Source organism: Trachurus trachurus (assembly GCF_905171665.1).
Source record: "Trachurus trachurus genome assembly, chromosome: 3".
NCBI lineage: Eukaryota > Metazoa > Chordata > Actinopteri > Carangiformes > Carangidae > Trachurus > Trachurus trachurus.
In genome coordinates this window covers 3,812,899-3,884,987 of record NC_139893.1, presented here as the reverse complement: position 1 = coordinate 3,884,987, position 72,089 = coordinate 3,812,899, and the positions used below count along the sequence as shown (strand labels likewise).

Genomic DNA, 72,089 nt, shown 5'->3' with positions numbered 1-72,089 from the left:
TCAGGCCAAACACACTGAGTTATTAATGGACACGGGCTCCGCTTTGATTAAGACTGAAGATTTATGAAAACACACACACACACACACACACACACACACACACACACACACACACACACACACAGGAAGTGGTCGTGTGAAGGTCACCAAACTGGAACACACTTCTATAATCTGACGGACGCAGTCAGACGGGTTTGTGAAGTCACTTTTTAGAACAACGACGACAACAACGACGACAACAACGCGCTGCTGTAAGTCACAGTGTCGACCGGGAAACATGACGTCTTACAATTAGAGCTTCATTCAAAAAGAGCTGTTTGGAAATGTTCAATCTCTCCTCCTCTGTGTCTCTAACCCTCCTCTCCTCCATGTGCATTTGATTTCAATGAGAAATCAATCCATGGAGCGGTGGATAAGGTTATTTATCATCTACCATGTTACCATGTTTATATCTGTGTAGTCTTATCTGTCATCAACAAGAGATTACGGGTTACGGGTTAGCGCGTTACGTTTGTGTGGCGGTGTCGCCATGGAGACGAGAGCTGGGACACCGGGTCGGAGGCTCTGATCTTACAAGGTTGGTTTTCAGCCAAGAGACGCTCCATTCTCCCTGGAACTAGTTACAAGGCATTGGTTTAACCAGAACTAGAGACAAGGGACACATGGAGCTGAGTTAAGGTGGAAATACTAAAGACTTCCACTTTAAAGGGATAGTTCACTCAAAATTCAAATTTCACTCATTATCTACTCCCCCTCAGTGGACTAAGGGCTGGGAGAAGTTTCAGAGTCCTCCGTGGCTTCTCTGAGTTACAGGGGGTCTCCGTGCAACACTGCATGTGACGGTTGCAAATGGATACCAACTGTCTTCGTAACAAAAAGACACACCAAAAAACATCCAAATACAGTACCTACGCCAGTGTGATTACTGACACCGGCGCAAATCGCAAATCACGCGCAAGATTTGGACAGAACAGTTTCACATTTCGGGGCTTCAATACAAGACGGACATTACATACGAGCAGCATGGAGGTATCTGGATGTTTTCTGGTGTGTCTTTTTGTTATGAAGACAGTTGGTATCCATTTGCAACCGTCATATGGACATGCACTGCTACGCCGAGACCCCCTGTAACTCAGAGAAGCCACGGAGGACTCTGAAACTTCTCCCAGCCCTTAGTCCACATGAGGGGGAGTAGATAATGAGGGAAATTTGAATTTTGGGTGAACTATTCTTTTAACTGCAGCAGGTCAGCTGATGTTAGCTTTGCAGCAAATGCAAAACTTGAAAATAACTTATTTGTTCATAAACCAAATCAGTATTTATTTGCTGTCCATCCATCCATCGTCTAAACTGCTCATCTGTGTGGGGTCATAGGGCACGAGGGTCAGGGTTCACCTGTCCATCACAGCACCACATATAGAGACAAACACACACACACTTTACATTCACACACACGCACACACACACACACACACACACTTGACATTCACACACGACTACGGGCAGTTTAGAGTCACATTAACCTTGTGTTGATGAGGAACCTGGAGAACCTGCAGAGAATCAACACAGACTCAGAAAGAACAATGAACAAAGACAACGAAAGCTCTCCGAACCCTTCCTTGGCATGATGCGGAGTAGACAATTGGTGAATTATCGATTTTGGGTGAAGTATCCCTTTAAATACTTGACCATCATTGGTGGACATCGCTGCAAACCAAGGTCAAGGAAGTCTCCATATGGTTCTTCACCCTATATGTAGGTTATCATTTTCCCAACACGTGTTTATATGAAGAAATATTAAAAAGTTGAAGGATTTTTATAAAATATATGCAAAAAACGACTTATTCTAAATGTAAATACTTGACTTAAACTTAAAATAACTTCTTTTATTTGTCATAAATACATTACTGAATGTGGTCACATCACAGAAATGAAACTATTCTCTCATCATGTCTCATCATGTGGAGCAGGTGCATCGATCAGACGCTGCAGAGATAAACTCATCTCTGAGTCCATTAAGACGCCGTGGACAGCAGAGTGGTTTTAAAGGAGCTGCTTCTTGGACACGGCTGCAGGTACGTCACCTTAAATCTGACGTGAGCGTTTTGTTTCAGATTCATAAAACAACATTTCAACAACGTCGTCGCCGAGCCAAAAGGAACCGGTAACGAGCGCTGGAGTTGGCAACGAGCTGAAGCTGCTGGAGCTCAGAGATGGAGACAGAGACAGAGTCGAAGGGCCTGTCCCATTCCTCCACACTTGGCTCAGTGCGCTTGGTTACGCACACACTTTGGTGACGTTTTGCCGGCGGAACGTATATTTACATATAGTGTGCAAGCATGGATTAAGTGGCCAAGCGTGTGGGGGGAGATTTAAAAGCAATCGGGATTCGGGACAAACAAGTGCAGCCTGTGCTATTGCGCACACAAGCACAACTCACACTCATACAACACAGCAACAGTTTTAATAACCAGTGCTGCTGGATCACAGTCTCATCTGCTCCTAAAGTGTCTCTATGCGCAAGATTCAGATCATAAATGTGTAAGCCCAACTCCGTAAGTAAATAAAACAAACAAGAAAAACGAAAAAAATAAAAATAAAAACATGAACAGAGCGTGATGATGAATATAAAATATGACATTAAAAGGTCATAATTATGAGATAGAAAGTTAATTTCATTTTATTGAGATTAATTCAATCGCATATCCCAAACGTGGCTTGTGGCTCCCGGTGACGGCGGACTTCACCGTGATGCATTGTGGGATTTATACTTGGCCAAATACCGCTCGGATGCGGTCTTACCTTAAAGCAGAAGTAAGCGATCGGTCGTTTTGGCTAATGCTGCGTTCCAGGCAGGCTTTTGAAACCGTAAATTACAGCTTCAAGTCACAGCTTACAACTTTGTAGCGTTCAAGGCAACCCGTAACTCGTGTTTCTCCGACCTGTTTTACCTGTGAAAGTCACTATAACGGCCACTCGTAACTTCTGACCCGTGAACTCGTACCAGATCGAACTGGTACGACTTCACGGTTCGGAAAAACACGAGTTACGGGCTGCCCTGAACGCACCATAACTTCCTGTCAGCCGATGGAGTTAGCAGCCCCCGCCCTCGTCATGGATCTATTGGTCCTCGTCCCTACGTCACCACATTCATGCGCATCCCTTGGCTGCACACACAGAGAGGACCGCCCCTTTATGCCGTTCTCTCTCCTCATTGGATAAAGGTTGTAGGATACAAGGAAAGTTTTCTCCTGGGCTCAGAGCAGAGCAGAGGGACTGACAGACCCGTGTTTCAGACCAAACACTCTATAGAAGTGATTGCTGTCGGAAGATAGAACTATTTAAAGCAGAAGTAAGTGATATATTTGTGTTAATATAAGTCTTAAATAGTTATATCTTCCGACAGCAATCACTTCTATAGAGTGTTTGGTCTGAAACACGGGTCTGTCAGTCACTCTGCTCTGCTCTGAGCCGAAGAGAAAACATTTATCATATCCTACAGTTTTTATCCAATGAGGAGAGAGAACGGCATGCAGGGCTGTGTGTGCAGCCAAGGAACGCCGTGAATGTGGCGACGTAGGGACGAGGACTGTTATGGTGCGTTCAAGGCAACCCGTAACTCGTGTTTTTCCGACCTGTGAAGTCGTACCAGTTCGATCTGGTGCGAGTTCACAGGTCAGAAGTTACGAGTGGCCGTTATAGTGACTTTCACCGGTAAAACAGGTCGGAAAAACACGAGTGGGTTGCCTGGAACGCTACAAAGTCGTAAGTTGTGACTTGAAGCTGTAATTTACGATTTCAAAAGCCTGCCTCGAACGCAGCATTAGCCAAAACGACCGGATCGCTTACTTCTGAAACATTCCGCTTACTTCTGCTTTAAGTGTGGGTAAAGTGCAAATCAAGCGCGCTGCACTTTCGGTTGTTGGAGAAACGGGACACACTTGCGCACTGACACTAAGCCCATGAACGCGCACGCCAAGTGCCCAAGTGTGTAAGTGTGATCGAGTGTGCATATTGGGACGGGCCCGGAGTCGGAGTCAGGCCTACAAACAAAAGACCTCAGACAGGTGTGTGTGTGTGTGTGTGTGTGTGTGTGTGTGTGTGTGTGTGTGTGTGTGTGTGTGTGTACGAGTGTGACTGATCCCATTTATCAGTCCAGTTAACCCTTGCCAGTGAGTTGTAATACTGCACATGAGGAGACCAGAGGAGGGGAGAGGAGGAGGGGGGGATGCAGCAGGCACTCGCTCTAATTAAATCCCCTCCACACCCACACCTCCACACACAGACCCCCCCCCCCCCCCCCCTCCTCCTCTGGCAGCACAGACACTGACCTCCCACCCTTCTGCCTGATTCTCCCACCTCAGCTCTGCAACGCCAAAGTGACACGACAACGAGGAGGAGGAAACACTTTAAAGAGTTTAGACCTCATATAAACCGTACTTTCTGGACTGTAAGCCGCTACTTTTTCCCCCGCCCCGGTGTCCCAAGTATCAGGATCAGTAACAGGAGATTACAAGGTGTGTTTGTGTCGTAGTGCTGTAAAGCAGTCCATGTTTCTGATGAGAGCTGGGACACCGGGTCGGAGGCTCTGATCTCGCAAGGTTTGTTTTTTTCGGCCAAGAGACGTTAGGTGGAAGACAGAGAGCCTCCATTCTCCCTGGAACTAGTCACTGAACCATCACAGTTACTCTGAAGCTGTTTGACTTTGGTAAAAATCTTGCATAGTTCCTCTTTAAGAGGATGCGTACATCGGACAGGCTAAGTGAATCCAGGTCTGGACACGGCACCGACACCACTCCTTCCTTCAGCCTCTCCTTCCTGAAGCCACTTTCACTTTTTTTTGGTAGTTTGCAAAAGGCGTTATCTTCTTCTTCTCCGGTGCAGACTCATGCGTGAAGAATCGACACGGCCCACTGACGGCAGAGTTGTAAATCCAGTACAGAAAAAAAGCATTTTTGCGTGTTGTTGGCATCGACTTGGTACCGAAGTACCAGTTCTCATGACTCAACTCAACTCAACTTTATTTAGAGCCCTTTAAAACAACCACAGCTGAAACAAAGTGCTGTACATAATGCAACAGAAGAATAAATATAACATAATAATTGTTTATTGCTTTTAAAACAATTTAAAAGCAACAAAACAATTTATGACAACCGTGCTCAATGAAGACGATCCCCGATCTCTGTCCCTGCTGTCCTGTCTCTCTAAATAAAACATACACATAAAATTACCCCCAAAATAAATACATTTCACACAAATATTTGTGGTCTATAGTCAATAAAGTTTGGTGATTGTTAATATTTTTGTTTTTTAGTTACATTTCTCCAAACCTTTAGTGAATATTAATGCATCTGAATCTATATATCTTTATTCTGTTCTTTTTTGGTCTAATGTATATAAATCCTAAATTGAATACGGTATATGCATATTTGCACTGGAATATTTTTAATTCATTTTATTTTATTGTATCTCTGTTTTGTACCTTTAACATCACGTCAAGTTCCTTGTGCTGTGAAGTGAGCTTTACTGCTCTTGGCAGAAGATAGAAAACTCTTCTGATTGTGACTCTGATCCGTTCATGTTCTTGTTTGCTGACCTCCTCAGACTTTTCTCCTGGTGTCATGATGAGGTCAAACTCTGCATGAGTCCAGGACTTTACAAACTAATGTACGTTGTGTTTAGTTGGTGAACGTCTCTCTCTTAGGCCGTTGAATAAAAAAAAAAAACGAAAACAGGAAACAAAAGTGTTTAAATACTTGAGTGAAACAGGAACTTTGTGGTTTCGCTGTGAAACCCTTTTCCCACATTGATGTATTAGAGGTTTTTCTGTTGTAGTGATGATATTTGCTTTCCCAGGGCCGGTGAACTAATCGACATATGATGATGCTTTTCCTCCCTCGGCTCGGCTGTAGTGTGTACCTTCGCTGAGCTGTTGACCTTCTCTAATCCGGCCCGTTCTCGTCCTGACTGGCATCTGACGCTAAATAAACGAGTTCCTTCCTTCACATGTGGAGCGACGACGGTGAATAAAGTCGGATTAACGTGACTCGAGTGTTTGCACTGGTGTGAGGCTGTACACTGCGAGGCCTTTGTGCAGGTGTGCTGGGTTCAGAGCGGGGTTAAGAGTGAGTTAAGAGCCATCAGTTTGGGCTGACAGCATCAAAGCGTCGTCACGGTGGCTCCGTCCACTGTTTGTGAAGCTTACACATGAACTTGCATGTCGTCATGTAGCTGCAGGAGAATGTTGATGTGTGCGCACGACACTGAAGCAATAACGCAGCTTTAATAATATGTATGTGCTTGGCCGATTGGCAACTAATCTGGATGTAAATAATTAGATAAACAGGAATCAGTCACTTTATTTCAGTGTTGTTTGATGTATTGATGTCAGTACGGTCTTTACTTTAACGTATATATTTGGTTGTGACACAACAAAACCACATGAGAAACAGTTTTCTGAGGTTTGTTGGAAGGTTTTCTGGGAAATTATAGGAAAAAGTTGTTTCGTTTAATTTTTGCAACATTAAAGGGATAGTTCAACATTTTGGCAAACTGGCCCATTGCCATAACCCCTATAGTCATAGATAGCAGTAGGCCTTTAATTGTCGGTGCAAGCTGTTTTTAGAACGGCGGAGCAGAGCCGTGAGCTGCTCAGAGCTACGCTACGGAGGCTCATTATGGGATTTCTTGGTTTCCCTCATCAAACTCATCAAATACACAATCCAACAACTCCACAACGCTCTGGTGGACAAGTTGTGACCTGCACATTCACCACGCTATGAGAGAATAACACAACGTTACCACACAGAGTTGTTTTAGAGGTAAATGCAGAGACTGCTTGATGAAAAAAAACTGTCTCTGAAGGCAACGCGCATCAGCGGTTTTGCATGAATTTACCTCTTTTGGAGTTGTTGGATTGTGTATTTGATGAGTTTGATGAGGGAAACCAAGAAATCCCATAATGAGCCTCCGTAGCGTAGCTCTGAGCAGCTCACGGCTTTGCTCCGCCGTTCTAAAAATAGCTTGCACCGACAATTAAAGGTAACAAACCTACTGCTATGACTATAGGGATTATGGCAATGGGCCAATTTGCCCAAATGTTGAACTATCCTTGATTCACAACCTAATAAACACGTCTGTGTTATGAAGCAGTGGAGAAACGTCTGTAAGTTTGTTAAGTTCGACATCTCTCAGCAGCCGCCTGGTTTTCACTTTAACGTTTGGAATAAAAATCATTATTGGACAAAAAAACAAACAAAACCCTACGCTGTCTTTAGTAAAAAGCTTTTGGACACTTTGGACGAACAATCGTTGAGTTTCTTATCTCGTCGTCACCACAGAGCAGATCCAGGTCATTTTCTACATTTGTATTCTATTTACATAAAACTAAAGTAAGTGTGTGTGTGTGTGTGTGTGCGCGCTCACACAGGGTCACGTCAACATCTCATTTATGTAATGGCTTCACATTTATCGCACCCCGACATGACTGACAGCTGGAAAATAACATCGGGAACATTTCAATCGTTGTCCTTCTCTCTGCAGAGTTAAAACGTCCTGAGTGATGCAGATTCCTCCAACGAGCTGTTTCTGCTCTCGTCTACTCCATCTTTACTCCACCTTCCTCTACACACACACACTTAACCCCCCTCCTCTCCCTCCCTCCTCCCCCCCATCCCCTTTCACTTTCTGCATCTCATTTTACTGTCCCCAACAACCTCACCGTGTCACTGTGCGATCCAATTGGCATAATTGAGTCAGGTCAGATGATAAAGAGACCTATAACAATCAATGCAGGTGAAATAAAAAACAGCTCCCAGTTATTACTTTTGGCCTTTTTCAACGTCAATCAATGCCCCTCCCCACACACATATATATATATATTTTACACTTTAACAGACTGGGACTGTTGTGTTTATTTGAAGAAAACATCTTTAACGTCTCAGATAAAGAGCGCCGCAGACGGAGGAAGAGGAGGAGAAGTGAAGTGTTGTTGGAGACAGATGAGCGGTGACAGGCCGCCACTCTGCTCATCAGCATGACACAGCGGCTGTCACGGCCCTATTTCAGGAAAATTAAACAGCCTTACGGTAAACTGGCCTGCCAGGGGGGGGAGGAGAGGGGGAGGGGAGGGGGAGGAGTGTGTGTGTGTGTGTATAAGTGTGTGTGTGTGTGTGTGGATGAATAAGCTTGTAGTCGGAGGCCTATGCAGATGGACTCTCTCTCCCTTTGACATGGTAATGGCTCTAAATTGATGAAGACACTTCACTCATTCCGTGACAACGACGGTGGCGGCCGCCGGCGACATAAACACTTCCAAACCGCGCCACGCCCCCTCATCCATCACTCAGCCACAAGCCCCGCCCCCCTCCCCTCCCCTCTCCTCCCCTCCCCAGCTCTAGAAGGCGGGAAGTTGTTTAATCAGCTAATTTATTTTTTTGCTCCTTCTTTCTTTCCTTCTCTCTTTCTCTCTCTCTCTTAATGGCCGCGCCGCACCAGCTCTGGATTATCTGGTCGTCCCGTCCTCTTAATCAGCGGCTGATGAACTGCTCATCAAACTATTATCCTCCTTTTGCCTTTGACACGCGCAGCAGAGGTTAAAAGGCCCGTAATTAAAACTAATCTGCCGGGTCTCACACTCACACTCACACTCACACACGTCTCTCTTTAATTGGCGGAGCAGCAGCAAACGACACGACGATGTATTAAACACTCATCGACTCACACTAAAGATTCAGAAACTGCAAACTGAAACGGAAAAAACGGAAAAAAATATGTGAATCAGAAGAGAAAAAGGAGGAAATAGAGAAAAATCATCTGCAAACGCTGCATTTGTGTTGTTAGAGGATCCACAGTGTGTTGAAACTAGTCATATTCCTTCTTTACATAAACACACTTGATTTTAATTCAGATTACTTTGTGTTTTGTAGTGTAGTTTTGGTTATATTTGGTTATTTCCTTCGGGATTAATAAAGTAAATATATCTATCTACCTATAAGATTTAAGAGATCATTTGTTCCTGCTGCAATCGTTTTATATAACACTTGTTAAAATGTTTTTTGTGTTCATCTTTTTTGTGTCATTGTTGTGTGAGCTACTGGACAAACTTCAATTTCCCTGCTAGGGATGAATAAAGTATTCTCTATTCTATTCTATTCTATTCTATTCTATTCTATTCTATCTATCTATCTATCTATCTATCTATCTATCTATCTATCTATCTATCTATCTATCTATCTATCTATCTATCTATCTATCTATCTATCTATCTATCTATATGCACATAACAGTGAAAATGAAAAATCAGTCAATCATCATTAATTTTCCTTCCAAACTATCGGTCAAATGTATAAATCCATGATTATGGCATATGCTTTGGAGCTTGTACCTGCCTTCCCTTTAATCCTACTCTTGTATATTATTATTATTATTATAGGCCTCAACTATTTATATTTCAACGGTGCCAAAAAAACAAAGAAACAAGAAAGATGCCAAACTGCTTATTGAGGTCAAAACATAGACATCATAATAGATATCGGAATAATAGCCCCATAATCCATCAACCTTCCAGGTACAGTAGCTATATGAATCCCCTAAATGAATAGAAATAAACAACAGCTGAGCTTTTCTGAAGGAGAAACCAACTGAGAGGAAGATGAGAACAGGCTTGTTATTATCATCACATTTCAGTTGACGATTTATCGCCATAAAAAATAATTGCGATTAACAATTCAATTGTCTTTTTCTGATCATTTTATGCCTCTATTACAGTGGTATTCAACCTTTTTTGGCTCGTGACCCCATTTTGACATCACAAATTTCTGGCGACCCCCGTCAATCAAGATGCGCCATGCAGCTCAGATTTTATATGTTGCATTTTATTTGAACTCGATTTCTATTCGAGAAAGTAAAAGTATAGAATTCAGTTGTTGAAGATTGTCTGTTGTGTTTTTAATGATAATTTTAAAAAAGAATAATAATTTGTTAAAACAATATTTTTATTACTCTTTTTTTTAAATCAATTACTAGACATTTCTGGCGACCCCATTTGAATTCCAGGCGACCCCACGTGTTGTCCCGACCCCAAGGTTGAACAACACTGCTCTATTGTAATATAAACCTATACAAAGAAGTGTTAATGTCATTAACAGAGGACCAGTCAAACCTCAAATGGTGGAAAGTGACGAGGAAACAGCGATGAAATCTGACATTTCTGTTATTTTCATCCAGATGTTTTTATACAGATGAAGGGAAACCATTTTAAGGATTATATGCAAAATAATTGCGGTCAGGCGATGACGTCGTAATTGTGACCGGCCTACTAGATGAGAACGAATCCGTCACCAACATAATAAACAGAAACTATTTCACTATATTTACAATATTTTAAGTCCAATCTGGTGTAAAGACATGAAGAGACACTACTAGCCTACTATACTATGAGATGGCGACCAGCTCTCGTCTCCCCTCTGTGTTAAAACCATCAACAAACATCATCCCTGAGCAAACAAGAAGAAAAATATTAAAATGTGATTTGTGTGTTACAAAGTGTAATGGGATGCAGCAGATCCCATGATTATTATTTGTATTAAATATAGTTTCTCTTCACATAAAGTCAACTTAATTAAATATAAAAAGTGAGATTGCATAGATCTAAGTGCAGAGATCTCTTTCTTCAGTTTGGACACTTTTGATGCCTCCAACCAGCCGGGTGAAGCGGCAGCCCCTTTTTGCATAAACTTTATTAAATATAAATAAAATGCAGTGGTTCTGTCTCACGCTTTTAGGCACTAAATTAGAAAAAAAATCCCACTCTGTAGAGTCTGGGGGAAAAGATTATAGATTATCGACTGGTTATTGATATGATCAGATGACAAAGGATGAAGTTTAAGTATAAAAAGCAAAAAGTTGGGCCGACGCATTAAAATATATCTTTAATTTTCTGAATTTATTTCAAACAAAAACAATGTTGGAGGAAGAAGTTTATGTGTCCTACCCCTTTACCTCATCCTCAGCAATCTATCCAACAGTACTTTGCTTATTTAAAGACTCACTGCTGACTGTTATAACTCATATTTAGTTTTTCTTGTATTACTGTAAGAATATTTGTATTTACTGGGAAACTCAGGTGGCCACTCCCACTGATGAGATAAAACAGGTCCGACCTGAAGAATCTGCTGAACATCTAAAATCCTCTGTGGATTTCAGCTTTATTTATTTTATTTAGGAGTTCATTCACAGATGTTTTCTCCTCTGTAACAAAATATATGTATAGATATTTTCTTTTTCATATTTATAGGTCTAGTAACACTTGAAGTTAGTATAATCTAAAGTGGTGTCTGCTGAATTAATGAATTCCACGTTTCTTTATAGTGACTTTGCTGAACTGAATGAACCTGAACTGAAACTCAGTGTCGGTTCACTTTGGTTTACATGTATAATATAATGATATGATATGATATAATAGAATATAAAAATCCTATATTTCTGTGAGTTGATGGTGGATGTGAAGGAATCTCTGCAGGTGAACCAGATGATTTATGATTGATGGTCCTCGCTGCCTGTTAAAGCCTCTCTTACTCTCTTCTTTCTCTCTTTCTTTCTTTCCTGCTGCCTCATCACAACGGGCGAGCGAAAGAGTTGTGATGCCTTTAAAAAGAATTCATAACATCCAACCTGTACTGACCTTATAACGGCAAATAAAAAACTATCGATCCTGCCTCTGTAGCCTCCACAACTCGCACTTTAAAAGACTTATTGTGGAGCTCCATTTCATCTAATCACTTGGCAAAAGAGTCCGGGCGGTCTAAATAAAGAAAGAATAAATAAAAAAATAAAAAATAAATATAAAAAAAGTCCCTGCATGGGCCAACGTGTTGCTCTCACCTTTGCAGATGAAATTACCCGAAAAGCTGTTACAAATCAATATAATCAATGCAATCAGCTAACTGACACAGGCAATCTCCTGCCAGTAAGTAAAATACCCCCGGCGGAGATCTTTCAATCTCTGGTGCCATAATTGCCCCCAAGGGCGACGTTAGGGTGTAGCATTTTGTACACTTAATTAAATTAGCGAGGCGCGCGGACAGGGAGGGGTTGACGAGCTCAGGCGGGACGGACGGATCGCTCTGGACCGCCGCCAGTAATTAAGCCGATACCTTTACTGATGATTACGCCAATCCCCCTTAATGAACTCATTATGCATTTTAACCCAAACACTCCCAGGGATTAATGAGCACAAAGAAAGCTTTACTGGATGGAAAACAGCCCCACACACACACACACACACACACACACACCTCATCCACCGTCACCAACAACAACAGCCCATAACTCATCCACTCAACAGGGCCGACGACGACGTAACGTCCATATTTCTCCCTCTCTGAGCCGCAGCCAAGCCAAGGCTAATCTGGAGTTGAGTGACAGCAGAAAGAAGTTCTGGGTCTGAGTCTGAGCACATACTGTAAAGCTTTAGAAGGAATAAATAATAAGATCCTCGTCTGGAAAAGTCACAACGCAAAAACTTTTACACTTTAAAAAAAACAAAACAAAACAAAACAAGAACAACAACAGCTGAACCTGAATCTGCAAAACTTTACAAAACAAAACCAGAAGAACATGAATTGTCCCCCCCAATAAAAAATACCCTAAATTATTCAAATTTGAACAAATGTATTTTCAGATTTCACATTCTTCATATTTTAGATTCACATCTAAAAAGAAATGATTGAAATTGAGGAACAAATAATGTTTGACAAATCTATTTCTGACTCTACATCCCACACTGCAAAAACTCAAAATCTTACCAAGAATATTTGTCTTATTTCTAGTTAAAATGTCATTTCTAGTCAAAACAAATCCAATTATACTAAAAATAAGACTCATTACATAGAAAAGTAGCTTGTTTTTTTAGACACTTTTTTACTTCTTTCAAGCAGATTTTCACTTGAAATAAGTAGAAATATCTGATAGTGGAGCAAGTTTTTCTTTCTTATTACAAGCTCAAAAAACCTGCTTTCATTGGCAGATTTTTCTACTTATTTCAAACGAAAATTTGTTTGAAACAAGTGAAAATTATCTAAAAACAAGTTCATTTTTTAGGTGATGAGTCTTATTTTAAGTGGAAAGAGATTAGTTTTGACTAAAATTGAGACATTTTGACAAGAAATAAGACAAATATTCTCGGAAAGATTTTGAGTTTTTACAGTGCACCTCTGGTCTCCTCCACTTCGATGCAAATGAACGGGTAGTTTCTTACACAGGCGCTGATGACATCAGCAGGCTTAAAAAAAAACGACCCCCTCAATCTTAGGGCTTCATATTTTGATATTCATCCATATCAGTTAATCATGTATAAAGTAGTTCCACACACTGGGAGAAAAGGAAGATGGTGAGAAGAATCGGGGATCTGAGGTATACGGTGAAAGATAAGAACGTGAGTAGGCATTAGGCCCGAGATCCTTAAAATTATGATTATGATTGGCTGTTTAGGACAAAAAAAACAAGAAAGGGAAGCACAATCTTAATCTCATTTTAAATCTTATTTTACATTATAAATGTTGACTAAACATATGGCTGTATAGGAGTGGTTCCGTTTTGTTTTCTTTGAGGAAATACATTTTTAGATTTACGGAAATTATTACATGTTTGTTTTAACTTTTTAAGATCAGGTAAATTATAATTAAAGGGACAACGAGGAGTTTTCTTATAAGCAAAGTGTTTTCACACTACATTTCCCATGAGCCTCCGCACGCACTGTGAAATTCTTGGACCGGCGCAAGTCGGACGAAAGCGAAAACATTTGTCCAGAATGTTTTCATTCACCAAGTTGGAAGACGATCAGATACCGTCGTAGTTCCAACCGTAAACGATGCCGACTAGCGATCCGGTGGTGTTTTTTTTTGTTTTTTCCCCACAACTTTATTAAGAATTGTGCAAAACAATACAATTCAATACAACAACAAAGATTATCGCCAGGGGGTTACATGCATAAAGGCATTTTTTTTTACAGATTGCATTATAAAAATATGTTGTAGAGAGCACAGGTTCAAGGTCTTGATAGCTTTTGTGTTATTAGATTTTTCAATGGTTTTAATATACTGCTTGACTTGATCCGGTGGCGTTATTCCCATGACCCGGGAAACCGAAACCAGGAAATGCTATTGCTGGGCGAGTCGACCACTAAATGATAATATCAAAATAACGATAAAGACAAAACGATATATTTATCGAAAATGGACCAATTAACAAGTGGTAACGTAGATTCATCACCTCCTGACTGCTTCTTTTTCTTTTTGAGTGTGCGCGCTCTTCCTTTTTTGAACGTAGATTCATCCACATTAATATGAGACTCTTTTATAACCAAAAGCAAACTCCTCGGGGGAACTTTAATCGTATTTGTCAACGTACTTCAACCCAGTCCTGACATCAGACCTGCACCCTGCACACTGACTCAGGTCCAGACATATCGTATGTGTAAGATGATTTAAAGAGACCTAGGAGCAGCGCGGGGGTGGGAGCCGCTCTGTGCTGACCCATAATGCTTTGCTAATTAAATAATTCACTAATTGATTCATCGCCAAATCAATAAACCCCCCCCAACACACACACACACGGTTTATGGTGCAAGAGAGCTACTGTGAAGTGTGTTTTCTGACCGGACCAAGGAGAAGGATGACTGCTGCTGCTGCTGGGGTTTGGGCTGCGTATGCAACACACACACACACACACACACACACACACACACACACACACACACACACACACACACACACACACACACACACACACACACACACACACACACACACACACACACACACACACACACACACACACACACACACACACACACACACACACACACACACACACACACACACAGGAAGTGAATGACGGGCAGAAAGCAGTGAAATTGGTGCTCGGCTGCAGACGAACATTGACTTGACCTTGTGCTGTTGTTGTATGACATCATTCCAGTCGCTCACAGGGAAATGATAGTGAATACAAAAAAAAGGAGGGGTGGAGTGACAGCATGTGTGTGTGTGTGTGTGTGTCACTGTGTGTGTGTGTGTGTGGTTTCTAGTTGGGCCTATTGTAGTAGAAGAAAAAGGGAAAATCAGCGTTGATACCATTAATTAAAGTGTAATGAATCCTCGGGGTGTTTGTGTGTGGAAGGGGCATCCGCACTGTAAATATATATATGTGTGTGTGTGTGTGTTTGTTGTGTATACTTTACGACTGGTCATTTGAGTGTGTGTGTGTGTGTGTGTGTGTGTGTTCAGGTAGGAATTACCTTCGAAAGTAATTGGGGACAGCAGTGAAATGTGACATCTCTGTGATCCGAGTGGACGCGCCGGCTGTAAATCCAGCTGCTGCAGCCGGTTCATATTTGTTTTCAAGCATGTCGGCACAAAATCTACACACACACAGACACACACACACACACACACAGAAAACAGCCAGCAGAGCTCAGGACTCTCAGATGAAGGTTGTACTATAGTTTGTCCAGTCGTTTGACTCTGAGCCAACTTCATTAAAAAAGTGGAGTGTTTTTCATTTAAGATGAAACTTCATTAATTAATATGAGACAATTTTTTTTTTTCAAAAGCTCTAAATTAACAGTTACAGCTAAAAAAACAACAAAAAACAAACAATAATCACAGCCCTGTGGCCTGCGATGCCTCAACATTTCACACAGGAGAGACTGTTGAACGTTACATTACTGATGCTACAGCTTTTACTGTTTCCAGAAGAAAGATTTTAGAAGATTTGCGTCTGTGGGTTCAGTTGGAGACGTTGGATTAGTTCTGGTTCCCAGTCCAGTTGGTTCCCGAGGTTTTCTAAGGTCACGAATGTGTGTCATTGTCTTCCAAATGTACATTTATTTATTAATGTGTATAGAATGTGTCCAATTTTATTTAATTGTTGCTCTTTTTAAAGGTTGCCCGTCACAATCAGGCAGAGGGACCAATGATGAAAACTACAGTAGCTTTTTAACCCTCCATATCGTCCTTATGAGTCAAATTGACCCAATCTGTTCCCTTCCTCCATCCTTCCTTCTTTCCACAATCCTTATTCCCTTCCTTCTTTCCTTTCTCCCCTTCATCCTTCCTTCCTCTTTTGATCCAATTGACCTGATCTGTTCCCTCCCTCCCTCCATCTTTCTTTCCTTCCCTTCTTCCTTCCTTGAATGAATCTGCTCCCTCCCTCTATCTTTATTTAATTCCTTTTTCCCTTCCTTCTTTCCACAATCCTTATTCCCTTCCTTCATTCCTTCCTTCCTTCCCTTTGTCCTTCCTTTCTTCCTCTTTTGATCCAATTTGATCCCTGATCTGTTCCCTCCCTTCTTTCTTCCTTTTTCTTCCTTCCTTGAACAAATCTGTTCCCTCCCTCCATCTTTCTTTCCTTCCTTGTTCCCTCCCTTCCTTCCCTTCGTCCTTACTTCTTCCTTCCTTTTTGACCCATTTAACCCAATCTGTTTCCTCCCTCCTTCTATCTTGCATTCCTTTTCCCCTTCCTTCTTTCCTTCCTTCCTTCCTTGACAGGAGGGTCAAGCTAACTCGGGTGCATTTACATTTTTTTTTTTTTTGCAATGTTTTATTAATGTACATTGTTCCTTTTCAAATAAATTATAAACTTAAACTAAACTGAAACTGAAGGTCTGGACTCTGTGTAACAGGTCAAAAAAGGTTAAAACCTAAGAACTCATCATTGATTTTTAGCAGCGCATGTATTTTTTAGAGAAGTTTTAATGTAGAACCACTTTTATGAGGATATTTTACTCCTGTTTTATCAAGTCCATTTTAACCTTCTCTTTTATCCCTCACCCTCACTGATAAGAACAGGCTCAGTAATGTAGTGAGGATGTGTGGCAGGATTGTGGGGACAAACTTTGAGGAGCTCTCTCTGTTTTGTACAGAGCCAGGGCTATCAGGAAGGCAAAAATGATTCTGAATGGAGCCTAAACAACGTCAAATAACAATTCAAACAAGTTGATGGACAAATCACTTGCAGATAGTGTGAGATAAACTTGTTTGAATGATGGATAGATGCTTCTAAATGCATCCTAAGTGTGTGTGTGTGTGTTTTATCTGGAAACATCTGTCCTGAACATCTGTAGCGACCGACTGAACTGACAAGACGACCAGAGATGATTCTTACGTACCTCAGTCACAACAACTCCACTACACCGGCCCGGTTCGTTCTCAGATCTGCTGCTGCGACACCGAGCTGTTTCCCTCCAGACATCCAGAGCTACGACTGGAGCAGTGATCTGGGCAAATCTACCCGGCAACAGAGGTCACGTCATTACTGTGGTGGTGACATACAGATATTACTGCAGCTCCGTTTCATCCAACTTCATCCGTCTACTCAGCTGCATTTCACTGCAACACAACAACTTATCTCACAGGTTTAAAGCGGCTTCATGTTTAGAAATAAATACCTGCAACACAAACTGATTTCTAGCTCACCCACGGTTTGCACTTTTGTCAGTTTTAGGATTGACTACAACTATTTTCCTCACAGTAGACAGTTATTTAAATAAAAACAAAGAAAGATAGTCTGTGTTTTTGTGTCATTGCATAAATATAATTACTATAAAACAGTCTATTTTTTGTTTCCTCCTCTCTCTTCACACGTGAAGCTTTTGTAAAATGCTTTTTTTTATTGTTAATTCAATTAATCTATGGATAAAGAATATACATACAAAATACAGTATAAGACGAGGTTATAAAACATTATTTTCTGTTACAAGTTTAAGTAACTAACACTGCAGCAATTAAACTCTGCTTTGAGATTAATAATGTGTGTATGAGTTAATATTAATAATAATCCACTAATGTTATAGATAATGGTCCAACACTGAGGAGGAAACTTTTGGTACTTTGTTAACATTTTGCTTATAACGTTCGTAAAATTTCACTTCAGTGATGTTTAGCAGCCGTTATTTTAATTTATTTTATTCTATTTATTAGTTTTGATGCATACATTATCTAATTTGTAAAAGGATTTCCAGAAAAATAAAGGAATAGACTACATAAGTTTGTGTCATTCTGCCCCCTTTCATTCAGGAATTTCCTTACTTTCTTGTATGTAATTGTTTTTTTTTCTTTTTTCAATGAATGAAACAAATAAATAAACTAAACTTTACAATGCAGGACTTTTACTTCTATTTTTTACTTCTATTTTACTCTATTGCAATACAAATAAAGAAATGTGATGTTTCCTCTATCACTGAAAACTTAGACTAAACTTAGCCATGGTGACACTAAATAAATATCACTGATAATCAATAAAAGTCATAATAAAAAATAAAAAAGTGTGTCCACAGTGAATCATATTTAACATTTATTTATCCTGTGCAGAGAATGAAAGATGAGAAATAATTTCATAACAGAATTCCCCGTAATCAAATAACACTCTTACTGACTCTGCAGTTTAAAAAAATGTTTTGTTTACCAGCAGCAGCATGATATTAATGTATGTAATGTAATATTAGTAACAACACAAAAACTTGAAGTCAATTTGACATTTTCCCAAACTTTGCAATTAAAAAGATAATAATTTTAAACCGTGTCATGTCAATTACCATTCCAACAATTAACCGCATAATGTGTTAAGTATCAGGGACACAAGGTCCAGTATCATCACCGCATTACAGAAGCACAAAAGCAAATATATCCAACTTAAAATGCCCCGATGTTTTTAGTGTATATATATCTCATTATAATTAAACTTTTTAAGACCATCAGACTCTTTGAGATGTGGGTGAACCCTGAGAGAACAAAAGTTTACACATGACAGGAAACTCAGAGTTAATAAGGAAAACTGGAATGGAAAGAAAGAAATATTTAAAAACACAAAACAGAGAGAAGTGAAGAAAAAAAAGAAAAGAAATTACACTGTGACTTATAGTTAATATTAAAAACATTAGTTAAGTTGTGTCGGTGTGTGATTCAACAGCTCTGTGTGTGTGTGTGTGTGTGTGTGTGTGATGCTGGAGCACCTCTGTGTGGTCAAATGCAGCATTGCAGGTGAAGAGCAACTCGGCCTCTCAACTTTTCCAGTGTGAGTGACGGTGTCGAGAAAAGCTAAAGAAGGCGAAGCCGCGTGATGACGATGATTTCTGCTCAAGTGCAACTATACAAGATGCTACTCACACTAAAAACTGCACCTTGGACCGTGTTATTTTCTGTTTCTTATAGGGAATCAATGTAATCTGATATGTACTACTGACCTCAGGCAGCTTCATCCACCGGAGAGTCCAACAGATCACATATATATATACCGTATTATCATCCCTTTTCTGATTTAAAATAACATAAACTACTTCTTTAAAGGGATAGCTCACCCAAAATTCAAATTTCACTCATTATCTACTCACCCTCATGTCGACTAAGAGCTGTGAGAATTTTCAGAGTCCTCCGTGCCTTCTCTGAGTTACGGCAGCAGTATTTGTCCATATAATGGTTGTCAATGGATACCAACTTTCCTCGTCCAAAAAGACACACCAAAAAAACATCCAAATACCTCCATGCTGCTCGTATGTAATGTCCCTCTTGTATTGAAGCCCCGACATGAGAAATTGTTCCGCCGGTCGACACAGGAAGAGCAGTGAACCGAAACACTGGGAGCTTCTGCTATACAAACAAGCTTGAAATATAGACTTATTTCATTTTTTTTGGAACAATTTCTCATGTCGGGGCTTCAATACAAGAGGGACATTACAGACGAGCAGTATGGAGGTATTTGGATGTTTTTTGGTGTGTGCTTTTTGGACGAAAAAAGTTGGTATCCATTCACAACCATTACTGTATATGGACAAATACTGCTGCCGTAACTCAGAGAAGGAACGGAGGACTCTGAAAATTCTCACAGCTCTTAGGTGACATGAGGGTGAGTAGATAATTAGTGATTTTTTTTTAATTTTGGGTGAACTATCCCTTTAAGACAAAAGGAAAAGTCTGCAAAGATGCATATTTGCAAAGAAAGGTACCAGCCTGCAGCCTGTTAGCTTAGCACAACGACTGGACAGAGACGGGGAACATCTCGCCTACAAACCAACAACTAATCTAGACGTTATATGTTTTTATTTACACACACACACAAAAAAAAACATGTTAAAATGGTGCAAAAATAAAAACCAGGCACATAAACGCCCTCATGTACAGTTTGGTTTTGTACAGCGTAGAAAAAACAAACACAAAACATGAGAATAAGTGAGTTTCAGATGAACCTGTAGGTGGGTTGTGTTACCTTTGGACAGAGCCAGGCTGCATGTTCGGCCTTCACTCTCTCCAGTCTTTATAACGGGGCGAAGCTAACAGGCTGCACGGCTGAATGGAAAGACATGAGGGGGTCTTTGAAAACGCTCGGAGAAGGCTAATGCGTACTGTCCCTTTAAGATTACAAGGTAAAGCCACTTAATTATTAGAAGTATAGAAGAGCATTTGACCCAAAATCCTCACATCACACTACAGGATCAAAACAGATTTAAGGCCTTTCAGATTATTTTGGTAAGTTTTGTCACGATTCCAAGAGTCCAGTTTGATCTGAAGCATTCACAACTAAAAATGTCATACTGAACCGTTTCATACTGTGGAAGTCTGTACCGATGCTTTTACACGTTTAAGTCAATAAATAAAAAGGAATATTTTCAGGTGTAGAATAAAGAGACGTTCGTTTATGTGTGCAGACACCTCAGGAGGAGCAGGAGGAGCAGGAGGAGCAGGAGGAGCAGGAGGAGGATGAGCAGCACCACGTCGTCTCGTGCAGCGTGCAGCAGCAGTGTCAGACCATGTTGGTGTGGGTGTTGGGGCTGCGACTCTGCAGGTCCTGCACCTGGTCTAGGACCCAGTTGATGTTGGGTCTCTCCTGGGGGTTCGACACCATGATGGAGCTCAGCAGCATCTGCAGCCCCTCCGAGTAGCTGCACCAACACAACACAACACCAGACAAGACAAGACAAGACAAGACGGCACATTAGGACAAAGTTAGAATAAAAACAGGTGGCAATTGATAAGAATTTTGTGATTCTGATTCCATTATCGATATTGTTTATTAGGGGTGGGAATCTTTTACTATCTCACGATTCGATTTGATTCTGATTTTTGGGGCTACGATTCGATTCAAAATCGATTTTAAACATTTATCCATGCTTAGATGGAATTGTTGAAACTGTTGCATAAAAGCAACATCACATATTATAACACAATTAAAAGTGTCTTTTTATTTAAAAAAAATAGTGCAGTCAAACATGCTGCCTTTTAAATTCTAAGGAAATGGAGGCCGACAGCCAGCAGATTTGTTTCAGTTTTTTATTTTTTAAAATCGATTTTGGGACATTTTATATCGATTCTGAATCGTATTAAATGAGAATTGCGTTTCTTATGTGAATCGATTTTTTGGCACACCCCTATTGTTTATCGGGGGGATAGGGGGATATTTTTCTGGCAACCCTGGCCTGCCTGCGCCTGGCCTACCTGCGCGTATGAGCCTGGTGACACGACTCGGTCACTCACTGGAGGCAGTGATACGCCAAGTCGCGTTGGGTATACTGCCACTGTTGACGTTGGACCGAGTTGCCGCGGTCGGAACGCACGTGGCAGCGCGCATTCGGTTTCGTTTTTTTCATGCATGTCCGCGGTGCACCGCTGCATGGACATGCCCGTTGGTCAGCCTTCTGGTACTCATTTCAATACTTAGAACTGCTAATTTTTCCATTGCCCTTGAGTAAAAGTTGTGTGAGTGATTTCAGTGTCAATCACGTGCAGACTCCTTCCTTTCTTCCTTGGTGCTTTTTCTAGTTTTGTATTGATTATTAGTTTGTTTATTAATAACAGACAATAAGTAAACTTGACTGATTATTGAGGTTGTAGTACAGTGGGATCCCCAACCATCACTTATATTTATAGGATTTTTAAATTCTTTTTTTCGGTCTTAAATTTCATTCAAGGTGGCATTAAAAAGGTCTTAAAAAGTCTTAAATTTGACTTGCTGAAACCTGCAGATAGCCTGAATAACAATCATTTGAAGTGTTTGTTCTGCACAAATGCAACAACAGGGAACTGTGTGTTATGATGAAGGGAAACGTGACTGACCTGCAGGACTGTGGGATGCTGACGGGGTTCTGGACCGCGAGGGCGACGCTGTCCCCCCTCTGAAACACCAGGTCGTACGGCCCCTCCAGCATCATCATGCAGTACAGCACACAGCCCAGCGACTGCAGCCACAGACAGAGGAGGAGGAGGAGGAGGAGTCAGTGAATGATGAGCTGCAGTGACATTAATTAAAAACAAGAAAACAAGATGTGCAACACAGTGAACATGAGGTTTTTACCCAGATGTCGGTGCGCTCGTCTATAATGCAGTGACTCTCCACGCTGAAGAGTTCGGGAGCTCTGTAGGAGATGGTGCAGCGCTGAGCCGCCCAGTCCTGAACCGTCATGGCTTCTCTGGTTCCTCTCACCTGTCACACATTCAGCTTTATTACAATATTCAGGAGCTTTATGAGTCTTATGTCGCCTGTGGCTCCTGAGATGTTATGTAAATACTTATCCTACAATTTTAACAGGGGCCATAAAAAAACAACTTGTAAAAGAATCATAGAGATTAGAGATAAAACATATTTCTGCTTTAAGAGAAAAACAGAATAACATTATTTGTGCCCTATTACATCTGTGCATTGGTAAAACACCCAAGAAATTATAAACTGTGCCTGACGAGACATGACTGACAAGACCTGATGCCATTTATTTTTAATTTGTGCTTCACTGGCTTTAAAAATGCTCCTGTGTCATCGAAAGGTGAAAAATAAAATCTTGACTGTGTTTCTAAAACAATGTTTTCACTCTTATAAGCTGCCTCGCACCACAACCACTTTAAAATGTGTTTATTATTCTAAAAGTGGAACAAGATCTACTGAAAGAAGAGACCACAATGTACAATCTCAATCTATATAATCTCTAACTATATAGTTTCCATCTGCAATTTGCTTGGAGCCTTCTGAGTCAGAGCAGCAGGATTAAAAAGTGGCTGAAGGAAAAACAGTCCTGCACCAATTAAATTTAGATTTCTATGCATTTGTGAAGTGGCATTGAGTGCATGTGTGTGTGTGTGTGTGTGCGTCTGGCCTACGTGCATGTTTGATTGACAGGCAATGAAATGTGTGGGATAGGATATGAAATTGTAGTGTTTGTATTTTAACAAGCTATTCTTTTTTTTTTCTGTATATGGAATCTCAAATTTTGGATTGTAACGATACCATATATGGATGTACTGTTGTCTGTGCCCAGTGAAACTGCAGATGGGACAATATACAGTATGTAATGAGCTTTGTCCCTGTTAAATAAACTAAATAAATAAATAAATAGGTTCATCATCTGCACAGGGACTTGATGAGTTGCAGTTTAAAGTTGTATTAGGAGCTGAACATCACCAACAACTCAGCTTCAAGCTTTGGATGACTGACTTCAGGCTCTGATTTGGCGTGGGCCGATCACCGGTTTCAGGGTAAAACCACCAGGTTATGAACAGGTCCCGGTTTCAAAACCACTACAACTTTCCGTCATAACGTCCCTGTGGTATGGAGCTGTTTTTCTGTGTGGTTTCTTTTAAAAAGTTATTTCTCGTCAAAGAGAGAAAATGCAGGTCAGAAATCCCTCAGGTCGTGTGCAGCTGCAGCGTAGAGTCGACTATCAGTTGTGGCGCTGTATTGAAAGCTGCGCGCTGTATTCAAACTCCAAACATTACACTACGTCCAGCGTTGTGGCTCAGGTCACAGGTTAGAAACGTAGATCTGATCTGAGACACTGTTTCACAAAAGAAACAATTTGGGTGTTTGAAAGAAAACTCTGGGGCGGCGTTTTAAGATTTACCCACTCTGGGGCCCATCTCCCTTAAAGGGATAGTTCACCCAAAATTGAAATTGCACTCATTATCTCCTCCCCCTCATGTGGACTAAGGGCTGGGAGAAGTTTCAGAGTCCTCCGTGGCTTCTCTGAGTTACAGGGGGTCTCGGCGTAGCAGTGCATGTCCATATGATGGTTGCAAATGGATACCAACTGTCTTCGTAACAAAAAGACACATCAAAAAACATCCAAATACCTCCATGCTGCTCGTATGTAATGTCCGTCTTGTATTGAAATGCGAAATTGTCCCGAAAAAAATGAAATAAGTCTATATTTCAAGCTTGTTTTGTAGCGGAAGTTTCTCGAAGCTCCTCCTCCCGGGTAGTCAAATTTGGGCGAACTGGGAAGAGGAGCTTCCGCTACAAACAAGCTTGAAAAATAGACTTTTAAAAAACATTTTTCGGGACAATTTCGCATTTCGGGGCTTCAATACAAGATGGACATTACATACGAGCAGCATGGAGGTATTTGGATGTTTTTTGGTGTGTCTTTTTGTTACGAAGACAGTTGGTATCCATTTGCAACCGTCATATGGACATGCACTGCTACGCCGAGACCCCCTGTAACTCAGAGAAGCCACGGAGGACTCTGAAACTTCTCCCAGCCCTTAGTCCACATGAGGGGGAGGAGATAATGAGTGAAATTTGAATTTTGGGTGAACTATCCCTTTAAAGGTCTGCATTCATTTAGATTCTAATTTAGAAGAATCATTTTATTATTCATTTCAACTTGATCCACATTTACTAATGATCCCAATGTTCTATATGTTGTTTAAAAATAAAAGACTGTGTTCAGTGGAAACATTTTTTTCCCCCCCAGACATTTCAAAACAACACATTTTTAGAGCTGTAATTGCAATACCGCCAAACCATGAAACTGTGATACTTTTGCTCAAGGTTATCATATATTGCTTTCAGGTGAACAGTAAAATGTAACACGCTCTCTTACCTCAATCCTGGCCCGGTTCATGGAGCCCAGGTCCATCAGAACCGGCCGGTCGTCCTCATCCAGGAGCACGTTGGTCGGCTTCAGATCTCTGTCAAATCACAGCACCGAATAAATGACATGTAAACGGTTGTCGTACACAGTCTGTGTGTGTGTGTGTGTGTGTATGTTTGTTTAGGTAAGTGGAGGGAAATTACCTGTGTGCATAACCTTTGTCATGAATGTTCTTGAGTCCGGAGCAGATGCCGTGGAAAATTTGCAAAATCTGTTTTTCAGGCATGGAGCTCCCTTTGTCTCGTAGCTTCTCCAGAACAGACCACAGGCTGCCTTTCTGTTCACACAAAACACACAAACACAAACACAAACACACACCGACAGATCAGTTTCCCCTTTAAAGTTTAATCCTGTCAAAGCTGCAGCAACTTGTAAAACAAAGTTAGACACAAGTTCAGTTTGTTCCTTTGTCTGTATAAATAACATAAATATGTTAAGAAGAAGCTGTGCTTATTGAATCCATAAATCATGAACAAATCACTCGTCCCATTATCTTAATTGCCCTTCATTACATTGTTTGTGTTAAGAAAAAAGAAAATGAAAAAATTAATAGGTAAATAAATATAAAAACCTCTTAAAGGGATAGTTCAACATTTTGGCAAATTGGCCCATTGCCATAATCGCTACAGTCATAGCAGTAGGTTAGTTACCCTTAATTGTCGGTGTAAGTTGTTTTTAGAGATAATGATGGAACGTTACAAAACAGAGCCGTTTTCGAGGTAAATACAGGGTAAATACAGAGACTGCTTGCTGAAAAACTGTCCCTGAAGGCAACGTGCATCTGCGGTTTTGCATGAATTTACCTCTAAAACAACTCTGTGTGGTAACGTTGTGTTATTATCTCATAGTGTGGTGAATGTGCAGGTCACAACTTGTCCACCAGAGCGTTGTGGAGTTGTTGGATTGTGTATTTGATGAGTTTGATGAGGGAAACCAAGAAATCCCATGAGCCTCCATAGCGTAGCTCTGAGCAGCTCGCGGCTCTGCTCTGCCGTTCTAAAAATAGCTTGCACCGACAATTAAAGGTAACGAACCTACTGCTATGACTATAGGGATTATGGCAATGGGACAATTTGCCAAAATGTTGAACTATCCCTTTAATTAATTGTTCAGACTGTCCCATACTTTCTCACCATATAGACACGCAAAAACTTTTCCTTGTGGTTCTTATTTCTGTTTTCCTGAAGTAAAACAATCCCCTTAAAGTATATTCTCCTTCCCTCTGACCAAACATTATACTTACGCTCATGTACGGCAGAAGCAGCCAGGCTTCGCTCTTTCCTCCTCGATCGACGAAGGTGTGTGCGACCAGGCTCAGGATGTTGGAGTGGTTGAACGTCTGGTGCATCTCCATCTCCGTCTGAGCCTCCTGCCGGCCTTCACGGTCGTGACACAGGATCCTCTTCAGGGCGTAGAAGCGCCCGTCCTTCACGCCCTCCACCAGATCCACATAACTGAACCCGCTGAGGAGAAGAAGAGAGATCAGAGTTTGAGTAGAGCGCTATAAAATTATGAAAAGACCAATATCAATATCAACAGTTAATGAATCAACTAATTCCTCAGTAGCAAATCTCTGAGGATGTCAATATTTAAAAATGAGCCAGTTTCACTTTGGAAAATTGATCATTTGCATTAATTATCTCACACAGTATAACACAGTTCACTGTTTAACTAAAACCTGATATTCTAGTTTGTATTTGGCATGTCATGAGGTATGTGTTGGACCGAGACAAACAATGGAGATCATTGTAAACTGTCTTGGACAAGAGTAAGCGGTCAGAACAATCAGCCATACCATCATTTGTCTTAATTCACCAAGTGGTTTTGGTTTTCTTAGTGACATTTTAGGATTATTAAACTGATAAACTGTGTGTGTGTGTTGACTTAACGTTTTAAACATCATCACGTTTAACAATGATGCTACAGATACAAAACATGACATTTCATCAGGTTAAAATCACAAACTTAGATGTGTTTTATTGGGATTTTATGTGACAGAGCAACACAAAGTGGCGCATAATTGTGAATTGGTAGGAAAATGATACTTGGTGTCAAAATATGAAAAGTGTGGTGTGCAATGTGCATATGTATTCAGCACCCTGAGTCAACACTTTGTTGAACCGTTCGCTGCAGTTACAGTTGTAAGTCTATTGAGGTTTGTCTCTAGCAGCTTTGCACATCTACACACTGATATTTCTGCTCGTTCTTCCTCTTGCAGTTCAGTCAGATTGGATGAAGAGCGTCTGTGAACAGCAGTTTTCAAGTCTTTACCACAGATTCTCAGTAGGATTTAGGTCTGTAGGACTTTGACTATGATGTAAACCAGCCCATTGTGTCTCTGCCTGTGTGTTCAGGGTGGTTGTCCTGCTGGAAGCTGAACTTCTTCCGTCCCAATCTCAAGTCTTTTGCTGCCTCCGACCGGTTTTCCTCCAGGATTGTCCTGTGTTTAGCTCCATCCATCTTCCCATCAGCTCTGAGCAGCTTCCCTGTCGCTGCTGGAGAAAAGCCTGATGCCTGATGGTGTGTTCAGGTTCATGTGCATTGTTCAAAAGTTACATGTTTGGTCCAAAAGGAAGGGTGCTTTTGCGCTTCAGCCGGTAAATCGGTGCTCTCAGACAGGACCAGTAAGTAGGAAGGTGCAATTGGGTCACTTCAACGAGGACTAAACCCAAAAGAAACAACTGGAGCACTCAATATAATGCAGAGATTTAATAAAGGTGCACCTTTATTAAATCTTTGCATTTTTAGTCATTGATTTGTAAAAAAAAAAAAAAAAAAATCTTGAACACCATGTATCATTATCCTTCCACTTCACAATTATGCTCTACTTTGTGTTGGTCTATCGTATTAAATAGCCTACCAATCAAATACATTAAAGTGGTTGTTTGTGGTTGTAACGTGATAAAATGTGGAAAAGTTCAAGGGGAATACTTTTGCAAGCCTCTGTAATTGAGTTTTAAAAACAAAAAAAACAAAACAAGATGAAACCTTACCCTTCGTCTAGTTTCTGGACAAAGTAGTACTTCTTGTTGTCGATGTTGAGGGAGCTCCGGGAACATAAACACAGAGTTTGTCCCATCTCGACTGGATCATGTTTTTTTAACACCAAGCTTTTAAAGGGCCTGGGCAGAGAGAAAGAGTCAAATAAAAAAGTTATTAGAGAGACAGTCAGGCAGACGCAATGTTAGTTACCAGATAAACACATTAATAATGTAAAACAACCCGTGAGATAATGAGTTTAGGTCTAAAAACAAAACGTTAAGTTGACTGTTTTTAGGTTGGCTAACTTAACGTTGATGAGGGCATAGCAGCAACTTAACCAAAACGCGACATTAACATCGATTTTAAGCGTAAACCCATATTTTAATTAACTACCTAACACAATAGACAGTTAAATATGACAAACCAGCAACATACTCGGTGTTGTTGTGTGTTTTTTCTTACCAGCTCGCTCTCTGTTTACCCAGTTAGCCATTAGCATTAGCCATTAGCATTAGCCCGCTGTCATAGCGGCTCCATTCTGCTTCTTCTTCGTCTTCTTTCGGTTTAATGGAGGTTGGCGAACACAGTGCTGCGTTCAGGAAAACTCGGAACTCTGAGTCTCCCAGTGGAAAACTCAATTCAATTCAATTTTATTTGGGTGGGACAGTGCAAGTTCATGAACAAGACATAAAGAATTGTAAACAAGCCAGAAGGAAATTGTTATATCTTGCACTGTCTCCAGATGACTGCAGTCCAATAGAGTCATTATGTCACTGTTTAGAGCAAGTCAAAAATTGGATGAGCCAAAATTTCCTCCAGTCAAATCAAGAAAAATCTGAGGTCATTGTTTTTGGAAATAAAGAGAAGAGGGTTGCTGTCAGTAAACACCTTGAGTCACTGTCTTTAGAAACTAAAGACCAAGTCCGAAACCTTGGCGTGCTGATAGACTCAGATCTGACCTTCAACAGCCATATCAAATCAGTCACCAAATCAGCCTTTTATCAACTTAAGAACATATCCAGAATTAAGGGTTTTATGTCCCAAACTGATCTGACTGTAAACTCGTGTTGCAGCTTGTGACATCTCGGCGCGACAAACAGGACAAACGGCCATTTCTGTACACCTTTAACGCATTAAAACATTATACAAAGGACAGAAAAAAAACATGTTGATGTATTTTGGCATTTAAATGCATTTGAATTGATGTTTCACCGTTGACGGAATGGTTCTGCACGGTTGTGTGCAGATTGTTGTGTGACGTCAGACAACTGATTCTCAAAGAAGTCAGCATAGATTTTTTTTTTCTCCGACTTTCCCCAGTGGAAGCATGGATGTATTATATTATCCATGAGTGGAAGCTCATGGATACTTAGTTTAGACTCACTTTAACATCTTAACTTGCACCATTATTTTTACCTGATTGTACTAGGCTAAATTCTATTGTAATGTACTTTATATGTAATAGCCTATTGTTTAGGCTATTGTATATGTATTATGCCCAAGACAAATTTCCCTCCCGGGACAAATAAAGTTTATTTGATTTGATTTGATATTTCTAAATGCTTTGGCAACAACAAATTTCTGTTCATGCCAATAAAGCTCTTTGAATTGAAATTGAATTGAATTGAGTGGAAGCTCCCATATCTATGGAAGCTCCGACATCGGAAAAATCCGAGTTCCGAGTTGTCTTGAACGCAGCATAACTTCTGCTTCTTCGTGTGATAACAGTGCAGGACGCTGAGAGGAGACTAGCGACCATAGCGACATCTGGCGGCGAGAACCGGAAACAGCAAACATGGCGGATTACGAGCATAAACGCAAGGGTAGCAGCGACGACGGAGGTGATATTTGTGCCGTTTTAACGCCTAAAAACAATAAATGTGTCATAAATAAATAAGTCCTTTATTGTGGCTTTAGCTCGATCTGTTGTCGATATATGAAAATTAGTGTTGGAAATGTTCGTAAGACGTCACGACGCTAACGTAATGTTAACTATATGTAACGGCTATCGATGGCTAACTGATGCTAATGCGAAGTAACGTTACATTTTATTGCTAATAATGTTATATTTAGATTATGTGCGCATGGAAATGAAAGATGATAGAAGATAAAGTGACTGTTAATTATAGCCAGGTTAGTTTCCTAGCATGGTGTTAGCCTAGCTAGTCTGCAGTTAGTATTTATATTTCAAGGTATTTACTGCAGGTTAACAACGTTACTCTTATTATATAGATTATATAACACAATTATAATATAGATTATATTATATTATCAATAATCTGCACTCACAGTCCCTAATATAAGTGGACTAGGTTAAATGGTAAAGTGGAACCTTTGTTTTGTTTGTTGGTGGCACAGGTAAAGGTGATAGCTTTTTAAAAAATATATAATCATCATCATTATTATTATTTTTTATTATTATTATCTATACTCTCCAGTTCACAGAAAACAGTTGTTCACCTTGGTGAGTTGTCTTGCCTCAAGCAGGGCCGCAGGAGGAGGGAGGCAGAGTGAAAACTAAGCCTGTCTCTTCTAGCACTGTGGCTGCTGGAGAGGGGGCCGCTGCAGTCAAGCGCACATCCCAGCATTTCATACCAGAGGATGAAGACGACGACTCCTCTTCTGACTCTGACACACCGGCAGCACCAGCTCCCTGCAAGATCTCCAAGATCGGCTTCAGCATGAGCAGCCGGCTGGCGAACAAGTCAAACCCCATATCCATCAAACTTGGGGCAACAGTGAGTGTGTGTGCAATAATAATAACTACAATATACATATTTATTCATTCATAAATGCTGCATTTTATAGTTCAAAAGGCAAACACCTGTGCAGGAGAGAGGAAAAGAAACCCTTTAAAGCAGAAGTAAGCGGAATATTTGTGTTAATATAAGTCTTAAATAGTTATATCTTCCGACAGCAATCACTTATATAGAGTGTTTGGTCCGAGATATAAAAAATCACCAAAACAAATACATTTCTAGGAAAAGAAAAGAGGAAAAGAAGCAGAAAAGGAAAAGAGACAAGAAAAAAAAAACAATAAACAAGCAACAGAGAGAAAAAGGGTTAAAAAAAGATAAAATCACAGACTCATTTTAACTCAATTCAGCATGAGTGTGATTTTATTTGGAGAGAAGATATTTCATTCAGTTAGACTTAAACATTTTGAAGGAGGATAATTGCTTAAAATTAGTTGAAAGATTGGAGGTATACGACAAAGAGGTAAATTAAAATTCTTCTGACCTCTCACCACTAAATAGGAGTGACATATGGAGGTACACCTACAGCGGGGCTCCAATCTGCCCCTGAATGGAGGCATTTTCCCCCTAAAATTTGAAACAGTGCAAGTAAATACTTCATCTACATGCACATGTGCAACCAGTAAATTTGCTATTTGTATTTTTAACACTGGTGGTGAAACATGGAATCTGTCATTACAGATGTCAGACCAATGTGTGTGAGGATCTTGAATGAAAAGGAAATGTTAGGTGGCCTAATATTTGCTTTGCAAGTCGTTTTACAGTGTGTACGTTTTTGGTTTGTGCTCCTGAGATTTTAAGTCAGGGACCACTGAGCTTCTAGTAAAAAAAAATAAAGAAAATTAAAAAGTGAGTCTGGAGCCCTGTGCAGACAGAGTTGCACCACAACAACATGAAGGACAGGGTGTGGACATCACACTACTGGACATGCAAATGAAGTAACTCACACAGAACAGTGCTCAGAGAGGCCAAAAAAAGATACAGGTCATAATCTTGCAACAGTCAGAGACTCATTTGACTCCTCCTGTCACTGTTGTGCCATAAAAGTTAAGAAATGCACAATTATTCACTTGAAGTTACTTAATTAAACTGATAAAATCCAATGATTTGCAACTTTTCTTGTGTATCTGATGAAAATAAAATCTCATGATGTTTCTCAACCTGTTTTCTAGAAACCCAAAGAACCTGCACCGTCACTTCCTAAGAAGAAGCTGGGGATGGCGTCTGTTTTTAACGAAGACGATGACGTAAGTTCACGTATACGTTACACACACAGGTTTATACCGATGCATTGATAACAAACAGGAGAGACTGACTGACGTAACTCTGTGCTGTGACGTGCAGAGCGAACCAGAGGAGATGCCGCCGGAGGCAAAGATGAGGATGAAGAACATTGGCAGGTAAATACCCAACATTGTAAATAATATTATAAATAATAATCTTCTATCACTGCGTTTACATGCACTTCAGTACCCCGATTTTAAACCCCGATACTGAAAGCCGCTCAGACAATTGATGTAACTGTTACCATAGATACGTTACTAACAAAATGGCAGCGACAACAAGAGCGCATTTCTGGAGCAACGAGGAAACTATTAAGTTTTAATATTTTTTCATGCGAGAAAGTAACTGTTTAGATCCCCAATGTGCGGTCGGTTTATCCAAATGACGGATGTGTACAAGTTCAGGGATGCAAACAGCGCAAGCGAAACTTGCTTTTTTCATGACCAATTAGGTGACTTGTGTGAATCGTCCAGATCCGAAGAGTTTTTGTTTTTGGGAGGGGGGGGGGGGGGTCTCAGCGTCTCAGCTGGGGTCAGTAAAATGTTTTTCTAACAGGCTGAGACAGTGACAGTCACGTGAAACTGAGGCGAACTCATTCATGGTTGTCTCTGATTATACTGGTAACAGCCGACCTCCAAAGTAGACGCGTAGCAGTCGGTGCGACGGCGACGCCGTTTTTTCCCCCGTGCATGTGGAGCTGTGCGCCGCGGACATGCACGGTTCCCTACGTTGCTGTGTCAGGCAGGTGTTTCCCACGGAGCTCTGCCCCGTTTCAGAGCTGAAGGAAGCCCTGAGTGGAAAGACGTCACCTCCACGATGTAGAATGTGTTCAATTCAAAAAGTGAAACTAACACATTATGTCCATTACACACTGAATGAAACATCCCATGTCCTCATTTATTCAATTTATTTTAATAGTAATAATTATGACTAACATTCAGTGAAGACCTAAAATTCAGTATCTCCAAAATGGAAATATTGCAAAGGAATTTTTTTTTTTAAGCATCTTTAATATAGAAATGTTGGCCTCCTGAAAACTATGTCCATCTATATGCACTCAATACTTGGTTGGGGTTGAACTACTGGAAATTGACTTTTCCGTGATATTGTAATGTAATGTACTTATTTGTTAATGGTGAACGCCCCTAAATTTCCCTTTCTTTTATTAAGTTATATAACATGGCAGCATTTTTAATTTGTACATTTTCTGACCTACATATTTCCTAGTAGTTGCGCTTCCTGTTGTAAACAATAAACATGAAACACACATACATACATACGCACATAAGACGCAGTAATCAGAAACCGGGATACTGTATTTATCATGTATACAGGGACACTGAAGAACCGGGTTTCTCTAAGTTCATGTAAACACTAACACATAATTTGATTTTAAAAAACGGGGTACTTAAAAAAACCTGATTAAAAACCGGAGTACTAGTAAATGCAGTCTATGTGTCTGTCTGAGTGTGGATTAATTAATTAATCTTTTATATTTCCAGGGAGACGCCAACATCTGCCGGACCGAATTCCTTCAACAAGGGCAAACAAGGATTCTCAGATAACCAAAAACTTTGGGAGAGGAAGCTGAAGGCCCACACTGAGAAAATGTAACTGTAACTGACGACCAGAAGAAGTTTTGTCACTAATTTTTTTTTTTTTTTTTTTTTGGTAATAGGTTACACCACCACCACCACCACATGACAGATTATTATCTATGAAGGCTCCCATTGATCCCTCACTGTCACCTCAGTTCTGTCACCTTCCTTTTTATTTGTGTTAGACACCTTTATAGCGATGAAGTATAATGTTGTGTTAGCACTTCTCACGATAAGTCTGTGTCCAGGTCACGTTTACATGTGTAACCAACCACTACAGGCCGATGATGATGATGATGATGATGAGATGGGACAAACTAATTAGCTGGATTATTGTGTAAAAAAACTATATAAAATTTTCAGCGCGCACGCTTAAATCTAGCTTCGTATATAGAGCCGTCATGCTCCTTCGACAATATGCTTGTTTCTATCTGACGTGTGTGTTTGTGTGCGTGTGTGTGTGCAAGACTTTTAATTTGACTTGTCTTATATTTGTATAAAAAAAGTGTGATAATGTTTTATTTTGAAATCCATAAGTGGGAGTGTGATTGTGAACGGCGCGTGGTGTGGACTCGTATTTCGTATTTTCTTTCATGTAGTTTCTCAGCTTTAGTGTACGACCCCGTGTTTTCACCAGCTTGTGCCGCCTTCTTGTTTGACTTTTTTAGTTGTTTTATGTTTGAAACTTTGTGTGCAAAGTGTTTCTGGTGACTCACAAACACTGATTTCTTTCTGTTTTCACTGAACTGTGTCTGTTTTCCTTTTCTTTTTTTTGTATTGTGTCCACAACCGATTGAAGGACTGAATGTGTTTTTAACAGACGACACAGAAACGAGGGAGCGGGCAGAACAGTCATATCCGGATGATATGACCGACACGTGGGTTGGTTAGTTAGCAATGATGCCAACGCATTTATTATTAATGTTTTCATTGCCAGTGAAAATGAACATGTGCAGAAAAACCCACATTTCATTGATGCGCCCCCCCTGATCCTTGTAATTTAGATAAATGTCGTACCTCAGTGACTTTTCCTGTGCCTAAAAATATCTTTTTTGGAAAATCCCCCTTGGTCAAGATCTAAACTTTGAACTCCTCTGCTGGTTTACCTCGGTTAATGTGCAGAAATCCCCCAGATAAATTCCATCTATATCCACAAAAACAAAACAAAACAATGAAAACAGTAAAGAAAATAAAAAATAAATTAAAAAAAACATTTTGGGATGATATGTTTTTGTGTTAAATGTTTATTGCTTTTGTGTCAGTTCTTTACACCTCATATAACTTCTGTTGCACTTGATATTAATACAAACAGATACAAGCTTATTATAGTACCGTAGTTTCCATTTTTAGTTCAGACATCTACAACTTGACCTTAAATTAATCTTAAGACAATGCATCGTGTCGATGATCGGGTACAAAAGATGACAAATTCTTTCCTTACATATAAGGTTAACATCCTGTCTGCCCTCGTGGGAATTTCCTCCACAGTTTCATTTGTGACTCAACAGTTTCAGAGGCAGCTCATCAACAGAAGCTGCACTTTTTATATTCTATACCTTTACTAACTGAAGTTGAGATTGTGTCTCACTGATTAATAAATAATACAGAACATCAGTGTTTAATTGGCTGATGAGATAAAGCTGCACACAGTTACCTCATCAGAACTAACACCGGAAATACATTCTCCACTTTGAGATTACTAATCAACATTGAATATCTCACTAATGATTGGTTTAGTAGATTGAGCACATTTGATTTGTCTCTATGTAAGTTGCTCTGAATTGTATTTGCGCTGTTGTGTCCTGTTGAAGAATGTGAGGGAGTCAAGCATTAACCCCATGGTGGTACGAAGGGTTAACACATGGAGGGAGAGGAGCCGGGACATATAGAAAGATTTATGTACCTGTTTATGCTTTCACTTTAGGTAGAGTTCAGTCTCATGTTTTGACCAACCTATTGTGGCTTATATTTTTGACTAACCCATTGAGCTTAAAGGGATAGTTCACTCAAAATTGAAATTTCACCCTCATGTGGACTAAGGGCTGGGAGAAGTTTCAGAGTCCTCCGTGGCTTCTCTGAGTTACAGGGGGTCTCGGCGTAGCAGTGCATGTCCATATGACGGTTGCAAATGGATACCAGCTGTCTTTGTAACAAAAAGACACACCAAAAAACATCCAAATAACTCCATGCTGCTCGTATGTAATGTCCGTCTTGTATTGAAGCCCCGAAATGCAAAATTGTCCCCTTGTTTGTAGCGGAAGCTCCTCTTCCCGGAACCAGGGTCCGTCCTCTTCCCAGTTCGTCCAAATTTGACAAACCGGGAAGAGGAGCTTCCGCTACAAAACAAGCTTGAAATATAGACTTTTTTTTCAGGACAATTTTGCATTTCGGGGCTTCAATACAAGACGGACATTACATACGAGCAGCATGGAGGTATTTGGATGTTTTTTGGTGTGTCTTTTTGTTACGAAGACAGTTGGTATCCCTTTGCAACCGTCATATGGACATGCACTGCTACGCCGAGACCCCCTGTAACTCAGAGAAGCCACGGAGGACTCTGAAACTTCTCCCAGCCCTTAGTCCACATGAGGGTGAGTAGATAATGAGTGAAATTTGAATTTTGGGTGAACTATCCCTTTAAAGAAAACTGAAACTTGTAAGCAAACCCTATAGATTTGTGTTGAGCTTAATTCATAATGCAGTGAATACCAGTAACCTGTTTGTTCATTCAGAGGCAGGTTGAGAGCACACAGAGCCACAGTGAAAGGAAAACATCTCCAAGGCCGAAGGGAGGAGAGGAGGAGAGGCCTGAGCTCTGCTGATGCTGAATGAAGCATTGTGAGGAAGAGTTTTAATGATCTGTATTATCGGCCTTGGACCCTCAGAGACCTGGGACAGAAAAGTTATGTCAGTGTAGGGAGGTTTTTGTTGTGTTTCAGGCCCAGAGGTTCGTGTGCTGGGAAGATGGGACCAACCTGTGCCAGCCTGAGCGCACCAATGAAGGGAGGGCTAAGTCAGCCACTCCCTATTTCTTGTAGTGGGTAAACTGCTTATTAGGTGGGTTAACTGTATCACATAGATATAGGTTCTTCTCAAACTTTTTTATATCAAGGACCCAAAATTGACACAAATTAGACCACGGACCCCCATTAGACAAAATTTTGAAGCAAACACCAGAAATACACAAACAATCAATGTACGTTTAAATCAGGTGTTTTTGAAAGATTATAGAGAAAATTCTGGAAAAAAGTGGTACAATTTCTCCAAAAAAGTAGAAACATTTCTAGGAAAAAACAAGCAAAAAAGTTTAATTTTTTTTTTAAGAAAAAGTGGTAAAATTTAAAAATAAATAAATATAATATAAATAAGAATTAAAAAGGCAAACAATAATAATAAAAAAAAAAGTGGTAAAAGTAAAAAAAAAAAAAAAAAAAAGTAAATAGTAAAATGTTTTTTTTTTAGTGAGAAGTATCAAAAATTACTCAAGAATTCTAGAAAAAGTGGTAAAAATTTTCAAAATATTATAGAAAAAATTGGTGGGAGCAAACAATAATACAAAAAGGGGTAAAATTTCATTAAAAAATAGTAAAAAGTAGAACAGAAAAATTAAGAAGAAACTGGTAAAAAAAATCTCAAAAAAGATTCTAGGAAAAGTGGTAAAATTTCAAAATCAAAGAAAAAAAGAAAAGAAAAATAATTAAATCAAAAATTTAAAAAAGTGAAAAAATTCTTGGAAAAAGGGGTAATATTTCAAGAAAAAGTTTAACTTGAACCCTGTCAACCCTCCCTTTGAGAACCATTTACTTTAGTCTGCTTGCAGACTGTGATTTCCTGTATCTGATTAATTTGATGATCCAAGTCGTTGTTTGTCCTCTCTTGGAATAAATTTTTCCTATTTTTTCAACCTGAGAAGTGCTCCAGACATCTTCAAGGTCTTGGTCTTATGTCGGCCTCGATCGAGCTGGACTCGGGATTTCTTTTCTCAAGACCACGGCTGCAGTGACACCTTTTTTTTCTTTCTTTCCTTTTTTTTTTTTTTTTAACCACAAATGTCTCCATGTCTCTGTCTCACTTTGATTTCTGTGATGTGACTCAATAAGTGACAGACAATTCAAATAGTTGTACCTACGTACTAAAGTCTCTGCTTGTGTCACCAGTGTCACCAGTGGGAGGAGACTTCAGCAGGTTCTGTGCTGTGTTCATCTGTTCAATCCAAACTTTGTTCACATTAAATATGGTTTAGATTTTAGATCAAATCATCTTTTCTTTTTTAGCTGAGGAGGAATAATGTAAATATCAAGACACATGGTTATTATTATGAGGACAGGGACTGGATACAGTGATGGTCTTCTTGCACTGGTTTGGTCTTGGACTTGGATTTGGTCTCAGTCTTAACTACAACACTGCAAAAACTCAAAATCTTTCCAAGAATATTTGTCTTATTTCATTTCTAGTCCAACTAAACTCTTTCCACTTAGAATAAGACTCATCACCTAAAAATGAACTTTTTGGGGGGTCATTTTCACTTGTTTCAAACAAATTTTCACTTGAAATAAGTAGAAAAATCTGCCAGTGAAAGCAGGTTTTTTGTGTTTGTGATAAGGAAGAAAAACTTGCTCCACTATCAGATTTTTCTACTTATTTCAAGTGAAAATTTGCTTGAAAGAAGTAAAAAGAGTCTAAAAACAAGCTGCTTTTTATGTGATGAGTCTTATTTTAAGTAGAATGAGATTTGTTTTGACTAGAAATAGGACAAATATTCTTGGTAAGATTTAGAGTTTTTGCAGTGAACACTTCTATATTATAAAATCAATAAATAAACTATAGACGTATACAGTATGTGTGCACTGATGGGTCACGGTTCTTCTTGTTCCTGCAGCTGTGACAGCAGCGTCACTCTGTCGCCGGGCAGGGATTTCCTCAGAGACCTCCAGAAGTGGCAGCTGGGTCCGGCGGGTCGGCCTGAGGTCCAGTTCAGACTGGGCAGAACCTTCAGAGCTCTCTGGACCAGAGGGGGCAGCGGGGGGTCCTGCTGGCTGAACCGTGGTGCTGCCGCTGACCCTCCGTCGGTCCGGATCAGCAGGATTTTGAAAGCAGAGTTTTGCAGCAAGGCCTAAAGGACATGCATTAAAAAAAATAACAAATCATTAAAGGGATAGTTCAACATTTTGGAAAATTGGCCCATTGCCATAATCCCTATAGTCATAGCAGTAGGTTCGTTACCTTTAATTGTCGGTGCAAGCTATTTTTAGAACGGTGGAGCAGAGCTGTGAGCTGCTCAGAGCTACGCTACGGAGGCTCATGGGATTTCTTGGTTTCCCTCATCAAACTCATCAAATACACAATCCAACAACTCCACAACGCTCTGGTGGACAAGTTGTGACCTGCACATTCACCACGCTATGAGATAATAACACAACGTTACCAGACAGAGTTGTTTTAGAGGGAAATTCATGCAAAACCACTGATGCGCGTTGCCTTCAGGGACAGTTTTTCATCAAACAGTCTCTGCATTTCCCTCTAAAACAACTCTGTGTGGTAACGTTGTGTTATTATCTCATAGCGTGGTGAATGTGCAGGTCACAACTTGTCCACCAGAGCGTTGTGGAGTTGTTGGATTGTGTATTTGATGAGTTTGATGAGGGAAACCACCAAGAAATCCCATGAGCCTCCGTAGCATAGCTCTGAGCAGCTCACGGCTCTGCTCCACCGTTCTAAAAACAGCTTGCACTGACAATTAAAGGTAACGAACCTACTGCTATGACTATAGGGATTATGGCAATGGGCCAATTTGCCAAAAATGTTGAACTATCCCTTTAATGTAGTGAAAAGTGAAAACCAGCGATTGAAACAAATACACACTGAAACTGATTCTGCATCAAAGACAAACTTAACTCCTGAACACGTCTCAGCTCAGACGCTGCACAGAATCAAAGGATACCGGTGGTTTTCTTTGTGGCTTGTGACACCTTGACTCTTGTCAGACTGGTTTTCCCATCATCCACCAAGCTGCTGCTGCCGGTTTCACTTTATATCAGTAAAGTGATGAAAAGGAAACCAGGCAGAGAAAGTCTGAAAGTCTGATTTAAAATTAAACCCTGAAGACAACGGGTTCTGTTTTATGTTACATGAAAGATTTGATTTGATTTATGACCACAAAGAGTTGAAATGCTTTTCATTCTTAATTTAATTTAAATTTTCATCCTTTTTCTTGTCCTGTCTTCATTACACTGTCTTAATATGAGGTTGTTTTGTTTTCATGGCACCTCAGTTTTATGAAATGTTATTTTTAACTTGTCAGAGCTTTTCTTTGTTCACAAATGTAATAAATACGACTTTGATGTTGATTTTCTTTTTTTGTGTGTGTGTGTGTGTTGACTCCAGGAAGAGTAACTGCTCCTGATGAGGTGGTACTTGAACTTTATTATTTATGTCCCATGGGGCAATTAGTTTTTGCAGCAAGACAAGAACAGACTCATAAAATGACACACAAGGACGACGTTGAGTGACAATAAATGCATTAAATATGAAAGATATATTTTAAAAAAAATAGGGTTAGTGCAAAAGTGCAAAGTGCAAAAGAATACTACATGCTTATTGCACGAGTTATGGAGATTTATAAAATATGGTCACGAGTCACGACGGACCTGTCCACATGGGAGAATGACCATTTCTCTAAGCAGAGTTTTGCTAAACTCTTAGTGGGGATCCAAATAAACCACAAATAATAGGAGCAACTTTAAAAGCCAAAAACATAAAGACTTAAAAGGAGTTTCTATCTACTATAACATGCCAGTATGCATCTTGCACTTTAGGCCTATTTGATTAAGCACTCTACAAAGATTGTATGTGTTTTTTATGTAGTTAGACGCCTACTGCCATGACAAATGAAATTATCTTTTTAGCTTGTTACTTATAAATATATGTATTTTTTAAATTTTAATCTTTAGGGACAGCACAGCACAGTCTTGGGGGAAGTCAGGACTTTATTTCACTGCTTGTTGTAAGTGAACTCTATGACGATGCACGTGACAAATAAAGTCTAAAATAAATCTAAATAATCTTGAATCGTGAATCTTGAAACCAAAACCAAAATGACCACAAACATCCCAGATTCTTGTCCATGTGCAGCTCCACCCACCTGGATTCCCGTCTCCAGCACAAACACAGCATTGTTGTTGCAGAGGTAGTCGGCCGACAGGACGCAGATCAGCATCCGGCTTCTCTGTATCGCCAGAGCCACGTCGTTCGTATACACTGGAATAATAATGATAATGATAATGATAAAACAAAAGGAATCCATCAGGACTATATGCAGGGGCGGCCGCTGGCATAAACACTCTATGCGGTTGTTTAGGGCCACAGCCGTTAGGTGGGGGGCCACATGATCAGAAAGGTACCGGGGTTCATTCAAGTCATTTAAACATCCTGAGGTCTGCACGTGCAGCTATGAGCTTTATATGTAATTTGAGGTCAATATTCAGCTTCTTTTATCTCACATTTGAGACATTTGGTGAAAATAGAACAGTAGAATGACAACATTTGTGCTCAAAAAGCAATCTTACAAAATGTAATTTAATTTTAATTTTAATTTTATTTTCTACATGTATCTATTACTGTATTCATATCCTATTTCAAGCACCAAAACAGTTCATTCTCATGACTGAAGGTGTTTTCACAAGGGATTTGAAATTTTTCAAAAAGCAGATCTCAAATTTCCAGCATTTGGCCTAAATTATTTCTTTCTACAGTGTTCTAGGACAAACTGGCCTCAGTGTGCTTACAGCGGAGGTTCTAATATTTAGACATAAAACACTTGTTGCATCTGCAAGTATCTTAAAAAGATACATTTAAGAAAATATGTAAAAGTCAAGAAAATGGCCTCAAACCTCAGAGGGCATAAACACGTCTGTTTTAACCAGTGATTTGGTGTTTGCGCTTAGGGCCACAAACAAAAATCTTGTTTAGGTCCACCAAAATCCTGACTATATGCACTCAACACACACACACACACAAACACACACACACACACACACACACACACACACACACACACACACACACACACACACACACACACACACACACACACACACACACACACACACACACACACACACACACACACACACACACACACACACCTACACACACACTGACCTCCTCCTGGAAGCACGTCCCTCTCCAGCAGGAAGAGGCGGTACCCCCACCGGCTCTCCAACACCTGGGGCAGAAGCTGTTGGAGTCGTTTCTGTGACGAAGCTGCACCGTCCTCAGGGTTCAGACGCTTCATGACGGATGATGAATGTGCTGCTGATAGTAAAATAAACATTACATTTCTACAGGCAAAGCCCAGTGTTTTTACAAAGAGTTTGTCTCAAAGGTTTTTTACATGGCATCATAACTACAGTAGGGCTGGGTTTAAAAAAAAAACAAAAAAAAAACGATTTCCCTAAGTAAAGGGAGTACTGGTTGTAGATTGGATAGTGTTTGTGCATGTGTGCGTATGGGTGGGAGGGGTGGGGGTTAAAGTGTAATGTTGCTGTTGTAAATATTGTGCTATTTATTTATTTTTTTAATTTGTCTTAATGTAATTTGCTACCTTTATTATAGGTCTCATTGCCATGCTCCATCCGGCAGGGGGACTGCCAACGGAAATTAGCCTATTGGCTATAATTGGGTGCATTTACATTTTATCTTTTTAAAATGTTCATTAATGTACACTGTCCCTCTCGAACAAATAAAGGAAAAAGAAAAGAAAAGAAAGAAATGTATCTTTTAATGTCTACTAGTACCATTTCCTGTTTCCTATCGTGCAAGATCTGTGCGATTGCGGCGAGGCTGACAGGATGAGATTTTTCTCATATCTCTTTCATCACCAAGCAAAATCGGTCTGAAGCATCTCAGAATTAATCAATATCCAATCGAATGAATCGACTGAATCATTCAGGACCTTGTGAATCGTAATTGAAGTGATTGACAGCTCTAATCACAACATCCTCTGACCTTTGACCCCTCAAGAGAAACTCCCAAGAAAAAACCCCCAAAAACCCCAAAAACAAACCAGGAGAAACCTCAGGGTGAGAGACAGAGGAGAGATCCCTCATCCAGATTACAACATTGATTATTGGGATAAATGGGGATTGTTGAGTCAAGGAAGAGCAGATGGAGGAAGCTTCTGGTCCCAGTCGTTCAAATCTGATCGGAGTTTGGATAATGGAGCGGATCAAATCTTGAAAATGGGTTGTTTCAAAACTAAAACCAGATTCTGAGATCAGATCATGTGATCCAGTTTTGGTTTTAATCTGATCTAATTTAAAAACCCTCAGTTTGTGTTGTTCAGAACATTTTAGTAGGATCTGGAGCAGTTTGTGGATTCAGGAACAAAATGTGATTCAAATTAAATTCAAACTGGTAAATTAAACAAAACTTATGATGTAGTACAGTATATATAGCCTACTTGTATTGATTTATATTTTGCACCTGAATTTTAAACCATTGCACAGATGAAGTAAATAAAGTTAACTTGGTTAAAGTTTGGTCTAGGACAGGCACCATGCACCAAACTTCGTGTCCGTCTTTTCTAATCATTTTTGTGAAGTTATATCGACACTTTGATGAGTATTTTTCTAACTTTTTGAACACTTTTGGATACTTTTATTTGCATCATTAAATGTTAGAAATAAAGATCCTGGATCATAACTGACCCCATTTTCAAATAAATACACTTTGAGTGACCTCATGCTACTTTTCTACCTGTTGTTTACAGACCTATCAGCCTTCAGTCCCATTTATCACTCATTATCTGGATTTGGTCATCTTTAAAGGGATAGTTCACCCAAAATTCAAATTTGGAATCATGTGGACTAAGGGCTGGGAGAAGTTTCAGAGTCCTCCGTGGCTTCTCTGAGTTACAGTGGGGCTCCGTGCAGCAGTGCATGTCCATATGACGGTTGCGAACGGAGCTCACTTTTCTTCGTCCAAAAAGACACACCAAAAAACATCCAAATACCTCCATAGTGCTCGTGATGTCCCTCTTGTACTTAAGCCCCAACATGAGAAATTGTTCCGAAAAAAAAAAAGCTTGTTTGTAGCGGAAGCTCCCAGTGTTGCTCTTCCTGGTCCGTCCAAATCTCGCGTGATTTGCATTGACACCCAGTTCACGGCTCCGCAAATCGCGCGAATTCCGGCAGAGCAACACTGGGAGCTTCCGCTACAAACAAGCTTAAAATATAGACTTATTAAATTTTTTTCGGAACAATTTCTCATGTTGGGGCTTCAATACAAGAGGGACATTACAGACGAGCACTATGGAGGTATTTGGATGTTTTTTGGTGTGTCTTTTTGGACGAAGAAAAGTGAGCTCCGTTCTCAACCGTCATATGGACATGCACTGCTGCACGGAGCCCCGCTGTAACTCAGAGAAGCCACGGAGGACTCTGAAACTTCTCCCAGCCCTTAGTCCACATGAGGGTGAGTAGATAATGAGTTGAGAAATTTGAAATTTGGGTGAACTGTCCCTCTAAAAGTTTCTATCTGGATCAGACTGATTTAATCCAACTGTAGCTTCAAACAACTGGGATAAAAGTAAAGACGGATTACGTCATCCTGGATGGGAAAACAAGGGATTTCAAATTAAACCTTTTGAACAACATGTGAACTGTAAGTGGCCTACCCTCCTCTTCGTCCTTGGCGCTGCCTCCTGGTCCCCCCCCCCCCTCCTCCTCCTCCTCCTCCTCCTCCTCTGGTGATGGAGGGCTCCACACATACGACAGAAACACATCGAACTTTTTCTCCTCTGTGAGTGAAAGTGAAAAACATAATATTGACACCAAAACCTTAGAAACCTGATCGACTGATAAGATCAGTATCAGTATCGTTACATGAATGCATGTGCCCTGTGTGCAACCTATATATTTTTTCAAGTGCATGCATGAGTAGGCTACATTTTATCATAATATTCATCAACTATATCATTAATGTTTAGCCTTATGGGGGTTAAATGAAGTGAGAAACCAGTTCGAGGTATTCAGAAGCAAAGCCACATCCTGTGCAGTTGGTCAGGATGCTACAAAGCGCACGCAGACTGCGTTCAGACGTCAGATTTTTAAGGTTTTTTACAGAATATTGCAGGGGTTTCCAAACTTATGTGACACTCTGACAAAATCACAATAGTTCTTCGTCATCGTCTTTTGTCTTTCATAACACTGGTCACATTTATTCACACCTTCTGTCTAATGTCGAAAACAAGAAAAATCTCATGATCTGACACTGCACACGATGTACAGTAGTTAATATAAAGACACACACATTATATATACAGTAATTCAAAGTTTTGTTTTCCTTGCTTTGTAAAAATACTGTCACAAGCCCTAAAACAATCTAATTTCTCCATGTTTTTAGGAATAAAATGTTGTATAAATCAGGCTTTGACTGATATATCAACAATCCCCTCTGTAAAAACCTTGAGAATATAGGCAGGGATAAAACTGGAAGGTTTGGTGTCTGTAAGTGCTGCTGAAGTGGAGATTTCTAGCTCAGAGTCAAAAACTAATTTTGAGAAAACGGCCTTTAAAGACTTGTACTAATGCCATGAACCACTTAGTACTGCAGTGTTATCTGTAAATCTAACCTACAACAACTGATGCATTTTGTGTCTGTCTTACTTTACCTTCTTCATGCTTTCTAAGTGGGAAGTGGGATCTGTAGATGATCTGTAGTTCGAGCCATTTCACCCGCACAACGATCGCCAGCCCGGCCACCAGCACCAGAGACACCACAGGACCCCCCACCAGTGACCGCCATGATACTGCAACCACCTCTGAAATGCACGTTAACAGATTGAACTGTGTCTTTAAATGGCATTTGTCGACATATTGTTCACATATAAAACGTTTTGTTTTTTTGCAAGTGTCTGCAGATGACAGTGATGGTGAGAAGGGTGGGACATAAAATATTGTTTTTTGATCCATTTACATACAAACACTGATTAATACAGCACATAAACTCACAATTAGTATCAGTAATTAAAGGGACATTGTGTAGGAATTCCTCCCATCTAGCGTTGCGGTTGTATATCGCAAGCAACTCAATCGTATTTTTCATGCTGCATTCACGTAAAATTGGGCAGACGGCAGACGGACGACAGTCGCTGCACGTAACGGCATAAACAAGCCTCTATGTAAACAAGTGGTCCGTCAGCACGAGGCGAAACAATACACGTGACAATATGTTGTCATGGCGATGTGGTATTGTTTTACCGTCTTTCTCTGGACTTCTGTGACTAAAATGACATCTGGTTTGTTAGCGACGGCCGTCCGCCCGACTGCAGGTGAATGCAGCATCAGTGTAACGCTCCATTCCTCCTCACTGAGTTTCCGTGGTTTCCTACCGTCACGCTGCCACTGAACGTAAAAACATGGCGACACCACATGGCAGCAGCACCGAGCTTACCCGCTCCATGGAGATATGAATGATATGAACGGCTCATTCAGAGCTGAAAGGAACACTTCACTTTGTTGATGGGGGGGATTACTGATTAATGAAAAACAGACTGAAGAACCAAATAATCGATTTTCGTGAATAGATAACAGGAGAAGTTACACAATGCCCCTTTAAACATGACTGTGTTAAAGCAGAAGTAATAAGCGATCAGGGGCCTGTTGTTCGAAACCTAGATAAGGGATTAAGCCAGGATATGTTGGTTATCCTGTCTGAATTTAGCCTCAACTCGGTTGTTCGAAAGCTGGATACCTTTATCCTGGTCAAGTTACTATGGTGATTTATTCTCTGCAGCTAGCCTGCTCCAGACCAGGGGCCCGTTGTTCGAAAGTAGAATAAAGATATCCAGGATAAGTGGAAAAGCCAGGTTGGACAAAGTCTCATAAGTCCATCCTGGCTTAATTGGTTGTTGGAACGCCGAGCCAGGCTGAGGAGCAGCGGCTTTGTCAAGCCAGGTGTAACTAATTCTCTCGTCAGTAGACCACAGAGATTGATCACAGATTCACTGATGTGAGGACAGGTGTGGCCACTTTCCTCCAATCAACAGCGGATCTTGACGTAAGGTGACACACCTCTTAGAGAAAAAAAAAAAAAGCACCGCTGCTGTTGTAAAGCTCAGAGAGAGCGCAGTGGACAACTGCGGACTGATTGAATGTGGAAGTAGCCTAATCCAAAATTATAATCACAATTTAAGTTCCTTTCACAAATTAACAGCTGTGAACTTTGCCTTTATGATGAGCAGTGGAAGTTGATACATTGCACTCATCTTTTATCATCTAAAGTAAAGTTCTTACAGCACAAATAGAAGTGGCCAAAAGTGCAACAGGTGAAAATTAATTAAATATAAGAACATTATGCAGTCTGATGCTTCAATAAATTGCCGATAACAATGTTCAAATGAGGTGTATAAATTATTTGGAAGGTGCCTGCTCAAACAATTGTATTCTTGTTTTCTTCCCTCAACCAATATTTGGCCAATATACTGTATTTTGTAACATATTTTATAATAATAAAAATAAATCTATTGCTAATTTTGCTTTTTTTTTTTTTACTAGTGGTCATAGAAAATATCATAGATGGGTCACAGATATCGAAAATAGTTTGTATTGTCTCAAGAACAGTGTGCACAATTCTGTGCTACAGATTTCACAAACCGTCAGACATCTTTATGCCCTGCATTTGAAGAAGCAGGCAGCGCTGGCAGATGCAATGATTCAGTGTGAGAAGCAAATGAATAGCCCTAATTATGAAAAAAAGAAAAGAAAAAAAACATAATAAATATTGTAAATGTTTCATGTTATTTGATTATTGTAAATGTATTTAGTTTGTTTAGAAATCAGGCCAATATGTAGGGTACATAAGAACATGGAATAACTGTATAAAACATTGATTTCTGATCAGAGTGACTGCTGACTTCACAGATAAAGACAACAGAATCAACTTAGCCTGGCTGTTAGCCTGGTCTGGAGCAGGCTAGCTGCAGAGAATAAATCACCATAGTAACTTGACCAGGATAAAGGTATCCAGCTTTCGAACAACCGAGTTGAGGCTAAATTCAGCCAGGATAACCAACATATCCCGGCTTAATCCCTTATCTAGGTTTCGAACAACAGGCCCCTGGCTAACAGCCAGGCTAAGTTGATTCTGTTGTCTTTATCTGTGAAGTCAGCAGTCACTCTGATCAGAAATCAATGTTTTATACAGTTATTCCATGTTCTTATGTACCCTACATATTGGCCTGATTTCTAAACAAACTAAATACATTTACAATAATCAAATAACATGAAACATTTACAATATTTATTATGTTTTTTTTCTTTTCTTTTTTTCATAATTAGGGCTATTCATTTGCTTCTCACACTGAATCATTGCATCTGCCAGCGCTGCCTGCTTCTTCAAATGCAGGGCATAAAGATGTCTGACGGTTTGTGAAATCTGTAGCACAGAATTGTGCACACTGTTCTTGAGACAATACAAACTATTTTCGATATCTGTGACCCATCTATGATATTTTCTATGACCACTAGTAAAAAAAAAAAAAAAGCAAAATTAGCAATAGATTTATTTTTATTATTATAAAATATGTTACAAAATACAGTATATTGGCCGAATATTGGTTGAGGGAAGAAAACAAGAATACAATTGTTTGAGCAGGCACCTTCCAAATAATTTATACACCTCATTTGAACATTGTTATCGGCAATTTATTGAAGCATCAGACTGCATAATGTTCTTATATTTAATTCATTTTCACCTGTTCCACTTGTATTTGTGCTGTATGAACTTTATTTAGATGATAAGAGATGAGTGCAATGTATCAACTTCCACTGCTCATCATAAAGGCAAAGTTCACAGCTGTTAATTTGTGAAAGGAACTTAAATTGTGATTATAATTTTGGATTAGGCTACTCCAACATTCAATCAGTCCGCAGTTGTCCGCTGCGCTCTCTCTGAGCTTTACGACAGCAGCGGTGCTTTTTTTTTTTTTTTTCTAAGAGGTGTGTCACCTTACGTCAAGATCCGCTGTTGATTGGAGGAAAGTGGCCACACCTGTCCTCCCATCGGTGAATCTGTGATCAATCTCTGTGGTCTACTGACCAGAGAATAAGTTACACCTGGCTTGACAAAGCCACCCCTCCTCAGCTTGGCTCGGCGTTCCAACAACCAATTAAGCCAGGATGGATTTATGAGACTTTGTCCAACCTGGCTTTTCCACTTATCCTGGATATCTTTATTCTACTTTCGAACAACGGGCCCCTGGTTGTTTTGGCTAACTTTTTGTCAGCCGATGGAGTTGGCAGTCCCCGCCCTCGTCCCTACGTCACCACATTCACGCGCATCCCTTGGCTGCACACACAGAGAGGACCGCCCCTTTATGCCGTTCTCTCTCCTCATTGGATAAAGGTTGTAGGATACAAGGAAAGTTTTCTCCTCGGCTTACAGCAGAGCAGAGTGACTGACAGACCCGTGTTTCAGACCAAACACTCTATGTAAGTGATTGCTGTCGGAAGATAGAACTATTTAAGACTTATATTAACACAAACATTCTGCTTACTTCTGCTTTAATATGGCTGTTTGCATAGGAGGAGGGGAGATTTGATACCCTGTAGTCATTTAACATTATATCATAGTAACAGTTACAGATGTGGACAAAATTGTTACTGCCTTTCTATTTAAGAAAGAAAACCCCATTGAAATTGAGAAAAGTAATAATAAATACAAAGACGAAAATCAGTCGTTGCTTTTGAATTGAAACTGGCCTGGACTTAAATGATGGTAGTCTTAACCTAACCTTAACTTAAGATTTTGTTGCATGACCTTTTGAGCCAATCACTGCCGTTACTTCAACTTATTTTATGCCACTCTTTGTTGTAGACGTTGTTGTTTGTTGATGTTTTTCTTCTTTTACTTCCATTTCTTCTTTGCTTGGATGTATATTATCTCATTTGTGAATTAATTTCTTGCAACAAGGGGTAGACAATATAAGTTAGCTTCTTTCTGCCCCCTTTCATTCAAGAGTATAAACTAAACTTCATAGCAGATGCCGCGGATATGCATGGAAATAGAAACGTTATTTAATGAAAAACACAATTAAATTTAATGTAGGCCGATTAGTTAATTGTAAAACATGTATTAATTGATGTAAATGTGGTGATTTCTGTACTAATCAATGAGACCATAGATTAATCTGCTCGCTTTCTCCCCCGGGATGACGACGCAGGCTGACCGGCCGATCACAGGTTCGATCGCCTCAGCAGGCCGGCTGCTGCCTCTCAGTAGGTGCAGTCTTCTTTTCTTTGTAGGCTTCATTTTTGCATCTGTGTGATTGTGGGTTTTTCTTTCTTTCTTCAACAGAGGGTATACCAACTATTTTGTCCACATCTGGAAAATACAAATGCAATGTATGCAAAATAGAAACGACATTACCTTTTTCTTTCTCCACAAGCTTGATAGTGACACTTTGGCTCCCATTGCTATTACTGGCAATGCAGGTGTAAGCGTAGCTCAGGTGTTGCTGAGTCACCTCTTTAATGAAGGCTGTCCGCACGGCTGCACGCTCCCCGTACGATGTTGACTCGTTGTCCTTGAATCTGAATCAGAGAGGGAATTTCAACTTCTTCTTCTTCTTCCTTGTGAAAACCCGTGAGAACTTACAGTATCTTGCAAGTCAGGCTGAGCAAAAATACATTTAAACCTGAATGAGGAAACACTACGTGCAAGCTACGCAATGAAGGGTTACTCAACGGCGAAAGCAAATCGCTGACTCACTGTAGCTCGCTCATCGGCAGCAGAGTCATATTCTCCTCGTTGCCGCTGTAACTCACATACCAGAGCACCCGGGCTGAAAGCTCAATGTTGTCCTCAACGGGAAAAAAGACGTCACAGTTCAGATGGTGAGATTGACCTGTGACGGTAAAACAAGAAAACAAGGGTTTGCATCAAACTGCAGCTGTCAGTCGTGAAAGACACATCTCACACATGTGGTAACAAACAGTTTTGAGGATGTAAGAGTGAGTCATTTAAATTCGAAACCATCACATCATTATCAGATAGTACAGTGTGAAAAGATTACAATAAGTCATCATTGGAAAGATTTGTTAGATAGTGTTGAAAGCCACATACACTGACTTCAAAAAAGAAACAACCCTATATTGCTCTGCTTGAAAGTTTGTGAACCCTCCAAACATGCTGCCTGTGATTGTGGCCAAATAATTAAATTTTGTCAAAGCAAGTCAAAAAAAACAAACTAGATTGCTGAAGGCCAATTTTGGGGACAAAACAAAGGATATTTAAAGGGACAACGAGGAGTTTCTATTTGGTTATAAAAAAGTCTCATATTAATGTGGATGAATCTACGCTACCCACACTTGTTAATGGCTCCATTTTCGATAAATATATCGTTTTGTCTCTATCGTTATTTTGTTATTATTAGTGGTGGTGGAAACGCTGGGCGAGCCGACCAGCGTTTCCTTACTTTCGGTTTTGCGGACGCTCATGAGAATAACGCCGCCGAATCGCCGTTTATGGTCGGGACTACGACGGTAACTGAACCTCTTTGAACCTCTGACTTTAAAGGGACAACGAGGAGTTTTGGAAAAGCGAAGTGTTTTCACACTACATTTATGAGCCTCCGCGCACCGTGAAATTCTTTGAGCGGCGCAAGACAGACTCATGTTTTCATTCACCAAGAATTCAGTCAGAGGTTGGAAGACGATCACATACCATCGTAGTTCCGACCATAAACGGTGATTCGGCGGCGTTATTCTCATGACTCGCCACGAAACCGAAAGTAACGGCTCGACCAGCCTTTCCGCTACCACTAATAATAACAAAATAACGATAGAGACAAAACAATATATTTATTGAAAATGGGCCCATTAACAAGTGGTAACGTAGATTCATCCACATTAACGTGAGACTTTTTTATAACCAAATAGAAACTCCTCGTTGTCCCTTTAATTCTTGATGAATGAAAACATGAGTCTGTCTTGCGCCGGTCAAAGAATTTCACGGTGCGCGGAGGCTCATAAATGTAGTGGGAAAACACTTTGCTTTTCCAAAACTCCTCGTTGTCCCTTTAATAAACAGAAAAATCACTCAAGCGGTTCACAAACTTTCAAGCAGCACTGTATACGTTCAAAAATGTGTCTTTTTGTTGTCACAGTGCAAAACTTACCAAACTCGACCGCCTCTGTAGTGTTGGGGAAAGGATATGCAAACCTGGGAGGGCCCGTTGCTTCCCTCTGGGCTGGTTTGGAATGGGAAATAACATTTTCACACTCAGTAGATATTCTGTTGCGTTAGGAAAAAACACATATGGGAAAAACACCTACTACTGTATATGATGAGAGAGGAATAAAGACGCTTGACTTGAGATGGAGAAAGTCCAACACCAAGAGATGAGAAACAAAAGGATGATAAATAGTAGTTTTTCGTGTGTTTTACAGCTGATTTAAAACTGACCGAAGGTTAAAAAAAAGGTGTTGGTTCTGTTTTATCAGCGGGTTATAAGGTAAAAGACCGGCCGTGTTCGTCAACCAACTGATGCCTTGGATGTTGCTGACTTCTGTGCAAATTTTGTCATTTGCAATCTCACATTTTGGTTTGAGAAAATAACTGTAGATGAACCACAGATCGTATCAGAAGAACAACAAGCAACTAGGAGACAGTATCAGAGTTAGGTCATTTACGCTGTCCTGGTCGTGCCAGTGTAAACCCTTTCTGTCTGTAATGACAAGGTTTTTGTTTATTTTGATATTTGGGTCAGTGACGCCATGCAACTGACTGTCAAGAGGTGTAGCCAGTTTTGTTTTTTTAATCTAAATCTGGATTCAAATGTGAAATAAATGTTAATTTACTTTTGCAATGCAACACTATGTTTCATTTCTCACATTATTTAGAAAAAAAGCTGTGGTTTTAGGAGATAAGTCCTGCTCAGTGTTGCAAAAATCAAGTATAGAAATACATTTTAAAAATGTATTTCAATGTAATGGTTTTAGAAAGTATAGCCTAGTTTTTATAACTACACTTAAATCCACTGTAGGTGGATCAAATATTTAATACAATTCTTTTGTGGTTACACCATTTGACATTGTCAGGGACATTCAGTCTTTTGTTTAAAAACAAGTTCAAATGACATGAATGCAGAATATACCTTTTAACAAATCTGATGCATGCTCTTTACCGGTAATTTATTTATTTGTAGAAAAAAAAAAAAAACATAAATTTGTCCCTGACCCATTTCTGTGATGTATCTGCAGTTGAGGATTGTTTCACTGCAGCGAAGCAGGACTTCACTCTGGTTAAAAACTTGGTCTCCTCAACCAGACATAAACCGGGAAGTGCCTCTGCCTCTTTAGCTCAGATGTGGAAATTGGAGCAGTGGAAACTAAATCTGTTTAGTATGATGACTTATTGTTGCTATCTGGTTGTATCAATTAATGACACACTGTGCAAGGCCACAAAAGAGAAGCCGCTGCCTTGTTAGTGCTCAATAAGAACAACATTAGACGTTTTAAACAACAGCAGTTCAGCCTGTAAAGTCGTATGTGTAATTATTATCTCTATATTTGTTGCAGAACGAAGAGATAACTGTAACGGTTACTGCAGTTATCTCTTAATCTGCAACATACTACATAGAGTTCTGAGTAACCACATACACACACATACACACACATAAACACAGATAACCATCCTGTGTGGAGGAAGCCTGGTAGTTTTCTGGTTGAACAGCAACACATGAAGCAATTCAAAGGGGTGGATGAAGAAAAACATTTCTGAGATGGGTGCACGGTGTACTCTTGTAAAGGGTTAATTATGTTGTTTTTAGTATTTCATCTGATTACAGTGGATGATCTGTTTTCGTAAAAGTAGAAATCTCTCTTTTAGTTTAAGGATTTACATATTTCTTCATTGAAATCCAGAAAATGTTCAAGATGAGTATAAGGTTTGAATGCAGGAACGTACTACTGGTGGAACATGTGTAAAGTTAAGATTTTAAAATACACCGTAACTGAATGACTGGACACTGAAGCTTCGTTGTACAGTAGGTCATTAACAGCACTTTGTATATTATTTACCACTTTGTTGTCAGTCCTCTCTCACTGAACTTCATATGGGATTACAAATTGTAATCAGAAACACTGTAGTATCTGGTTTGACCTTTTACAGTCTATGGGTTTGACCTATGGCTAAGCCACGCCCCCAAACGCGATGAGCCAATCACAGTGCGCATAGCTAGCCCATACACTCGGACATTCTCTGCTTCCACGTCCATTGAAATGCATTGCAGTTAGTCAGTTTTAATCCGTTTTTATATGTTTTTTCTTGACATTTTAAGTTTAAAATGGTCAAACGGTGTGCATGGGCTACATGCAACTCCAACACTAGGTATCCCGAGAGGCTGGGCGACGGGGTGGAATTTTTTTAACCTTTTCCCAAGCCACATCTCAACCGAGAGAAGTGTCTGCTCTGGATAAAGTTATGAGGTAGACCACAACACCAACTAAACGTGGATAAAATGAACAAGGATGTCTACATCTGTTCTAAGTTAAGTCAACAACGTATTTGAGGCAACATATTGTCAGAGATGTTTAGATGTTAGCCAGTATCACAACTAAGCATAAAGCCCGCTAGCTTAAAGGGAGAGTAGCATTTTTTTTAAGTGGGGTTGTATGATCTACAAATAGCCCCTAAGTACTTTAATTGCAGTAGAAGACTCTCTGCACTCCTCCCGTTAGCAACCCTATTTTCGTGGCCTAAAAGAGGTTTTACCTGAAAAAAAAAAGACACAGTTCCATTGTTCGCTATAATATAATTTTTTCCAGCCCTTCAAAGTGCAGGAAAAACGCAGTTTTTATTTGGACCTAACCAACTGCTGATTGGCGGGTGCTAACCCTGGGCGGAGGGATACGTGAGTTGGTTAGGTCCAAATAAAAACTGTGTTTTTCCTGCACTTTGAAGGGCTGGAATAAATTATATTATAGCGAACAATGGAACTGTGTATTTTTTTTTTCACGTAAAACCTCTTTTAGGCCACGAAAATAGGCCGTTTCTTTGGGTCTGTTCACAACACTGTATATTGTAAATCTCTGGGCAGGGCTATGGGCTGGCGTTGCTAACGGGAGGAGTGCAGAGAGTCTTCTACTGCAATTAAAGGAGCATTATCGCAAATACAGCAGTAATAGCATAAAATAAGCTGAAATATGCAAAAGATGGGTCAGGGGGAGCCATAACTAAATTTACAAAAAAAATCACCAACAGTATAGTGTCCGTGGGGCAAATGCAGAATTTGTCTTTGTTATGATCCGGCGCTTGCTGCGTTCAATTGCACTCGGAACTCGCAAATCCGACCTCCGAACCGGAAAAATGCAACAGTAAATTGTAATGTAGCAGTGTTAGGGTGCTCACAGTCACTGAATCGCTCGGTAGAACACTTTGTCTCCACGTCCCGTGTCTTTCTTCAGCTGTCCTCTCAGCGTTATTAAGGAGGAGGAAGTTGCAGTTGCTGTTGTTGTCGTTGTTGTGGTTGTGCGCGACGTAGAGCTGCCGCTTCCACTAGCGAGTTTTCTTTTTCCCGCGATTGCACGTTCATTCAGCCTGGTGAGGGAGGAGGAGGGGGGAGGAGGGAGGAGGGGGGAGGAGGGAGGAGGAGGGAGGAGGAAGGAGGAGGAGGGGGGGCGGGGGGGGGGACTAAACGAGCCTGCTCTCTCTCTCTGACAGCTGCCCACTTGTTTATATCTGATAAGCTCCGCCTGGCTCCATCTAGTGGCCGAATTTTAAATAAATTTTTAATTTTTCTCCTTTAAAGTACTTAGGGGCTATTTGTAGATCATACAACCCCACTTTAAAAATATGCTACTATCCCTTTAATGCTAATGTATAATGTAAAACTCCATAGACAGGCTAACAGAAATTAGCCCATCGCTATCGTCGTTTCGCGGCAACCGACAGCCATAGCAGTAAAGCTAAGTGAAGTTTTGGTGACTTCCAGATGATATTTAATCTTTCTGTCTCCAAAAATCATCAATTGCCTCCTGTGAAATGTCTCTACGGTGACAGCTGCAACTGTCACCGAATGTTGACCGTTTGTCCGAGTGAGTGGAGGGGGCGGGGCTTAGCCAGAGGTCAATTGTTGACACACACACACACACACACACAAACATAGCACGCCACTTACCTACGACAGTGACTGTAACAGCTCTCCTCATCGTCCATGTGACTCCACGCTCAGTTATTTGTCTATCACAGAAAAACACACCATTATCGAAGTCGGCTTTGACCTCACAGAGATTTAACACTCCTTCCTTCTCACAGGACGATCTTCTCTTCTGCAGAGACCCACATTTCTGTAGGGGAAAAAAAAGAAAACACACTGGTGTGAGTTTTTCTGTTCTTCAGATGTTTTCATGATGATGATGATGATGTTTATGAAATGTGTAAGTCTGTTGGTGTGTGTCTATGTCACCTTGTCCCATTGGATATTCATGTTGTTACTACAGTCGTGTCCCGGGCAGCGGATTTCCGCACCTTTCCCGTTGACCAGTATTTCTTGGTTCTCGTTGGGATGGAAACATCCCAGACTGATCTTCTCCACCACCTGCAGCTGCAAGAAGAGGCTGCTGCTCTCGGCCAGCAGAGAATGAGTGCACACATTCACATTTAATACATTTAAAGAATCATTTCAACTAAGATTAATTTAAAAAAAAAAAAAAAGTCTACACATCTACTATATTAAAGGGATAGTTCAACATTTTGGCAAATTGGCCCATTGCTCAGAGCTACGCTACGGAGGCTCATGGGATTTCTTTGGATTCCCTCATCAAACTCATCAAATACACAATCCAACAACTCCAAAACGCTCTGGTGGACAAGTTGTGACCTGCACATTCACCACGCTATGAGATAATAACACAACGTTACCAGACAGGGTTGTTTTAGAGGGAAATACAGAGACTGCTTGATGAAAAACTGTCCCTGAAGGCAACGTGCATCAGCGGTTTTGCATGAATTTACTTCTAAAACAACTCTGTCTGGTAACGTTGTGTTATTATCTCATAGCGTGGTGAATGTGCAGGTCACAACTTGTCCACCAGAGCGTTTTGGAGTTGTTGGATTGTGTATTTGATGAGGGAAACCAAGAAATCCCATGAGCCTCCGTAGCGTAGCTCTGAGCAGCTCACGGCTCTGCTCCGCCGTTCTAAAAATAGCTTGCACCGACAATTTCAGTAAAAGTAACAAACCTACTGGTAAGACTATAGGGATTATGCCAATGGGCCAATTTGCCAAAATGTTGAACTATCCCTTAAACAAGGCAAATAATGACAAAGTCTCTCACACTTTATGTACTATTTAAGTGAAAAGGATAGGAAACATTATTTACCCATTTAGACTTGTGTAATTCCCAGAATGCTTCACTCCAACAGCAAACTCCATCCCACTATTATAGGATGTATCTTCATCTCCTCCTCTGTCGTTTCCAGTTCTGGACCAAACATCCCCGTAGCACGGCATCCTAAACGTCTCCCCCTCCACAGCTTTGTAAAGCCACGTTTCCTGCCGCAGATCTACAGAGTCATGTTGTTTAAACACACACCCTAAAACAAGAGACAGCATTAATACAATTAGTTTGTTGAATTAATCACCTGTTAGTCTCAGCTTATAGCTCTGAGTACTTCCACAGCATCCCTCCAGGACAATGGGGAAGATTGAAAAAAGGAGAATGAATCCAGTTTGCATCATCAGTTTAACCCCTGTTTACATCCTAACATTTTTTCTAACGCACTGCCATCTTTCTCTACAGCGTATAGGCTACCTGATCTTTCTTCCGCTAATCATCGGAAGTAGTGGTTCCCCATCTCCTGGGCGGTAACTCTCCATTTATGCAACAGTGAGCGACAGCAGCTCAAAGGACTCATACAAACACACACACACACACACACACATAGACGTTGTAGTAGGTGGTATGCAGTTTCCTGTTGGGTTGTTTGTCATGATTTCGCAAGAACCGGCTCCAATATTTCATGTTCCTGTTAACTGCTAGCCACTTCCTGTGAACTGCAGTGGAGCTTTTCTCAGAATTATTTTTGTTTTTTTGTTGTTGTTTTTTTTTTCTTTTTTACCATGACGTATAAAAGCAAACACAAAATCGAACAAAATCTCCTTTGTGCATTGAAGAATGAACAAACACCAGGTATTACTGTAAACTCACAGCAGGAGACCAGTAGAGTAGCCTACTGTGAAGAACAGACAAAAAACCTGCTTTCCAAGTCGTTGCTTCATATATAGGCTACTGTATGCATTTCACTAAATGGTGGTGACTTTACTAAATCAAGACACAAACACAATTTCCTAAGAGTAAATTTAGAAACACAATGCACACTGAGGCTAACCTACATGTGGGGGGTTGATATCTCTGCACTTTCACTGCATTTGTGATCTAATCAGACCTTTATCTCTCCACCTTCTCTTTATGGGATTAAAACTGCAACACACAAGACTAAATCTAACTAGATAAAGTAGCATTTCCTGATGGAATTGCGTGTGAATGCTGAAAGCAGCTGAACGCTGTTGCAGAATTAGCAAATAGTGCAAGCAGTGAATGATCACCATACAAATGTTTGACCGAGGTAGGAATCGAACCCACAACCTCATGGTCAGCAGACTTTCACTCTGCCTCTAGGCCACAGTGTACACATAGTTGCAGAGACTGTTGTCTGTTGATGAACTGCACTCTGTCTCACTCTGAAGTTAACGAGCCCAAAGCTGTAGTTCCAGTGCAAATCAATCTTAGTGCAGTGGTATAAACAAGAAACATGTTAACACAAACCAAGATTGAAAGAGGTAAAGAGAACTAGATAAAGTAGCATTTCCTAACGGAACATGCGTGTGAATGCTGAAAGCAGCTGAACGCTGTTGCAGAATTAGCAAATAGTGCAAGCAGCCATCACCATTCATATGGTTGACCAAGGTAGGTATCGAACCCACAACCTCATGGTCAGCAGACTTTCACTCTGCCTCTAGGCCACAGTGTACACACAGTTGCAGAGACTGTTGTCTGTTGATGAACTGCACTCTGTCTAACTCAGAAGTTAACGAGCCCAAAGCTGTAGTTCCAGTGCAAATCAATCTTAGTGCAGTGGTATAAACAAGAAACATGTTAACACAAACCAAGATTGAAAGAGGTAAAGAGAATAGGTGTGGGCGCATATGCATTATCAAGTTTGATCATGTGACCAGACCAAGTGGTATTGGTTAAAGTTCAAAGTGGCTGACACACTAACAAGACTGCTCAGGTGGGATTTGAACCTGTGACCTTGTGGTTGGTTGGCAGGAACCTTATCCACTAGGCCATTCCAACACTTCTGATGAAGTAGAGGTTGAGACTTTGATGAATGTGAGATTTTTCAATGATGCTTAAAAAAGCATCATATGAGCCATTAGAAGTTTGTCTACAAATCAGAATTTGAATGAAGTCTCTAGCAGAAAGTACGACATGAATGAGGCAGGAATCGAACCCATGACCTCATGATCAATAAACCTTTACTCTGCCACTTCGCCACAGAGAGCACAGACATAAGCATGTTGCCATTGTAATTTGATGATGTGCTGCAAACGGTGGCAGAAGCAATTAATGCGTCTCTTAACAAACACCTGTAACCAATTGAGGGTGATGGAGGGGAGCAGAATTCAACATAACATAACAAGATTGCTCAGCCTGGATTCGAACTAGTGACATTGGGGTTGGCAAGCAGCCACCTTACCAACTGGACTACAGACAGAGTTGTGGAGAAGAGAGGTTGAAGAAGATTTGAAGAGTTTCAAGACTGTTCCAATGCATTCTCTATGGGGAAAGAGAAATAGTTGAATATTGCAAAAAGTATGAATAGTTGAAAAGAGAAAAGTAATAGCACACCTGTCCCGAAAAGGCTGAACATTTTGATGTGAGAATTGTTGAAATAGCACAAAGTATGAAGGACTAGTTAAGTGCCAAAAGTATGGCCGAACAGAAGAACAATAGTGTGAATGCTTCCAGCATTCACACTAATAACTCACCAACTGGACTACAGACAGAGTTGTGGAGAAGGTACAAAGTTGAGCTCCTTCTCCTGCTGCTGTGAAAAAAATGCATTGGGCTGAATGAGAGCAGAGAGCTCCCTGGCTGCATTTAAAAAATATTTTAAATTATTATCTAAGTCTCTCTTTGCATTTTTGACCAGAATTTTAGCCAGAAGACAAGTGTGGCTACAAAACTGGAGAAAATAATTTGTCTAGAGTTTAATTAGCAGAAAAAGTTAAATATTTTAAAAAGTATAAATAGTTAAAAAGAGAAAAGTAATGCCGATAAAGTTAAAAAAAAGCTGCACGTTTTGATATATGAATTGTTGAAATAGCACAAAGTATGAAGGACTAGAAGAAGACCGTAAAAAGGCGGAAGAAAATGGCCGAACAGAAGAACAATAGTGTGAATGCTGAAGGATTTTCATAATAGAAATTAATAAAAAAAAAAAAAAAAAAAAAAAAACTCCCTTAATCAACCATCATTCAGGCCACATATTATGCCCCCTTTCCACAAATTAGAGTAGTGCAGGTGTCTTATGTAGCCGATGTCGATCTGGCCCTCTGCGTTGTGTTTCTCACGGCCTGCCCTAGGTGGGGTTCGATCCCACGACCTCCCGCACTGGAGGCGACGATGCTAACCTCTTCGCCAAGAGGTTGACAACCTCTTGGCAAGTTGGTTAGCACGTCTTTTATTGGTGGAGTGAGTGCACATCCGTTACACTTACTGTAAAGACATCATTGTCAGACAACTGAGGGAACAGCTGGTAAAACCACATAGATTTCAACCTCAGGAGTCTGAAAATTTCAGATATTTTTTGTCAATTCTCACATTTTGGGGGCCGAATGGCAAACACCCAAATATACTGTATGTTAAAGAGCCTCCAAGAAGTGATATTTCCATAATAGGTCCCCTTTAAATTTCAACATATACTGACCTCATTTACAAGATCACGATCTGCACTTGTGGGGGCTGACAAGCCTTGGTGGCTAGCCACAGCTGATAGGTTTGCTGGCAGGAAATTAAAAAAAATACAAATAAATAGGCTACCATTTAGATCAGCAAAGCGACATTACAATTATAGTAAACTAGAATGTAAAATGCAGAGCTTAAAAGACACACATTTAACCCAAGTTAGCATAAAGCTCTTATTTATACATGATATATATTACTTTATTAATCCCTAAAGGGAAATTCATTTGTATAGCAGCAATTGTCTACCATTTGAAGATGAATCAAAAGCCTGATGTCTGTATACAAAGGATTTTCTATATCTCTCCGTTCTATGTAGTAGTCCAATGACATCCTTATAAATCAATAGGGCCCGACACAAAAACGTCCATAAAACTAGACAAAAACCATGTAATATTCCTCCATACTGTTTGTCCACTGCAATCCTGAAGGGATATAGTCCAGAGTTTACTGGAAACAACCTCATTTAGGACATTTTTACAGCCTAAACAGTCCTGGATTGAATTTCGTCAGAGCACAATATATGAAAAATGTCTACTTTTCCAGCTCACCAACATTCTTGTTGGGCAGAGCGTTGACATTTCCCATGATGCTTCAATCACAGCAGAAAGGACAGTACATCTCCACCTCCGAGCCTTTAACCTTTAACTTTTACACCAGCAGCAGCAGCAGCAGCAGCAGCACAACAACCACAAAAACACCTCTTCATGTCGGCTGGAACAGGAAATAGGGCAGCAACCTCCAGACCTGCTCTAAGAAGCTCCTCTCCTGAACAAACTCCTCTCTCCACAGGAGGATCCCTCAGTAGTTGACAAAATACAACAAAAACATACAAAAATAAAGCAAACGTTTAGTAAAAAAAATGTAATGTAATTACCAAACAGAAAAACTTAGGCCATTAGACCCAAGAACCAGGACTCAACCTGGCACACACCCTCACACTCTGATATATTTTGCATTTCTGGTTACATTTAGGCCTATATAATTACATTATTTAGGCTACATTATATTTCTATTTCTCTAATTTATTTTACTTATGGCCGGTCTAGGTCAACCAGATGACTGCATGTTACTCTGTGACTTGTGCATGAGACATATCAAGTAATCTTGTAATCTTGTAAAACACGTGCTCAGGTCTGGCAGCAGGCTATATGGCAGGCTGCAGTCACACACAGAAATGGAGGCACTAGCAATCGTTTGCCGAAGCTGAATGGTGCAGAAGGTGAAGCCCCACTATAGGCTACGTGATGATATTGCAGAAGCTGCGTCGCTCACATTGGGATTACACTGGCTTGCTGCACAAAGATGATACAGTACCTGCACTGGGGTACTTGATGGTGCAACCCGAGTTCAATTTTGTTGACAAGGCGATCGAGGGAGCGAACATTTTCTTTTTCGCATGTACCATATTTTACGACACACGTGGTATACCGTAGTACTGAATGTGATTCGCGCCAACCTTGAACCTACAGCGATAGCGGTAAAGCAGCTAGAAGCTGTTTTAATTCCCGCTGTAGAGCTGTTAATGTGTCACTTTATTTTTCATGTGAGAAAGTACCGTTAGATCCCAATCTGTGGTCAGTTTATCCAAAAACAAGCTCCACCTAAAGGAGCCGCAGCTCGTCTCAGAGGCAGCAGTCGGTCTCCTGAGGTGATCGACTGCTCAACCTGCGTCGTCATCCCGAGGAAGAAAACAAGCTGATTAACTTATGGAACTTACTGTATGGTTTCATGGATTAGTTTGTTTGAATGTAAAGTGAAGCTTCAGCTGTGTGTGTAGCCGATGTTCGTATTTGGCCCTCTGCGTTGTGTTCCTCGGGCACATGACGTCTGTCCGACTAGACTACCCATTTCTCCGACCATACATTTCTTTATTTTTGCGTCCATTAGTCCGACCTCCCATTTCTCCGACTTAAGTAGCCCTAACCCTTAACCTTACCCTAAACCTAACCTTAACTGTAGAATGGGTAGTCGGAGAAATGAGCCGTTGGACTTTTGGGCAGTCGGACTGATGTATGCTCCCCGTGTTCCTCATGGCCTGCCCTAGGTGGGGTTCGAACCCTGGTCCCCTGCATGGCAGGTGACGATGCTAACCGCTTCGCCAAGAGGTTAACAACCGCTTGGCAAATTGGTTAGCATGTCCTTTATGGGTGGAGTGAGTGCACATCTGTTACATGTGCTGGACAGAAGAGCAGTGCTGCCTCAGGGCTCTGTAGGAAATTACCACATTCAAATCAATAAATAAATTTTTTACAATGAATTGGTCGGTCCAAAAACCAAAATTCAACAGAGGGAAATTTGTTGTGACGTGCTTGTTTTTTCGTGCACGTCGTTGGTGGCGTCTACTGTAAAGTGTTCCGTTCACGTTAGCACCAAGACAATGACATTATAAAGGTCCAGTAGGCTACATTTAATAGCAATATCGTAAAGCGACATCTGCCCTCAGTCTGATTTTTGCTTTCAGGGCTCGATTGCTAACGTAAAACAACATTAATAGCAGTGTTTGTTTTCTCTGTTGGCCATTTTTTTTCTTTGATCTTATTCCATCTACTGAACAACCAGGTGTTTTCGGTGTAGTAGCCTACAATCCTCTTCTGATCATTATGGTTGTTTGCATTGTCTCTAGGCTACGTTCTTTTATGTAGATGACAATCCGATTGTGCAGATTTAATGTAAATTTTGCTGACTTGTCTTGTCTTTTTCATGTTGTGATTGTATGTTTCCTACTGGTCTTAAATGTGGACCCCAGGAAGACTAGCGGTGCTCTCGAGTGCAGCTAATGGGGATCCTAACAAATGAAACTAAAACTAAAACTCTACCTGTTGCTAGGAGACTCACTGCTCTTCTTCCCCCGTCCTTCCGGTCATCAATTAAAAGTCAAAATGAAATTAAAAACAATACTGAAAAACAAAAAGAGCTTTGCGGAGCTGATAGATAATCAGTGTTGTCCCAGTTCCTCTATTAATGGCTTGGGTGTAACGGACATGTAAGTTACATTGCCTAGCTACTGCGTTCATAACTGTTGATGTGAGAAGCGGCCATCTTGAATTCTTATATTGGGTTATGCTAATGCTAACAGTGAACAAGACAGAGCATGGACATGTGTTTAGTTTCTCAACTACTCAAGCAATAGGCTACACCGCGTGTAACAGAATACATCTTTTATATTATATACAGTAGACAGGACATGAGCACAAATCACTTATTAAACAAGTAATTTGTTCATGTTAATTTCAACTTTTACACTTAGCTAATGTTGCACATTGTTGACAGGAGTAGAAAAGACAATGAGTCCAACATAATTCACAGAACATTTTTAAAATAAAAAATACTGATTTAGGTAAAAAAAAAGATTTAGCTACAGTATAATTACATTTCAAACATATTTACCAGGATTGAGAGTAAGGTACAGTGAATACTGTGATAGGGGGACGGGACCAAAGAGATCAAGAGCAACATGACAGTGACATCAAAGACACAGTATATAACATGATGTAAAGTCTCATGCTATGTAAATTTTCACATTATTTTCATGCATAAATTATAGGTATTTGCAGCTAACAGGAAACGTTGATTGTGTCAGTGTTCAGTCTTAATGAAGGAGCAACACCCAATAAAGTTAATTAAAAAATAGTGGATGATCCATTGAAGAATTAGGATTATATAAATGTTAAAAAGTTATCTACATTTAATTCTTTATTGCACGTTCAGACAGATGACAATGAAGGGCATGATATAAGATATTAATTCTAACTTGGCTAAACATTTTGATAGGAGGCAACATCCTTGATTTGCAGGGATAAAAGTTGTGGTTTTGGTGAGGCAGGTAGATAATAACGCAGCTGTTTCCAGAAGGAGGAGGAGAACGACGCAGTGCGTGAGCCCTTCCAGGTGACACACACTCCAGCCTCACCAAGAAACTCCAAGGCCTCAGTTAAGGGACCTGGTGTTTGCTCTTGTGTCCTCTCAGTTTTGATCAAAATCAAGCGACTCTGCCTCTCCACCAGAGCTTCATGGATGGCGCTCAGCAGACCAGAACCAAGACCAGGATCAGAGGAGGTGGGGACCAAAACCACCGTCCGGCTCTGCTCGACACAGTCTAACACTGCTTCTGCAGTGGCTGCAAAAACACACAGGGAAGATTAAAAATGACCTCATGAATAGTTTTAGTTCAGGGATGTCTTAAAGGGATAGTTCAACATTTTGGCAAATCCTCCTCTTTCCATAATCCCTATAGTCATAGCAGTAGATTTATTACCTTTAATTATCGGTGCATGTTGTTTTGAGATCGGCGGGGCAGAGACGTGAGCTGCTCAGTGAACACAATGGAGGTGAACGGTACAGGTCAGCTGTCCCTCATCAAACTCATCAAATACACAATCCAACAACTCCACAACGCTCTGGTGGACAAGTTGTGAGCTGCACATTCACCACGCTATGAGATAATAACAAAACGTTACCAGACAGAGTTGTTTTAGAGGGAAATGCAGCCGGAACTACATTCCAGACACGGCTGCTGGGCGGAGGGATTTAAGAAGCAGTTCTGAGTATTTGCTTCATGTGTCGTAATGTTACATACTTCTACATGAGTATCTCATCGTCGCCTCCGGTGCAGGAGGTCGTGGGATCGAACCCCACCTAGGGCAGGCCTTGAGAAACACAACGCAGAGGGCCAGATATGACATCGGCTACACAAGTCACAACTTGTCCGCCAGAGCGTTGTGGAGTTGTTGGATTGTGTATTTGATGAGTTTGATGAGGGACAGGGGACTTGTACCGTTCACCTCCATTGTGTTCACTGAGCAGCTCACGTCTCTGCCCCGCCGATCTCAAAACAACATGCACCGATTATTAAAGGTAATAAATCTACTGCTGTGACTATAGGGATTATGGCAATAGGCGAATTTGCCAAAATGATTAACTATCCCTTTAAATACGAACCTGTCCCAGGTAAGACGTCACGGTCGTAAAGACAGAGACTGTAACCAAACTTTTCTTCCAGAACTCTCTCCAGCCATTTTCTGTCCTCAGCATTTAGTCCTGCATCCGTGTCGCTCTCATAACACATCAAAAAGGCGTCGTAGCTTCTTCCATCTAATCAAACGACAACAAACAGTTGTCCAACAGGACCAATATGTCACTCTTACGTACTGTATAAGTTGTTAGTTGAAATATAACAAAAGGCAAAAAAATATATACATGACTCCCACCTGAGGTTTGTCTATAGCAGCCAAGAGTGTCTCTTAGGAAAAGAGTGATGTCAATTTTGAGCTTCACATAGACAACTACTGTGACGACCATAACCACCATCATGCCCACAATGATGGGAGCCAGGACAACGTAAGAGGGACCAGCTGTTGGGTGATACAAATCTGTTATTTGAATGTACTGTATGCAAGACAGCTGAGCTCAAACATATCAAATCTCCACCTCAATAATTTGCAGGACTTTCTAAGATTTTTGACTAAAAATAAAACAATTATTTCAAAACTTTTATACAAATGAAGAAAATGAGAAAAAGAACTATACCTGCTTTGGGGCGCAGAGTGACAGAGACAAAGGTCATGAGTTGGGAGGCAGAGACCAGTTTACAGGTGTAGTTTTCTCTCAGATCTTCCTCCAGCACTTTCTTGAAGACCAGAGAAGCCGTCACCTTTGTTTCATCACCATGTTTCTCCCTGCTAAAGAAAAGAAGGAACATCATGTAAGGAAGACAAGTTATTTTATGTGTCTTGAGTTAATGACATTTTCTAATTTGTTGTAATAGCTGGTGCATGTGTGTGCAGTGCTTACTTTGTGATATTGTAGAAAACTCGTGAGCTGGTGTCTTCTTTGTCCACAATTGATTCTCCACTGTACCAACGCACTCGGTCTAACTCTGAGTACAGTTCAGCTTTACATTCAATCACCGTCTGTTCACCTGGAAGAAGCAGAACACAGAAGATTAAAATTAATCTAATTTCAGAAGGTAATAATAAGTGTCTTGATGTGTATCCACATATAAAAGACATTGTGTAGCTCACCCATAGTCACATTAAACACAGTTGCGTTGCGTGGTGATGTGATATATGAAGTTTTCCCAGGTTCTGTGCCAAGAAAGAAGAAAATGTTTTACTATAGTTTATGAACATATGAACTTCAATAGAGATAAACATGTTGACAAAATTCTGTTCTTACCCTTTGGTTTGACCTTAAGTCCCACAGTAAAGGTGACATTATAGGTTTGATTGAGATAAAGGAAAGACCAGGTGCAGAGGTAGTTACCGCTGTCTTTCTCTTCAACACTTCGGAAATAATTGTCTGCTCTCTCACCCTCCTACAAGATGGACAATTTAGTTGACACTAGGCAAAGAAATCTGTTTAAAATATTGGCAGCACACTTTAAATGTCCTACAGTATGGGAAAGAAAGTTAGGTGAATTAATATGAGTAAGATTTATAAATCAAATAGGTTGAAACACGCTGCATTGACCAAACCACATCACAATCACAAATTCACTCTCAGAAACCTGCTGTATAAATTTACCTTGAGCCATGTGGGGTCGACTCTGGTAATAGTTGGAGGGACATTGACTGGAGGACAGTGCAGCCTGCAGGACTGTTGACTGTTACATGTCTTTGGGTATGTGTTCAACTTCTCATACTCTTTGGACTTCACTGTATGTACCGTCAGCTTGAACCAGGATTGGCTGCTGGTATTCCTGTCATGGTATAGAGGAAATACATATTACAGTTTTCTCAGTCGCTTTGGTGCTTTTCTCACATCACTATTAACATTTGCACAACAGTTAGTGCAAAACCTAGTGGATAACCTGCAAAAGCACATCACTTGCTCAAATGGATAGTTGTTTTTGAGGCAAATGCAGCCGGAATTACATTCCATACACGGCTGCTGGGCGGAGGGATTTCAAAAACGCAAGTAGTACCGAGTATTTGCTTAATGTGTCGTAATGTTACATAATTAGGGCCACGGGCAATTGCACCGGGCACTACTGTTATTGTGTGGATTTTTTCTTCTTATATTTTTTCATCTTCCGGATTTTTGGTTCGCTACTAGTTATAGATATAAATTATATCTAAACGTGTGTCTTGATCGGGATCGGTGTGCTATTACTTTTCTCAACAGTTTACGAATTATTTTCTGAGAGAAGCAGAATGGATTCCTGTTTTAAAATCGCCAGTGTTTTTCAGGAAGTCCTTAGAGCAATGTGATCTGTGTTTTGTTCTGATAGGAGTTACCGTTTTGTCACAGTAAGCCTAAATGCGAGACCAGTGCAGAAGCAGAAAATCGCTCTTTTTCTTGACATTTCTGTCTGTCTCAGCCTGGGGGGGCTCTATCGTCATTGGCAACCACCTCAAGTTGCCGTGGTAACCTCTGAGCCTCAGGCCAGAGCTCGTTAACTTCATAAACAATCCACCTGGAGCCACACACACCAACACATACAGGTAGCTTCATGTGATTACAGTTACATACACATACCAAAACACACAGGTAACATACACATGCGCGCGTATGCGCACACTCCTCTCCCACACACACAAACACACACAGGTAACTTCATGTGATTAAAGAGACACACACACACAGACACACACAAACACCAGCACACAGATGACTTAATGTGGTTACAGTTCCTCCATATCAGAGCTCAGTGAAAGATGATCATGTGTTTTGTTTTTATCCTCTGTGAGGCACTTTGTGTTACTGCAATGTATGAAAAGTGCCATATAAATAAAGCTGATTGATTTGATATAGCTAAATGACGACCACTGGTCGACCAAGAAAATCTTTGGTCGGGGGCAGCCCTAATCCCTTTAAATTATTAAGGTAAAACATTTACAGACTTCATGAATTGGGCAGATTTACCTCAGAAGGCATGAGTAGTTCCCTTGCTGGTTCACCGACGCCCTGAGAATGACCAGACTTCTTCCATCAAGCAGCATGTTCCTCTGCATCAGCTCAGCCGGTGACAGATCAGAGATCACATGACTTCCCTGGGCTGTGTGACTGGTCCACACCAGTTTGGACTCATCACCATTAAAGCCTATAGAATGAGGGCAATGCTGGAGCACCACCAGCTCACCTGCCATTGTGTGCACTTTGGGTTTCTGGGAATACACACCTGAGAGAGACACACAAAATATTGTGACTTTTACAAACAATACGAATACTAAACTTCACTGACACAGTATCCTTTCTTCACAAAAATGTATTTACACCACTGGTTTGGTTCAAAAGCTTCACTCTTTGTTCAGGTTCATGTTCTTGCAGCTGTGTTTTGTGTCCTAGGACCAGTAGGTGGACCTGCCCCAGTTTAGCTGACACCAAAGAAAGTGTGGGTTTCACACTCTTAGCAAAAGGTGTGACTGTTGTTACGAGCAAAGTGGAGGTTTTTTTAAACCACATCCTAGATTCTTGGAGCCTCTCATGCACGAAGGTGTCAGTCTGATTAAAAAAAAAGGAAAAAAGATTTACCCTCATATGTCATGTAATGTTAATGTACAGACAGAAAGTAACCTATAGTATACGTACCATATTTGTGGAGCCTATATTTACTTTATGATTTAGATGCAAATACTGTGTAGGCTATCATGTACTTTTTAGTCCACTAAATTTATTTATTAACTTGTATTACTTTTGCATGGATTATAATGTGTTATTATGGGATAGATTTCTTATAATACTTATCTAAAGTCATATTAGAGAACATTAGCTACTCTGTGTGATTTTACTTGAGTAATAAATGTGTTACTGTATCTACAGGAACTGTATGATGACATTTCATAGTTGTGATAAATATATCACACCCACAATCTCCTTGTGTTGAATCAGCATGTTTTCGTTCATCTTTTTGTTTTTCTCCTTCCTCTATTTACTTTCTATAACTTGCGTGACTTTTTCTTTCATTTTCTTCTGTCACAATCCGGTTAAATTATGAACAGTAAGTATGAACAGTCGCTCTCTGAAACTCCGAGCGCCGAGTCTCTTACCTGCAGCTGATGTGAGGAAGAGGAGGAGGAGGAGGAGGAGGAGGAGGAGCGGACGGACCAGGAGCATCTTCATGATCACACACCAGACACGGACTGACAGACTGAAGCGCTCAGCCTCGACGCGCTGCTCCGTTCACTCAGTGGCGGGAGGAGGAGCGTGACTTAGACACGCTGCAATGTCAACACCCCCTCAATAAATGTCATTATCACCACTATTTCACTATGTCATTAATAATCATAGCTATATTATCCATATACGTAAGTGCGCGAGTAGGCTAAGGTGTAAATTCAAGGTCAGACTCTGAAATCAGTGGAATTTCCAGTAAGGAGGTGTTTTATATTGTCATATTTTCCATATGGTTTAATTTAATGCGCATGGAAATGTCATGTAGGCCTATTAGTTCTTCTTTTACCCATAGCTACAGCACGGGGGAAAACATTAAGATAGGCCTATCACTTCAAAGTGATCAGTTTCTCTGGTTTTACTATTTATAGGTGTGTGTCTGAGTAAAATGAACATTTTTGTTTTACTCTATTACCTACTGACAACATTTCTCCCAAAACTGAAATAAAAAATATTGTCCTTTAGAGCATTTATTGGCAGAAAATGACAACTAGTCAAAATTAAAGAAAAGAAAAAAAGAAGTCTTTTAAGACCTTGAATAATAATGCAAAGAAAACATGTTCATATTGATTCCTATACACCTCAACACTAATATTAGTTATTATTATAAAGGTCCAGTGTGTAGGCTAATAATTGTCAAGGTTTATTGGCAAAATCTGAATGTACATGCATATATTTGTATAAGTGTATAATTGCTTTAAAATAAAATGTGTTTGGTTTTTCTAGCCTTATAATTCTTATTTTATAGCAAGGGTCTTGCTTTACAGAGTGTCGCCATCTTGCACCGCCATGTTTGTACAGCCAGCCAGAGAACACGTTTCAAGAGTTTCACGCTCATAAATAAACCAACGAAGAGGAGGAAACAGCAGACATACGGTAAAATGGTTCAGATCTTCACCTCGTCGCTCCATGCTCCTGAAATACTCCCAGTCATCACAGTCCTGGTAAACAAGTTGTTTTGTCCTCGGAGGCCACCGTCACTTTGCCGACTGGAGGGGTGAGTACGAGCAAGTGCAATCTAGAATCTGAACGCTGGATATCACAGTTTTACTCCCATTTTACACACTGGACCTTTAACTTAGGAAGAGTTTATTAATCAATTTTGGTGGGATAATGTCGATGTTTAATCTAACTATAAAATCAGATGCGGTTCAGGTGATCACCTCATGTCTCATTAAGAAGAATGAGTTGTTAAAAAAACTGGAATGGAATGAGTGCTGTACATGTAGAGATGCTTTTAAAGAGACATTTGTTTTGTCAGGTGCTGCCTGACCTAACCTTGGCGAGGTGGTTTGAATCAACGGGTAGAGCCGAGGCAGTGAGGTGCTTCAGTCAGTTTATCTACCACTGTTGAATATCAGGTTCGTTTAAGGGTAAATAATGAAATTGTCATGTCCAGTGGAGGTCAGGTCACTCAGGTGACGAGGTTTGAATATATTTAACCAAAGACAGTTTAGAAAACAAGTCTTCCCATGACAAATCAGTTTCCTGTGGGTTTCTCCATGACTCCGCCCCTTTTAGGAGACCAGCAGACCGTGGCCCCGCCCCTTTTAGGAGACCAGCAGCAGGTCTTGAGTCTATTGACTTAAATGGGAGAATTATTTCGTTCAGGTCGATTATGTCGCTCCACTGAATTAAAAATTGGAGTGATTTTTTTTACAAGCCACATCTCTTTAAAACATTTTGACACTAAAATGTCAGATTTCAGATGGAAAAATGAGGTTTTTTATACGCACATCATGTTGTATTGAGGTGCAGGGCAATAAAAAAGTATCGTAGAAAAAAGAGGGTTGCCTGCACACTCTTTAAGGATGTCACAGTGATTTTATTTGCACTTGCACGAACGTTTTCGACCGTGTCTTCTTCAGGTGCCAACAAAACAAAGGAACGCTCACATCCATATATAGGGTCACAGGTGTGAGGTCCAATTAGGTGAGGAGGGGCAAGCCTGAAGGTAAGGAGCACATCCTTCAGCTTAAAGTTATCTCACTGTGTAAACCAGTGGAAAAGTTTAACAGTTTTTAAATATAGAAAATCTTAGATTTCAGATGGACACATTAGGAGAAAATGAACTTTGTTTCAGACCTGTCTCTGTCTCAACACAGTCACTCACAGATCTCCTCTGTAACGTCAACTGTTAGCTGTTTAATATCTAATGTTATCAGAAGAAAATATAAACAGCTCACTTTCCTCTACAGCAACTTTCATTACGTTCACAACACTTAGAAACGAGGTGGGGGTACGGGAGACCACGCCCACTTTAGGAGACCGGAAGTGTGAAACATTTCATATCATTAGTGCAGTTTGTAGTGAGCCATCTGATGAAATTAAAGGTTCATTTACAGTATATTTATTCAGTGTCTCTGAGGCTGCAGGTGTTGGTTCTTCTTCCTGTAGGTGGCAGAAAAACATTA

General features: G+C 40.3%; 4 protein-coding genes across 5 annotated transcripts; 1 reads left to right on the top strand and 3 right to left on the bottom strand.

Moving 5' to 3' along the window:
• Positions 1–20,076: 20,076 nt before the first annotated feature.
• stk16 (serine/threonine kinase 16) lies at positions 20,077–28,440 on the bottom strand. The gene is made up of 8 exons (XM_083994190.1): positions 28,355–28,440; positions 27,904–28,032; positions 26,154–26,373; positions 25,054–25,187; positions 24,860–24,947; positions 22,342–22,470; positions 22,104–22,225; positions 20,077–20,932 (listed from the first exon to the last, which is right to left on the bottom strand). The coding sequence occupies exons 2-8, from the start codon at positions 27,987–27,989 to the stop codon at positions 20,794–20,796; spliced, it is 918 nt and encodes a 305-aa protein (XP_083850316.1). The 5' UTR covers positions 27,990–28,032; positions 28,355–28,440; the 3' UTR covers positions 20,077–20,793.
• A 1,239-nt stretch (positions 28,441–29,679) lies between these two features.
• Positions 29,680–34,750, top strand: pcnp (PEST proteolytic signal containing nuclear protein). Of its 2 annotated transcripts, none has more exons than XM_083995694.1 (5): positions 29,680–29,733; positions 30,380–30,630; positions 31,821–31,895; positions 31,993–32,048; positions 33,435–34,750. In XM_083995694.1, exons 1-5 carry the CDS (start codon positions 29,688–29,690, stop codon positions 33,544–33,546), a joined length of 540 nt encoding a protein of 179 aa, XP_083851820.1. In that variant the 5' UTR covers positions 29,680–29,687; the 3' UTR covers positions 33,547–34,750. The 2 variants fall into 2 exon arrangements, with proteins under 2 accessions (XP_083851820.1, XP_083851819.1); XM_083995693.1 differs by having other exon boundaries at positions 30,380–30,636.
• Positions 34,751–38,385: 3,635 nt separating this feature from the next.
• Positions 38,386–61,149, bottom strand: LOC311008070 (interleukin-18 receptor accessory protein-like; the record flags this gene model as incomplete). The annotated part of the gene is made up of 11 exons (XM_084001503.1): positions 38,386–38,643; positions 40,672–40,787; positions 41,691–41,840; positions 44,260–44,328; positions 45,202–45,351; positions 49,959–50,122; positions 50,301–50,436; positions 51,709–51,780; positions 55,711–55,879; positions 55,999–56,152; positions 61,100–61,149. The coding sequence occupies 11 exons, from the start codon at positions 61,147–61,149 to the stop codon at positions 38,386–38,388; spliced, it is 1,488 nt and encodes a 495-aa protein (XP_083857629.1).
• A 3,170-nt stretch (positions 61,150–64,319) lies between these two features.
• On the bottom strand, positions 64,320–68,651 carry LOC311008069 (interleukin-18 receptor 1-like; the record flags this gene model as incomplete). Its single annotated transcript, XM_084001502.1, has 9 exons — positions 64,320–64,681; positions 65,503–65,655; positions 65,772–65,915; positions 66,091–66,239; positions 66,355–66,481; positions 66,585–66,647; positions 66,739–66,877; positions 67,087–67,261; positions 68,428–68,651. The coding sequence occupies 9 exons, from the start codon at positions 68,649–68,651 to the stop codon at positions 64,320–64,322; spliced, it is 1,536 nt and encodes a 511-aa protein (XP_083857628.1).
• Between the last annotated feature and the right edge of the window lie 3,438 nt (positions 68,652–72,089).

Bases quoted from the DNA above. Each gene is read 5' to 3' on its own strand.
- pcnp (XM_083995693.1), top strand. From the start codon at position 29,688: ATGGCGGATTACGAGCATAAACGCAAGGGTAGCAGCGACGACGGAG. The intron at 31,896-31,992 runs GTAAGTTCACGT...TGTGACGTGCAG, and splicing joins TTTTTAACGAAGACGATGAC to AGCGAACCAGAGGAGATGCC. The intron at 32,049-33,434 runs GTAAATACCCAA...TTATATTTCCAG, and splicing joins AGGATGAAGAACATTGGCAG to GGAGACGCCAACATCTGCCG.
- stk16 (XM_083994190.1), bottom strand. From the start codon at position 27,989: ATGGGACAAACTCTGTGTTTATGTTCCCGGAGCTCCCTCAACATCGAC. The intron at 26,374-27,903 runs GTAAGGTTTCAT...TCTTCTCCTCAG, and splicing joins GTCCAGAAACTAGACGAAGG to CGGGTTCAGTTATGTGGATC. The intron at 24,948-25,053 runs GTAATTTCCCTC...GTGATTTGACAG, and splicing joins GACAAAGGTTATGCACACAG to AGATCTGAAGCCGACCAACG.